Source organism: Salarias fasciatus, chromosome 9 (genome assembly GCF_902148845.1).
Source record: "Salarias fasciatus chromosome 9, fSalaFa1.1, whole genome shotgun sequence".
Lineage (NCBI taxonomy): Eukaryota > Metazoa > Chordata > Actinopteri > Blenniiformes > Blenniidae > Salarias > Salarias fasciatus.
In genome coordinates, this window is record NC_043753.1 from 21,312,375 (window position 1) to 21,384,463 (window position 72,089).

Below are 72,089 nucleotides of genomic sequence, written 5' to 3' on the forward strand. Positions count from 1 at the left end.
CTGTGTTTTGCCTGGGCGGCGGCATATCCGTCCGTTCTTGGTGCTTATTGGCGACCATTGCTGTGCGGCCAGTGTTCCGGCCTGCTGCCCAGTCCTTTCCCCACACCCGTTGCTCAGTGTGTGGCACCGCTCGCGTATGCCCCTTCCCTCGGCTTACCGCACCACCGTCCCGGGCACCTGATACTCCAACTGGCACCACTGCAGAGCAGTGGGGAGCAAGTGGACCTGGTCGACTGTTTCTTTCATTGTGGTGCTGCCTGGCTGCTAGCTACACTCTGTGTTTGCCGTGCAGGTGGCTTATGCCCCCTTACTTCGGCTTATGGTGCTGGCATCTCCTACCCCGGGCGCCCGTTCCGCCGACGGGCTCAGCTACGATTGCTGTGCAGGCGGCGTTCACCTCCTTCCCTTGGCTTCCGTGCTGCCATTACTCTGGCCTGCTGCGTGCGTGCAGCACTGTGGTCAGGCAGGAGGTGAGAGAGAGCCGCCTAGTGGCCGCTCTCTCTGTTGCTTGTGGATGGTGTCTGGTTTGGTTGTGCAGGTGGCGTGCGCCCCTTCCCTCAACCTCTGCAGACGGGACGCGGTGGCTCTCACAGGGTTGTTACCTGTGGAGCCCCCCCACAGGGGCCACGACCGCTGTCCCAGTTGCCATGGTCCTGTTCATCTCAGGGAGGCGCGGTCCAACGACCCGTGCATGGGCTGTGGCTACATGCCCTATGCGTGGCAGGCATACCCCCGAGGGTTGGGGGGTTGGACTCTGACAGCCATGTATGGCGCGGCTGAGGCCGGCCTGGAGCATACACCGATGTAAGGCCAGCTATAGCGTCCCTCAGCTTATTGCACCAACCGTTGTTCTGGCCTGTTGCTCGCACCCACTCTGGTTGTTGGGTAAGCACTGTGGCAGAGGGGGGAGGGAGCCCTTGGGCTCCCTTCCTGGACGGTCTGCTGTTCTGCGTTTGCTGTGTTGGCGGCTTATGCCCCCTTTCCGCAGCTTACTGCATGACTGTTCAATTGATTTTGCCAGTGCGCGTGCACTCGAAGCTTCTGTCGGGTGGTGCCACTACGGAGGCTGTTGAAGGAGGATGCTGCTGGGCAGCCGTTCCCTCCCCTGGACGGGGCCTTCGCTGGGAACCTGGCCGGTGGTTGGCGTTTGCTGTGCAGGCGGGGTGTGCCCCTTCCTTCAGCTTACTGCATCGCTAATGTCCTCTTACTTCTGGCTGCTGTGTGTACCCCCTCCCCCGCCCCTGGCGGTGGGATTGGTGGCGGCTGATGGAAGAGGGGGCTGCCGAGGGCAGCCGCCCCTCTCCTGGATGTGCCTCTGCCGACTTTCTGACCGGTGATTGAGGTTTGTCTGTGCAGGTGACATGAGCCTCCTCCCTCGGCTTTTCTATGCTGCTGTTCTTCTGGCCTAGTTCTGCTCCGATGGCACAGCAATGAGGGTGCCGCTGGGTGGCTGTCCCCTCTTTCCAGCACACCCCGGGCTGGCTTTCAGGGGCTTGGTAGTCAGGCGTCCGCCGTGTGGGCAGTGTACACCATCCTCCCCTGGCTTATCGCATTGCTGTTGTCGCCCTGTTGTGTGCACCTGCTGTTCCGTTGGGTGGCATTGTGAGGGCGGCGGACAGAGCAGGAGGCCGCTGGGCACTCCACCTGGGGGTGGCTCTCTGAGCTGCTAGCCGGTGATTTGCGTTGCACCCCCCGCTCTGGTGGGTGGCACTGCTATGGGGGCTGATGGAGGCGGGGGCTGTTGGGCAGCCATTTCCCCTCCTGGACAGTGTACTGTTTGTGCACTCCTCACGATCCTCGCTATGGCGGCATGGCTAGTGTTGGTTAGCCGTGGGTTGTAAGCCGCATGTGCTGCTTCCTCTGCATTGGACCCCACGGTGGTGGTCCCCACGCGGTGAGTGTTGGCTTCCAGCATGTGGTGTCTTGTAGGACGGAAAGGAGTTGGGGTCGCCATGCAGTCGCTCCCTCTCCCCGATGTGGCTCTGCTACTTTGGTGGCATGGTGATGTTGCATTGGCTGTGCAGGCGGCGTACGCCCCCTTCCCTCAGCTTCTTGCACTGGCCCGGCTTGTCCTACCGAGCCGTGCTCTTGGTGTCGGCCCGGAGCCTGTAGCTGGTGATGACCGTTCCCCAGGCTTTCTACGGACTCGGCTGTGGTGGTCAGCAACCTGTTTGGCCAGCCTGCAGATTGTCTACCTGCAGGGGCCTCACAGCACTGGCCGCCGCCCTCTCCTGTTGGACTCCCCCACCAGGGGTGTGGTGTCTCCATAGGGGAGCTGGGCATTTGCGGTGGCTTACAGAGGTGACCCACTTTCTGCGGTGTGAGCTTGGTTTCCTCTGCTCCACAGGTTGTTCCACAGCGGGCCATGGCGCTTTCTCAGTGGGATTGTTCTGCTGTTTCAGCACGGAGGCCGGTGGGGCACCCCCGCCCTCGCTATCTCTGTCTTGTCCTGGCGTCTGAGGGGCCCGACTCGCTGCTGAGCAGCTGTTCGGAGCCTGTCAGGTGGACCACCTTGAGTGCTAGGGCACCATCTGCCAGGCGGCTGTATGGTAGTAGGTGGAGGCTGGTTGCATGGTGGTGCAGCGGCCATGGGGAGGATCCAGTGCTCTGCCCGGTCCCCGTGGTCCTGGATTTCTGCAGTCCTTTGGACCGAGCCCGGTCCCCGTTCACTCTGAGGGTGTATGTGGCAGCTGTATCTGCCCGCCATACATGGGTTGTGGGCGGTGCGATTTGGGGCCACACTCCGGTGTCCGTTCCCTCAGGGGGGCTTTGAAGCTCGCCCCCCTAGAGCCCCACAGGCGCCCGCCTGTGTCAGCCTCCCTGTGAGCCCATGGCAGCGATGGGGCTGCAGTGGGTGTTGCGCAGGACGACGTTCCTGCTGGCCATTACCACGGCGTAGCGTGTGGGGGTGCAGCACGCTCTGTCTATTCTCCCCGCATGTCTCCGGTGGTATCCGACTAGGGCCGGCATCACGCTGTGACTGCCGCTTCCTTCCTAGAGTGCTGTCAGGACTGCGGACAGCCGACCTATGTGACCCCCCGTTGGACAACCTGGGGGGCCGGCCGGGGCTCCTGTGCCCGGCTAGAACTCTGGGACGCCGCATGGCTGCTATGCAGATGCGCCGACATCTGGCCAGCCAGTGGTCTTCTACGGAAGCCCTAGTAAGGGCTTTGTTCTCTCCAGGCAGCGCCTGTTCCACTGGGTTGTGGATACTGTTCGCCATTCCAGGCCGCGGACCGGCCTCTGCCCGAGGGTGTGCGTTGCCGCTCCACCAGAGCACCAGATGTCCACGTCTTGGGTCGCCCTGAAGGGGGTGTCCCTGGACGAGCTATGTGCTGTCGCCATCTGGATGACGCCTGGCACCTCTTCCAGGTTCTCCAGGCTGGCCGTTGTGCCGAGGAAACGCGTACATGTGAAGCATGAATAAACCTGAACATCATCTGACATGTTTTGCTGCTGCTGGAGCTGCTGACTCTGTTCTCCTCTAGAATGTGCTGTAAATGTAGTTTGATCAGTTATAACAGACAAATCAATGACTGTGTGATTGTTTTCAAAAGGAGATCAGATCTGATGTGTTGTTTGTCTCTACTTGACTGTTAGGACAGAACTGACATGAGGTGTCCTCTTTTGGACAGCAGGTCTGACTGCATCATTGAAGTCACTCCCTCCGTAACGTTTAAATTTAAGATGAAGAAATAACAAACACATTTAGCATGAAGTGATTATCCCGTTTCTACTGCCCTCCTCCTCCGACTGGAGCTTACAAGTGAAGTTGGCTCACAGCTGGCGAGGCTCGCTCACAGCTGCGAACTAGCTTCACCGCTAACGTAACTTCATTCAGAAAGAAACCACATTTTAAAGGGCAACTTCAGTTTTTTGACACCTGGACCTTATTTCTAGGTGTGTGCATGCTCATATACTCACTCAGACAAACATCGTGCAGCTCGGAGTCCTTCAGAAGTTATTTAGATCCAACCGATTTAGCCGCACTTAGCGGGGGCCACAGCAAGGGAGCTTCAGCGCAGGACATAATCTCTGTAAAATCGCTCATTTTGGCTATATTTTTTCATCCATCGCCAGTGTTTTCGTAAAGTCAGCTCGTCTACCGTCTTCAGGTGGGTCAGCTGACAGTTTTCACTAACTGAGCCACGATTAGCTCGGATAGGAACATTGGAGCTGCTCTCCCCAGCAGAGAAGCACTTTGATTCAGCCTCGGCTGTCACGGTGCCTGGGTGCCTGACTTCCAGGGGCCGATTGGGTAAACGGCCCGGAGCTGCTCCACGGCGGCAATGGGAGAGCTCCAGCAGCTGTGCCGCAGCCTGCTTCACGCGCCTCTGTGGTTATGCGGCAGGTCCCTGCGTGCTCCGTGGCCAGCACAGAGCGCATCTCCGCCCGGGAGCGGAGATCCGGAGCTGCCGCGCCGCGGCTTGCTCCACGGAGGCGCGTGAAGCAGGCAGCGGCTTCCAGGGGCCGAGTGGAGCTGCCCCACGGAGGCTGACGGGAGAGCTCAAGATCTCTGCTCCCGGGCGGAGACGCGCTCCGTGCTGGCCGTGGAGCGCGCGGGGACCCGCTGTATAAACACAGAGGCGGAGAGGAGCTCCGCGACATTCCCATCTGAGCTAACTGTGGCTAAGTTAGCACGGTGTCGAGCGAAGCGCAGCAGATCCCAGCAGAGCTTTGAGCATCCAACCCCGGGGCACTCCTGGAAGTCTCTCCTCACCGAGAGTCTCTGGAGGTCTCCAAGCCGGGCGAGGAGCGCTGTGCGCGGGGCGGCTGACGGGAGAGGCTCCAGCATCCGAGCCAATTGTGGCTAAGTTAGCACGGTGTCAGCGAAGAGCTAAGCGCAGCAGATCCCAGCAGAGCAGAGCTTTGAGCATCCAACCCCGGGGCGCTCCTGGAAGTCTCTCCTCACCGAGAGTCTCTGGAGGTCTCCAAGCCGGGTGAGGAGCGCTGTGTGAGGGCCGCGGGGCGAGTTTTGGAGTGAAGAATAAAAAGTGCTGAAAACCTGTCCTGCCGTTTTGGTATCAATTTATTTAGCACGGAAGACAGCAAAAGAACTGACGGACAGAAGATACTGTAACCCGCTTAACCCACTGCCCTGTAGATGGAGAAGACGGCGATTTTTAAGGATTACACAATCTTCACATGTTGGAGAAATAATGCTGAAACAATGCTCAATAACGTGAATCGCTGATAAAAGCTCGAAAGCGAGATATAACCAGGGAAATGGCGGTTCAATCCCACAATGCAACAGCGTGACGTCGACTGCAGAGGACCGATAAGCAGTTCCTGGGTCACCCAGGGGTCACGAGTGAGGTTGTTGGTATACATACTCGAACTGCGCATGCGCGAAGGGAACATTCCAGTGCCTTCAGCACCGCCTCTGGCGGTCAGTAGGGATAAAATAGAACCTCGGATGTAACATCTATCTCATTAAAACCATCTGCATTTCTACAAACTACTATAAACTACTACTATAAAATACTCATTTATTGATGATGTTTTGTTCTGGCGATGGTGTCCAGCATCAGTGCCTCTCATCCAGATTTAGTCTGATCTTCCTGCAGTCTTCTTCCCAGCATCTGGGACAGTAAAGCGTGTAATTTTAAAGGTCTGACCTAAATTAAAAAAGGTCGCATATCTGATGCTGTAGAAGCTGTGAGCGCCCTGGCGCTACAGCTTTAGTCGTTAGAACATTGGCCGGTTGTTATTACAGATCAAATGCCGACGTCTTGGTGATGTCTTGCCAGCTAAGCCTGATTTACGATTCTCCGTCACGGTGATGAAGTATCTACGCCTACGCCGGTCGCTGCGATGCACAAGCATACAAAGGCCTTTAGCAAACGCTCTCCCTGGAACATCTTTGAGATGAAAGTTGGAACATCGGGCCAACGTTGGCGAAACATATGTTTGTTGTCTGGGTTTGCCGGGATCCGTGGTTCTTGTGCTGGACCGTCCAACGGACTGTACTCAACATAGTCCTAAGCTTTACTTCTTGTTGTCTCATGCGAGCTGTTGCCAAAGCTGTCCGTCCCTGGGAGAGGGATCCCTCCATACTGTGGTTCTCCTCAAGATTTCTTCTTTTCCCACTGGGTTTTTGGAGTTTTTTCTTGCCGGATGTGAGGGTCTAAGGCGGTGGTTGCTTCGTTTTGTCTCGTTACTGTGAATTTGGCATTAACATTATGCTTATTCACTGTTTTTATTTTTACCGACCAATGTAACATCTTGAAGCCCTCTGAGGCAACTGTTGTTGTGATACTGGGCTATACAAAAATAGATTGATTGATTGATTTTGCTTCACTGAACACACATCACCAGGGATTCATTTTACTTCATCAATATCCGTGATTACATACACAGTGGGGTAACTGACCTGTAGATATGGGACATATTGCACCGAAATCAGCACACGGGACAACTGTTGTTCATTCTCCATCCATCCAGATGATAAGCCTTCTTTGCTCTGCACCCGCAAAGGGTCCCCGAATGACGCTATTGCAGGGTGCTGCCACCCTGTGTCCATTTGGAGAGCAGCATGTTACTATGCACTTCATCTGTCTCTTTATCATCAACTGGTATAAAGTAAAATGTCAGTGGAACAGGGGGAAAACAACCAAAACCTAATAATCGCTTATTTTGTCAGTATCACATTCACATCAGCATTTTATTTCCATTTCTTGAAAATTCACATTTATTGTTACAGACCACAAAGTTTCCTGAAGCAGGCTAAACAGTGTCTGAATCAGTGATGTTTCCTTCAAACTGAATGATTTCTTGTGATTTGGGGTTAAAGCTGGACTTCCTGGATGACATCTCTTATAGTCTTTTGTGATTTTATCCATTTGTGAGTATTCAGGTGGTGGAGCAATGAATTACAATAAATAAATCTTTTCCCGCATAATTCACAAGAATAAGAATTCTCACCGGTGTGAAGTCTCATGCGGTCCTTCAAATCACACCGTTGACTGAAACTTTTGCCACGTTTCACAAGAATGAGGCTTCTCACCTGTGTGAATTCTCTTGTGGACCAACAAATACCTCTGTTGCGTGAAATTTTTGCCACATGTTTCACAAGAATGAGGCTTCTCACCAGTGTGAGTTCTCTTGTGGATCAACAAAGAACTGTGAAAACTGAAACTTTTGCCACATGTTTCACAAGAATGAGGCTTCTCACCAGTGTGAATTCTCATGTGAACCTTCAAATTACCTTGCCGACTGAAACTTTTGCCACATGCTTCACAAAAATGAGGCTTCTCACCTGTGTGAGTTCTCTTGTGGACCAACAAAGAACTGTGAAAACTGAAACGTTTGCCACATGTTTCACAAGAGTGAGGCTTCTCACCAGTGTGAATTCTCATGTGAACTTTCAAATTATTCGGCTGACTGAAACTTTTGCCACATGCTTCACAAGAATGAGGCTTCTCACCTGTGTGACTTCTCTTGTGAACCAACAATGAACTCCGTTGACTGAATTTTTTTCCACATGCTTCACAAAAATGAGGCTTCTCACCTGTGTGAGTTCTCTTGTGGGCCAACAAAGAACTGTGACAAGTGAAACTTTTGCCACATGTTTCACAAGAATGAGGCTTCTCACCTGTGTGAGTTCTCTTGTGGACCAACAAAGAACTGTGAAAACTGAAACTTTTGCCACATGTTTCACAAGAATGAGGCTTCTCACCAGTGTGAATTCTCATGTGAACCTTCAAATAACTCGGTTGACTGAAACTTTTGCCACATGCTTCACAAGAATACGGCTTCTCACCTGTGTGACTTCTCTTGTGGACCCACAACGAGCTCTGCCGACTGAAACTTTTGCCACATGCTTCACAAAAATGAGGCTTCTCACCTGTATGAATTCTCATGTGAACCTTCAAATCACTTGGTTGACTGAAACTTTTGCCACATGCTTCACAAGAATACGGCTTCTCACCTGTGTGAGTTCTCATGTGAACCGTCAAATTACTGTGTCGACTGAAACTTTTGCCACATGTTTCACAAGAATGAAGGTTCTCACCTGTATGAATTCTCATGTGAACCTTAAAATCACTTAGTGTACTGAAACTTTTGCCACATGCTTCACAAGAATGAGGCTTCTCACCTGTGTGACTTCTCTTGTGGATCAACAAACGACTCTGCTGAATGAAACTTTTGCCACATGTTTCACAGGAATACGGTTTGTCACCTGTGTGAGTTCTCATGTGAACCGTCAAATTACTGTGTTGACTGAAACTTTTGCCACATGTTTCACAAGAATACGGCTTCTCACCTGTGTGAGTTCTCAAGTGAACCTTCAAATCATTCTGCCGACTGAAATGTTTGCCACATGTTTCACAAGAATAAGGCTTCTCACCTGTGTGAGTTCTCTTGTGAACCAACAAACAACTCTGTTGACTGAAACTTTTGCCACATGTTTCACAAAGTATCTTCTCATCAGTGACCATTCTGACCTTCTGACATAATTGATGTTTTTTATGGTCAGTTTTCTCACACATTTCTTCACAAAGAAGCTTTTCACATTCATCCTGCTTCTCTGAAACATGAAAGTTGTTCACACTGTTTCTATGAAACATCTTGAGTTTTTTCAGCTTTGCATTTCCAGTTGATTCTGAGTCAATGTGTCTTTTCACATGGTGGACTTCAGAGTCCTGAGAGAGGAACTGCTCAGTCTCCGGTACTTCTGCTTCACTCAGGTCACTTTGATCCTCAACAGAAGTAACCTGAAAGGTTTCACTTTCAAACTTCAGAGTAAACTGTTCTTCCTTCTGTCTGATACTGAGTTCTTTGTGTCCCTCAATCTGTGAAGATTCTGGTTCCTCCTGCTCCTCCTTAAACTGACCAAGTCCTAGTTCTTCTTCTTCTTCTTTGATGTGTGGAGGTTCTGGTTCTTCTTCTTCTTTGATGTGTAGAGGTTCTGGTTCTTCTTCTTGTTTGATGTGCAGCGGTTGTGGTTCTTCTTTTATCTGTGGAGGTTCTGGTTCATCCTGCTCTTGACAGTAGTTTGTTTCCTGTTTAAAGACCTGCTCCACTCTGCAGTCATGGTCCTGTTGGAGCTCTGCAAGGAAACAAATGCAGAAGATAAAAGATTAGCAACATTATCTCAACAGCTCCAAATAAAAAAAAGTGTTACTCCAGCAGTCAATCTGAAAACTTTCATTTAAAATTCAAAAACACGGTACAGTCCCACTGATACTAGGGATGCACATTTAATTTTTTTTTTTTTTTTTAATGACCGATAACCAACGCCCTTGAACCGGTTAATAACCACCCGTCAAATAAGGGACCAGAGGAATCGGAGCGGGATCAGATGGGTGGAGTGGAAATTCTATGACCTCTGCCAAAACATCTATGGACATTCTGCCCTGGCCAACCCTGTGATGCTGTCCGGCTCCATGTTGGCGGCCGCGACCTCCGTGTCATCCTCAGGTTTGAGCAGCCCGGCTGCCAACAACGGAGACGCCGATTCGGAGAGGGACACGGACCTCTCACAGTCTGAGAGGGACACAGAACACACGCAGTCCACCCAGGAAGAGGACACGGCGGGTTCGACGCCAGCAGATACGGCAACACATACAGAAAGTGTGCCCGGGACCTCGAGGGAGGAAACAAGTGGTAAGTTTTAACACCCATTGTTTCCTGAAATGACGATAACAAAAAAAAAAAAGTCTGTGTGTGTACATATGTATTGTTTTTGCCTTGTGATTAGTGTCTTACACGGCTGTTTTTGTTTTTTGCAGGCTCCTCTGTCCCACCCCGGAAACGCCGGAAGACCAGAATCGAACAAGCGTCCACCATGCCAGCTTCTGCCATGGCAGAGATCAGGGAGATGGACCGGGAGGTTGCTGCGCGGGAGGACGTTCGCTTCCAAGCCTTCATGGACAGCCAGAGACAGCCGCTGGAGAGCCAGGAGAGACTTTTGAGGGTGGACAGAGAGAGCAATTGTGCTCTCTTCAGCATGCTTCTGTCCAGACTCCGAGGCCCTGCACCACAGGCTCCCCATCCACAACTGCAAATACCCCAGTATGGGCCGGGTGGACACGAAAACTCCTTTTACCGGGATGGTCCAGCTTGGGCCAGCACACCAACGAAGCCTGATGAGAACCCCACATACAGGCAGCTGTAACTGTAAATGTGTGTGCAGTGCTTTTTTCTCTCTACCTTTTCATTTTATTTCTGGCATATTTTTTTTTCTATGTTTTCAGTTTATTTCAGGTGTATCGACTTGCATGTTGTGCGGTGACTAAAGACACTATAAAACTTTTCAAGACACAAGTTGTTGTGCACCTTCATTTCACAAATCCCAGTAAAACACACAAATACAACATGCATGGTATGAACTATTCTAGGCCCTTTGGACACCCTGTAAACAAATTTCAGTACTTTTCCCTTAGTATTAAGTGTTGTCCTGCACAATAATAGCCCCCTTCTCCTTACTAGACTTTTTCATTATGAAATTACATGGTCATCTGATACAATACTCTTATGGTACACATAGCAGCAATAATCTAGTGACAAACCTGTATGGACAATGGGCTTGTTTATTAGAGGTGTGCTGATACATCGATTATTAGATTAATCGTGATGTGACACATAATGATTCGATTACGATTCATAAATATTTAAAATCGATTATTTTTCATAATAACTAGACGCCAGGAGCACGGACGCCACTTGCGGAACCAAAGTATTGTTCCTGCGCACCACCCGGACATCTGTAGTGACGGACCGGTTAATATGGCGACAGCTAGCTCTTTAGCTACAGTAACAGAGTGTGAGATTCATTCTTCTGGATTAAAAGCTAGTGCTAAATGCCAACGCTGCTTTTGCTAAAGAGAAAATCATTCAAAGTTCTCGTCCACAACATATTCATCCAATAGATATTCGTCCATTTTACGCTACACTGGAACAAAAAGCACCGTGTAGCCTCATGTCGCCCCGGAAACAATGAGCCGTACTGCGCATGGCGCGGCGCCGTAAACAAAGCTTTCAGTTCAGAGGTAAACAAAACAACCAAAACATTTATCTCTGTAATATGCCTGAAAGAAGTCCAGAGGCGTTTGGCAGCGTGACGATGTTTATTCCAAGAGCAGGGATCAGAAACATGCGTTAGCATCGGCAGTCGAAAAAACACGCACACAACAACACTGCAGCTCCCGTAGCTCCCTCTGACGTCCCACTACCGCCTAGACATATAGACATAGATATCTAGATGTAGGTGTCTAGATATGCTGCACGCCAAGTAGTAAATTCAAATTGAACATATATCTGCATATATGACATATCTGCTATTGTTTGCACTTAAAGGGGAACGGTCGTTTTTACAATCTGGACCTAATTTCACATTCGTCACAACAACATTTACTCACCCGTTTGACTTTCGTGTGATTTGCAGTTGGTTCGGAGATAATTAGATGCTCCCATATCCATATAACGGCAGCGGGCGGGGCACCGACATGCAGCCATTACAGACGCTCTTTTCTCTTATGTTTGTTGTGGGGTGGTAGATACATGTAAATTTATTAAGTCAGCATCACTTAGCGCTATTGGGAAGTCTGTAAACCGGCTAGATTGAGCAACTCTCCGGGAACTCTGAAGCGATGATGTCATCACACTGCGCCGTGGCGCACATTCATTCTGTTTGTTTACATGGAAGTAGCGTCTCTGCTCTGCAGTCAGACCACGGCATCTCGATCGGCTTTTTTAGTCAGTCAGAGTTTATTTTCAGCTGGTTGTAACTTTGGTACAATGGTTCCAGTGTGCATATATCCTGGCTGTGAAGGTAAAATGACCAGCTGGACGTCACTGAGCTCACAGGCTCCCACATCGTGACCGGGATTTATTGAAGCTATGGCTAATAGCGCTCAACACGGACCCCAGCATCAAAGTTCCAACTTTACCACATTTGGATTATCGGGTGTGTAGTGCCCACTTCACATCGGAGGACTTCTTCCCAGTTCAGGAAAGAAATGAAGGCCAGAAGATCCAGAGAATGAACCTCAAAAAGAATGCCATTCCAGCGGCCGCAGGAGGAGAGCAGGTCGAGGTAACAAGACGCTAACGCTATTCATTTTTTTCTTTACTAATGTCTAGAGTTGGCTAGAATGTTATAAACTTGTTCCTACTCCTTTTGAGCAACAGTGTACAGAATATTTTGCTGTTTATGTACAACTCTTGTCATTGACAGATATACTTGTATCATCCTTTGTTGTTGCTCAAATGAACTAAACAGTAAACATCCAAGCCTCTAGACATTAGTAAAGAAAAAAATGAATAGCGTTAGCGTCTTGTTACCTCGACCTGCTCTCCTCCTGCAGCCGCTGGAATGGCATTCTTTTTGAGGTTCATTCTCTGGATCTTCTGGCCTTCATTTCTTTCCTGAACTGGGAAGAAGTCCTCCGATGTGAAGTGGGCACTACACACCCGATAATCCAAATGTGGTAAAGTTGGAACTTTGATGCTGGGGTCCGTGTTGAGCGCTATTAGCCATAGCTTCAATAAATCCCGGTCACGATGTGGGAGCCTGTGAGCTCAGTGACGTCCAGCTGGTCATTTTACCTTCACAGCCAGGATATATGCACACTGGAACCATTGTACCAAAGTTACAACCAGCTGAAAATAAACTCTGACTGACTAAAAAAGCCGATCGAGATGCCGTGGTCTGACTGCAGAGCAGAGACGCTACTTCCATGTAAACAAACAGAATGAATGTGCGCCACGGCGCAGTGTGATGACATCATCGCTTCAGAGTTCCCGGAGAGTTGCTCAATCTAGCCGGTTTACAGACTTCCCAATAGCGCTAAGTGATGCTGACTTAATAAATTTACATGTATCTACCACCCCACAACAAACATAAGAGAAAAGAGCGTCTGTAATGGCTGCATGTCGGTGCCCCGCCCGCTGCCGTTATATGGATATGGGAGCATCTAATTATCTCCGAACCAACTGCAAATCACACGAAAGTCAAACGGGTGAGTAAATGTTGTTGTGACGAATGTGAAATTAGGTCCAGATTGTAAAAACGACCATTCCCCTTTAAGGGAGGTAACTGTTGATCTTTTGTCAACAGGGGCAGCCTTTTGTTGTATTGGCTCTTTAGGCCACAGCTACAGGCACAAAGTTTATGCCATGGTTGCTGATGGACCACTTGACATCAATAAAAAATACTTTTTTTGAATTTGTTTGATTACTTTGATTTATGTATACTGAGAAACAGCTGTACATTGTTTCAAAGTATGAAACAATGTACAGCTAACATTAAAATCTGTTCGGATAGTAAAAGGCTACAATCATACAATATTGCACGCCCCAGCTGCCGAACAGGACAAGGGGAAAAAAAAAAGATTTATGTATACCGAGAAACAGCTGTACATTGTTTCAAAGTATGAAGTGGGCACTAAGTGAGGGGGAAAAAAATGCACAAAAAAAATCATGATAATCGTTTTTATCATTAATATCGTGATAATCGTTGAATAATCGAATCGTAGCACCCTGAATCGTAATCGAATCGAATCGTGAGGTGCCTTAGATGGCACACCCCTATTGTTTATACATATGTGTGTGTGTATATATATATATATATATATATATATATATATATATATATATATATATATATATATATATATATATATATACATACATATATACCTCTACAACTGCCACCTTATCGTGGTGGGGGAGTTTGAGAGCCCGCATGATCCCAGGAGCTATGTTGCCGGGGGGCTTTAAGCCCCCCAGTAGGGTCTCCCATGGCAAACAGGTCCTGGGTGACGGGCCAGACTGAGAGCAGTTCAGTAGCCCCTATGCAGAGAAAAATAACAAAGGTCGTTACGTCGCCCGGTATGGCGCAGCCGGGGCCCCACCCTGGAGCCAGGCCTGGGGGTTGGGCTCGTAAGCGAGCGCCTGGTGGCCGGGCCTTTGCCCACGGGGCCCGGCCGGGCTCAACCCGAAGGGACAACGTGGATCTGACCTCCGGTGGGCTCACCACCCACCGAGGGAACCATAGGGGCCGGGTGCAGTGTGGCTTGGGTGGCAGCCGATGGCAGGGTGCCCGGCGACCCAATCCTCAGACACAGAGACGAGCTCTAGGGACATGGAATGTCACCTCGTTGGCAGGGAAGGAGCCCGAGCTTGTGAGGGAGGTTGAGAGGTACCGGCTAAATATAGTCGGGCTCACCTTAACACATTGCCTGGGCTCTGGAACCCAACCTCTGGAGAAGGGCTGGACTCTTCACTTCTCTGGCATTGCCCGCGGTGAGAGGCGGCGGGGTGGTTTGGGTTTGCTTATAGCCCCACAGCTCAGCTGCCATGTGTTGGAGTTCACCCCAGTGAACGAGAGGGTCGCATCCCTGTGCCTTCGGGTTGGGGACAGGCGCCTCACTGTTGTCTCGGCTTACGGGCTGAACAGCAGTGCAGAGTACCCGGCCTTCTTGGAGTGCCTGGGAGGGGCTGGACAGTGCTCTGACTGGGGACTCCATTGTTCTACTGGGGGACTTCAACGCACACGTGGGCAGCGACAGTGAGACCTGGAAGGGGGTGATTGGATCGCATGGCCTCCCCGATCTGAACCGGAGAGGTGTTCCGTTGTTGGACTTCTGTGCTAGTCACAGTTTGTCCATAACAAACACCATGTTCGAGCACAGGGGGGTCCATAAGTGCACTTGGCACCAGGACACCCTAGGTCGGAGGTTGATGATCGACTTTATCGTCGTGTCATCTGACCTGCGGCCGCGTGTTTTGGACACTCGGATGAAGAGAGGAGCAGAGCTGTCGACCGATCACCACCTGGTGGTGAGTTGGATTCGCTGGTGGAGGAGGAAACCGGACAGACTTGGCAGACCCAAACGTGTTGTGAGGGTCTGCTGGGAACGTTTTGTGGAACCCTCTGTCAGCATGGTTTTCAACTCCCACCTCCGGGAGAGCTTCTCTCATGTCCCGAGGGAGGCTGGGGACATTGAGTCCGAGTGGACTGTGGACTACCTCCATTGTTGAAGCAGCTGCCCGGAACTGTGGTCGTAAGGTCTCCGGTGCCTGTCGTGGCGGCAACCCCCGAACCTGGTGGTGGACACCGGAAGTAAGGGCTGCCGTCAAGCTGAAGAAGGAATCCTATCGAGCCTTGTTGGCTCATGGGACTCCCAAAGCAGCTGACAAGTACCGGCAGGCCAAGCGAACTGCAGCCCGAGTGGTTGTGGAGGCAAAAACTCGGGTCTGGGAGGAGTTCGGAAAGGCCATGGAGGAGGACTATCGGTCGGCCTCGAAGAAATTCTGGCAAACCGTCCGGCGCCTCAGGAAGGGAAAGCAGGTCTCCGCCAACACTGTTTACAGTGGAGGGTGGGAGCTGCTGACCTCAACTGGGGATATTGTTGGACGGTGGAAGGAATACTTCGAGGACCTCCTCAATCTCGTCGCCAAGACTTCCATGGAGGAAGCAGAGGCTGAGGTCTCAGAGGTGGACTCGTCCATCACCCAAGCCGAAGTCACCGAGGTGGTTGGTAAGCTCCTCGGTGGCAAGGCACCGGGGGTGAACGAGATTCGCCCTGAGTATCTTAAGTCTATGGATGTGCAGGGACTGTCTTGGTCGACACGTCTCTGCAACATTGCGTGGCAGTCGGGGACGGTGCCTCTGGATTGGCAGACCGGGGTGGTGGTCCCCCTGTTTAAAAAGGGGGACCGGAGGGTGTGCTTCAACTATAGGGGAATCACACTCCTCAGCTTCCCTGGGAAAGTCTATTCCAGGGTACTGGAGAGGAGGATTCGGTCGATATCCGAACCTCGGATTTAGGAGGAACAATGAGGTTTTCGTCCTGGTCGTGGAACAGTGGACCAGCTCTATACCCTCCACAGGGTGCTCGAGGGTTCATGGGAGTTCGCCCAACCAGTCCACATGTGTTTCGTGGACTTGGAGAAGGCGTTTGACTGCGTCCCTCGTGGTGTCTTGTGGGGGGTGCTTCGGGAATACAGAGTCCGGGGCCCTTTGTTAAGGGCCGTCCGGTCTTTGTATGACCGGAGTAGGAGTCTGGTCCGCATTGCCGGCAGTAAGTCGGACTTGTTCCCAGTGCATGTTGGACTCCGGCAGAGCTGCCCTTTGTCACCGGTTCTGTTCATCATTTTTATGGACAGAATTTCTAGGTGCAGCCAAGGGTCGGAGGGGGTCCGGTTCGGGAACCACAGGATTTTATGTCTGCTTTTTGCAGATGATGTTGTCCTGTTGGCTTCATTGAACCCGGACCTACAGCATGCACTGGGGCGGTTCGCAGCCGAGTGTGAAGCGACAGGGATGAGGATCAGCACCTCCAAATCCGAGGCCATGGTCCTCGACCGGAAGAAGGTGGCCTGCCCCCCTCCAGGTCGGTGGAGAGACTCTGGCCAAAGTGGAGGAGTTTAAGTATCTTGGGGTCTTGTTCACAAGTGAGGGACGGATGGAGCGTGAGATTGATAGGCGGATCAGTGCAGCGGCTGCAGTAGCGTTAGGGAGAGTTGTGAGGGAATGCCTCTGTTTCATTTTGGGCTACCGCTATCCCTCGAGCCACCACAGGGAGGCAGGCTTCGGGGTGCCCGTTTCGAAAGGGGCTACCCCGCCGGGCTCCACCCAGGGACCGCCCCCTTCACTTTGGGGCACTTTCGGTTCAGTTCAGGGGAAGGTTACCCGAGACGACCCAAGACGCCGGAGGGGCCACTTTTTTTCCGCTTTGTGGGACTTCTTTTCATATTGGGGCACTTTCTATACATTTCAATGCCGGGACGCCGTAAGGGGTGCTTTCCTTCAATTTAGGGGACTCCTCCTCCCATTCGGGACTCTTTGCATGCCGTTGTCATTTGTCATGGTGACCACTAGTTTGCAGAAAATCATTTATCCTGAAATACAGAGCAATAACCACGAAACAAAGTGGGGGTTTAAAAAAATGTTTTAATAAAGTTTTAAAAAATATTTCTCCGAAGTTCACAATTTGATGAAATTACGTACTAAATTTAACCGCTTGGGCGGCTCTTTAATTAGACATAATTCTATCTTTACGAGACAATGAAAACAAACAGATTCAAAGAAAAAGAAATACAACGCGGGGTTAACATTCACATAAACACTTTTCCAATAGTAAATTATTATTATTTATACTGCTTACTATGCATAAAGTCCCACTGTAGAAGGTGACATGCTTGCCAAGGTTATTTTCCTATTATTTGAATCAATCACCAGCAGATGCTAACTCGAAATGCATAAAGACAGCATCCAACCTGCTGACAAGCCAAAATTCACAGGTACAGGAAACTACGATCACAATCCAATTCTTTTTAAACAGATTTTATTGCAAAAACTGTACTCAAAATACCGGACCAGTGACGAATATGCAGCTACCTCTTCCTCCCATCTGCTGTGCCAGCATGCTATGGTGCTGACTGCCCTCAAAAGGGACTGTGACCGGCCAGTTCAAGGTGGCTCCAGACTACCGTCGGTCCACAAAACATGAATCAGTGTTCCCCGACAACTGCTGGACTAGCGATCAAGGGAAAAACACTTAATTAGCCCGACAGCAGCGTCTCCAGCTCTGTGGCTTTCGCAGTAAAGTGTACGCATCTGACAAACCTCCACTTCCGGGTTCACTCAGTCAAGTTAATATACACTATGGCAGCCAATAACTGAACACAGACACAGAACTTCCTGTCTGTCGCCCTTCAAAATAAAACAAAAATAAAGTACATCAAAACCCATTTCATATATAATACGTCATTCCTCATCTCGTTCAGATGGTAAACATTTTTAATCAAGGAACATAAAGTTTCCCCGACTTTCAAATGTTCAACCGCATGTAGACGTCGATATTGGGTCCTAATTTAGACGTCCAGATCTTCAACGTCATCTAGATGTTGAAATTGGGTAATAATAAGACGTCCAAATACCTCACCTATTTTGGACGTCCAAAATAGGTCTATAATTGGTCTTGGACGGACGGACGCAATATGGACATGATCTGGACGTCCATACGACGTCCAATGTTTAAGGGGTCCACTTGTTATTCTCACGTAAGATATAATCTGGCATCTCCGGAAGTCATGCCAGAACTGGGTTGAATCCTCTTCGGAGCAGTAGCCTCGTTCTTGATCAGCTGATCTGTGTGTATTTCCTTTGCAATCCTGAATAAACTCTCCTTGTGCAGCGTCAACACTTTGACTCATCATCTTTCGCTCTGTATCACCAAAAATTCCACAACAGGTCTCCGGAAATTAGTCATTAGCCGAGTGACGGCAGGAGCTAGAAGTTTGACCAAATACTCAAATAGGGCTGCAACTATTACTCGAGTAACTCGAGTACAAAAAATGATCGAGGCAAATTTTATACCTCGAGGCTTCATTTAATTAACATCACGTGGCGATGAGGTCGGCGAGCACATTTGTGTGTGAGGGAGAGAGAGAGAGAGAGAGAGAGAGAGAGAGAGAGATGTGGTGTGCGTGTGTGTCGCCCGGATTGTTGTGATTGACAGACATCCAAGCGATGCCGGACCGGGTACTGACACCTGTCCCGTCATGAATTTCTGTCCGCTGGGGTCCACGCGGATCGATTTGACCGTGACTGTGTTGCGTGTACATGCCGGTCGTGCCGGTATACACTTGCGTCAGAGCGCCACAGCAAACAAACCATGCAGTAAAGTGACTCTGAAGCCATCAGGCTCTTGCTCCGTCTAAAGAAACCTCCAGAGAATAGAAAACTGGTGGACATAGAGAGCAGTCTCTGTCGGGAGGGACGAGAAGGTCTGCTGATAGAAATGAATGTGAAAGTGTAATCGCTCGGGTGCCACCCCGCGATTCACAAACAGAAAAGGCTAAATAAACTCTCATACTAAATGATAACAGACTAAGAATGTATGTACTTCATTTTCTATAAATAATCTGCAATAAAAGAGCAGATTGTCAAAACGCTCCATTGTTGACCAAAAATTATGTGCTCTATCCTGGACCCACATACGACCAACAGTTGGAGCAACAGTGTCAACAATAGCCATGATAGAGACAATGTAGACCTGCCTCCTCCGTCAGTAGCTTCTGTGCCTCTCTGCCATTTCAGTGACAAATTCCATCTGCCGTCTGGTCATCAGCGCACGGATTTCGTTCAGTCGGCGTCGAGTCTGGACATTTCTTAAGTACGAAAACAGAACAAAACACCGCGTCCGCAGCTTCCATGCCTGGCTCCATTGTTTGCGTCTCTGTGCGCCGTCGCGCTGATGATGTCATCAATGTGGTTACATCATCAGCGCGGGAAAACACCGCCATGCAGCACGCCGGCAGGCACTTAAGACCCGGGTCGGCAGGCAGTGTGAAAGGGGCTCTTGCCGATTGATTAGCGGGTCAACCCGTGTTTTTAAACACGGGTCGACCCGCTAGTTGCAGTGAGAAAGGGGTACGAGAGAGAGAAAAACTCGTGGATAGAGAGAGCAGACTCTGTCGGGAGGGATGAGAAGGTCTGCCGACAGAAGTGAAAGTGCCTAATCGTTCCAGCGCCGCCCCCGCGATTCAGAAACAGAGAAAAAAGACTAAATAAACTTTAATATTAAATGATAACGTACTGACAATGTATGCACTTAATGCGCTAAATCTCGAAATAATCTGTAATAAAGGAGCAGATAAACAGTCTGTAGTGCCGAAGCTGAGCCCAGAATGAGCCCCTGCGGCATGTCTGGAGATAAAAAAAAAAATTCTATGTCACACGGTTTTGTGCCACATGCGTAAATGCGCACAAAGATACACACCCTCCCCTATTGTACAACATGAAGGCAACTGGAATTAATCAGTGACTTAAAGCTCGTGTCCGGAGTTTCCGTTCGTTTCCAATGGATGTATCATTTTTTAACAGAGCTTAAATGTGTTAGTCTGGTTTGATACTTTACTATAATATTAGCATAAAGCAATATAAAAATTTATTTATGAGCCCTGCCTTCGTCTCATAGACCCCCACAGTGTTTCCCCTACCATTATATTAGGGGGGCGCCCCGCCCCCCAACGGCACCCCCCCCCCCCCCCCCTAGAAGGTCAAGTTAAATTAAAATAATTGTTGCTTTTTTTACACGCAAACTTTAGTTTTCCTGCATAAAGGCCGCTCCACGAGACGCGCCACTGCAAGCTAGTGTTTGTGTGTGGTGACTGTCGGGGGGGGGGGCAGTGTGACTGTTTACAAGACGGGGGGGGGGGGGGGGGGAGTAGACACAGTGGAGTGCTGCAGTGAGTGCTGTACGGGGGGAATGCACTGAACGCGGAAGCGCCGCGCACGGAGTTTCTCACCTCCCATATTAACCCATCTGACTGCCCGCACACAACGCGCCGGGGGACGCCGCGTGCGCTGCTAGCCGAACCTGTCCTGCCCCCGAGTAGGAGAGCCTCACCGCGCTCCAGCTGAGCGTCAACAAAAAAAAAAAAACAAAAAAACAAAAACACACACGCGCTTTTAGCGGTGAAACACGGTCCATTCCTCATTATTTGCCATATTGAACTCGGCCGAATTATCAGAAAAATCACGAGGAAAATGCTGGTATGACGTACAAACTGAAATAACAAGCGCAAATATGACGAAAATGAAAATGAAACTTAAATCGTGAGTTATGTCGGTGCAGCGTTTCGGCCAGCTGTTCGTTTTTCAGGCGCTGAAAACACGCAAAATAAAGTACATTTCCCTTCAACACACAATCTGGCTTAATAAAGGTAAGGATGAGGCAAAATTCGGCGTGACTGAATTTAGGCTGTCTTGGAGATAGGATGAAGTTTGAGGAAGTGAGCGCTCATCAGAAACTTCTATTTTTCATCTGCTCTGCTGTTAGTGTGTGTGTGTGTGTGTGTGTGTGTGTGTGTGTGTGTGTGTGTGTGTGTGTGTGTGTGTGTGTGTGTGTGTGTGTATGTGTGTGTGTATGTGTGTGTGTGTTGGGGGGCAATCTTGGTAAAGACTTGGTATTTTAAGCCATTATAAATCATATTTGATGAATTGTAAAATTATTTATGTAACACACACATTCTGAATGGAATCGGCAGACTTCAAATGAGCCATTTTAATCGCGATTAACTCAAGGATTGGGGTGCAATTAATCACGATTAAGAAATGTAATCGTTGCCCAGCTCTAATTAGAAATGAAAAAAGAAGAACATATTATGACTCAAATCCCTTATTTGGAGTTTTTGTATGACGGCAACAACGACCACCGCGAACCCCCCCCCCCCAGGCAGAGGTGAGTTAGCTGCGCAGCAGCCGCCGTGCTTACCTCAGATATATCCACTGTCTGCTGAACATCCACCGTAAACAGCTAAACGTGTAGGATGCTGTAGGACTCGGAGGCTCTCATTTTCACCCTACAGATAATTCGCGTGCACAATTAAAGGGGCGTGGCTTGGTCGCTCATGAAAGCAGAGGGAGGGCGGAACCTCGAGATGTTGGATTAAAAAGAACTCTCTCTTTCAAAACTCTGGACACAAGCTTTAAGGTGCCATCTGCAACGCAGTCATTGATATCTGTAATATAATGCAGGGTTTCCCTCAGTGCTTTATCGGCCTGGCGGGCCGCCAGGCTTTTCTTGCCCCCCCCCGCCAGGCTAAGCGTCGCTGGTTTATTTATTGCAAATGTGTTTTTTTATGCACCAAAACGGCGATACCAAAGACGGTCTCTAGAGCTTTTAATGGCATCTGGTGATATGGTTGCAATGGCGACACCTTATGGCCGATACGTGAACCCATAGGGGGTCAGAGGTGACGTGTATTTTCATCAGAAAGCCGCGGCTCCTTGATGAGGCAGAGCCAGTGCGAGTTAGCATGGATGTTAGCACGTCGTCAGAGCAGCCTTCTGCGAGCCGCAATGGTAAACATCGAACTAGTGGATTTAATCTAAAATGGTTCACGTGTTCTTTCCTCAAAATGATTCACTGTCCAAACGGTGGAACTGCGGTGCTTCTGTTTAATGAACCAGCCACAAACAACATGCTTCATCAGTCTGGAGGATTCCATTCATACACATTCTTCTTCTACTGCTTCACACTGCACTAAACATCTAACAGTAACAATGCGCCCTCTGCTGGACTGAAGGAGGTACTGCTGGACTTATGGATGGGATACAGTCAGGTCGGCACCACTCCAAGTCGGCCCCGGCCAACTCGGCACCGCCCCGGGATACAGTCAAGTTGGCATCAAGCCAAGTCGGCCCCGCCGGGGGGGGGGGGGGGGGGGGGGGGGGGGCTCTCGAGTGGCCGAGTTGGTTGGTGCCGACTTGACTGTAAGCTGCTTACCAACTCGGCCAAAAGCCTCTTTTTTTTTTTATCACGATGGTGGATAATGTTCCTGGGAGCTTCATGTTTGACGTCTGAACCGAGTAGCTTAGCTACGAGTGCACAGCGCTTGGCAGCTGTCTGGTCATGTGACCGGACCCAAGGCATTCTGGGAATCGTAGTGCAGCGATGCCGGCTGCGCTGCGACGATTTGCAGTTTTTTTCGTGCCGGCAGCGCCGCTTCTCCTCACGTAGCAGGCAGGGGACTGGAGGACAAACTGTGTGACTATGGTGACTGACAGGTTAGAGGTGGAGAATGGACCTGGAGCTTCATGGTTGACGTCCTGTTTGAACCGAGTAGCTTAGCTATGAGCGCGTAGCGCGAGCGGCTGTCTGGTCATGTGACCAGATCATGTGACCGGCATGTGATCCACGAACGCTGCCTGATCAAACCAGTCGCCTGCATTATAATTTTATTGTAATGTTCTCCGATTCCCCTCTTTAGCCTCTAAACAGATGCCCGAGCCACCTCAGCTGGCCCCTCTCGATGGGGGGGGCCAGCGGAGGAGGAGAAGCGGCTCTTGAAACTTTTTTTTTTCTTCATAAACACGGTGGGCTTCTTTGGCAGTCCAACCACCAGGCTTAGCAAGTTTTCGGGGGGAAACCCGATAATGCCAACATGCATGAAGACACACGGGCTTTGTGGAGAGCTCCGCTTCAGCTGGAGCTTAAAAAAAAAAAATAAATAAATAACCGATAGTATTAATCGGTCAAAGCTCCTGTCATCAGTTAACGGTCAAACGGTTAACCATGTGCATCCCTAACTGTTACTTATTGATTGTCTTTAGCTGCTGATTGATTACTTTTTTGGATTAACTTTTTTGATTCACTCACCTGCAACATTCTGTTAATTGTTTACCAGTACCTGAGGTGGAGGGACAATGAGACATCCTGCTTTTAAATGTTGCCAGGAAATGCCTCTTCAAACAACATCAACCTCCACAACTTCACTGGGCAGACCAGTGAGGGGAAAAGTAGTCATAGTTCCATCAAGCACGTCTGCTCACAGCACCATAAAGATGGAGAACCTCCAGCAGCCACATTCATGTGTTCATTCACACGTTTCCAAACCTGCTCTGTGTAACTTGATTTGAGGATTCCAGTTGATTTCCAGCATCCTGCGTTGACGACCAATCTCCTCCTCGTACTGAACCACAGTTGGTTGAAACAGGGTGAATATTTCCTCAGCAGCAGCAGTGAGTCTCTGGGTGGTCAAGTCTCTCACAGAGTGGTTGGAGCTCGTCTGCTGGTTACCATTGTGTTGCTGTGGACTCTCTGGAGGGAAACAAGACAAAAGTCACTGATGTGATGGATGTGAAGGTTTTACAGTGATGGGTGGATGAAACAGGACAGGACACACTGAATTCAGAAACATTCAAAAACAGAAAATCTGCTCCTTTCTGTAAAACTGAAAGTACCCGTGGAGTTGAAAGGAAAAATGGGAAAACTGTCTGGATGCAACATTACTTTCTCTGAGCTCTGAAACCTTTGTGGGAAGTTTCCAAAGTGATATGGTTCAGACTTTTTTCCGAGCAACATTTGAACGCATCATTACTCGAAACGATTTACTGAAATGTCTGTTTTATAAACATTAACCGTTAAATCTACACAAACGAGTGTGAGCTCAGATTGAGTGTAAATAAATCACTTCCTCAGTTTGCAAACAGCTCAAACACCGTTTCCTCTGTTTCTGATACAGAAGCTGTTTAATACTGAAGGTTTCTGTTACTTCACTGTGAACAAGAACTGCAGCTGCAGCCTCGTTTCTGTCTGCCAGCTTTAAAATAAATGTAAAGATCCTCCAGCAGTCACATTCATGTGTTCATTCTCACGTCTCAATACCTGTTCTGTGGAAGCTGATTTGAGATTTCCAGTTGATTTCCAGAAGTTTTCTCTGTCGATAAATCTCCTCCTCGAACTGGACGATAGTTTGTTGAAACACGGTGAATATTTCTCCAGCAGCAGCAGTTAGTCGCTGCTTGATAAACTCTCTCAAAGCCTGAACTGAACTCATTGTTGCTGCAGGAGATGAAATATTTCCTCTCAGAGACAAAGCAACACAGCCGCCATGACGACTTCTTCTTCTTCTTCTTCTTCTTCTTCTTCTTCAGTGAGATTTCCGGCAGTGTAGACGGTATTTGCGTATTACTGCCCCTCACAGTTCAGAACAGGATAGTACTCCTTAGAATTCTCTCATATCCCCTGATCGAGGCCAGTGGAGTGAAGAAAAGCCAACACTCTTCTCTCCACAGGTCGACTCTCCTTCCCTCGACTGAACAGAGTTTTATAATTCAATGTGGAGATTCCGAAGCCTTCCAGTTCTTCGGCCAGCTGAGCTCTCTCTGCCCTATATTTCTCTCATTCAAAGAGGACATGTACCACAGTCTCTTCTGTTCCACACTCACACAGCGCATGCGGATGCTTCCTGAATATTTTCAGGCAGCTGGCCAGACCACAGTGTCCAAATCTCAGTCGGGTAAGTTTGACTGTGTCTCTCCTGTCATTCCACATATACACACTCTTTTTTTGACAGATGGTTGTGCTAAGAAATACAGCCTCCCTCTCACTTCATTGCTCCATTCTTCCTGCCACTGTTTTTCGAGCCCCTCCGTTATGGCACTATAAAACTCTGGTTTGCCTAAAGGCATTTTAACGTTTACATTATCTCTCCTGAGCGTGTACTTTGCGAGCCTGTCAGCCACTTCGTTCCCCTCTACCCCTGAATGCGCTGGGACCCAAAGGAACGCTGCATCACACCCCCCTTTTTCCACCCTGAGCAGGCTTATCCAAACTTCATTTATGAGGTCAGCCCTGGCTTGAGATGTTCTGTTCCTCAAGGCCATCAAGGCAGCAGCTGAATCAGAGCAAATTACGACTCTGTCTGGTTTGACTTGCTCAACCCACCATAGTGACCAAGTTATTGCCATTATTTCAGAGGCAAACACAGATGTCCCATTTGTCACACGTAAACCTTGATGAACTTGAGGGCCCACCACATATATTCCACACCCAGTTCTTTGACTGTCTGGGTCCCTAGAACCATCTGTAAAGATTTGCAAATGTGCCCCACATGTATTGCTTAGGTAGCTTTCTGCCTGTGAGCTAGTGATGCCTTCCTTCTGCTTCCAGTCTAACGGTGTGTTTCCACCGGATGCGTTTAACGCGAATGCATTCGTGCGACAAATGACACCGCGCCGCGCTAGACACCCGAGTTTTATCGCTGGTGTGTGAATTGATTTGCATGACGTGTCACGCTGGTACAAATATGCAACACAGAACATCCTGCAGAAACATCACTGCCCTCCTCATCACCGTCTCCTGCACAGCAGCAGTGGGCAGGATTCTTCTGATGTTTGTCCCACAGTCCTGTGTGCACCCGGCTGTCCGTCTGTGTGTGTGTGTGTTCCATTGCTAAAACCTCTGATAAAGCGGTCAATACGGTGTTTCAAATTAACTTGTGTCCTTGTTAACTGGTGACTGACTTCCTTTAGCATTTCCTGTTGCTGCTGCTGCTACTGGCAGCAGATGTTGAAATTAGACTCATAAAAGGTCTGACAGACATGGCTTTTTGTTTGGTTGTTAACATCTATCAGCAACAAGGGACGTGAAAGAACCCCAGTCGCCAATTAATAGGGAAACCAGTTATTCCAAAACACCGGCTCCGCTCAGGGTTCTACACACTTCTCCTCCGCTAGTTAGCTGCTGCGTTCAGGTGACTGGAGCGAGCTGCGGAAAACTGAAACTCGGTCGTTCACATGAAGGCAACGGTGACAGCTGGACTCGGAGACACTCAGGAGACACGAGAAGGAAGCGTGGACAATTTGCACAAAGGAACGGCTCTCAGACAGCTATGAACCGGCTCTCGTCGTTCACTTAAAAGAACCGTTGGGGCGAACGGCTCGTTCATTGAACGTCACAGCACTACTGCAGGAGCTGTGCCTGGATGACGGCTGGTTCCAGCGCTACTTCAGGCTGACACTGTGTTTCCATCAGAAGCGGTGAACAAATGAGATCGCGCAAGCAAGCTCGCCGCTCGCCTTGGCATCATGCCGACTGTTCTGTTGGTCGGATCACTGTATGCCCTACGTCAGCACGTCCGTGAAGACCTCCACGCTGATAGGCTGTCCTGACGTGAATTCACTTGAAAAGTTCAATTATTTCAACTGGAGCAACAAGCGTAGAGAGCGATGAAGCAGCGGGCTTCAGGCGGCGAGCGGTGGGCGATGGCGACTGGCAATGCAAGTTGACGTGTGCGCGGATTTTTCGCTGGAAACGCTCACCGCCGGCCGCCCGCCACATCATCGCTTGCCGTCCGTCGCCCGCCGCTCAAGATTGAGCGACAATCGCCTCATTACATTGACTTTGTATGTAATTTCATCACACGAAAATTTCGCGTCGCGTCCGGTGGAAATACACTGTAACAGTGTTAAGTCTACAATAGGCCCTGGGAGCAGCCACATTGGCAAAACTGACCAGAATGAATGTATCAGGCCTTAGTCTTTGTCTAGTCCCACTCTCCCAGCCAATTCTCCAGCTCCAGATAGGAAGTTTCCTTTTTTCATCCCCACAAAAAACTCCCAATTTTCATTTTTTAGGCACTTGGCTGAGAGACTCAGGCTACTACCATTTAGTTTTGCCCAATAATGCAATCCTAATTTGCTGCGCCTAATTCTGAGTGGCCACTCCCATTTCAACTAGCAGAGCAGGAATGGGCATTTTACAAAAAGCCCCATAGCGTGTTCTTAAAGCCCTCGCTTGGACGACATCTAGTTTGTCCTAGCGGACTTTGCGGCAGACCCATAAACAAAGCTCCCATAGTCTATTGTTGACCATATATCATGGTTTTCCATATATCATGAGCATAGTCCCCCTCTCTGTTCCCCATTCACTACCAGCCAGACACCGAAGGATGTTTATCACCTTTTCACATCTACTCTGAACCTTTCCTATGTGGATTTTCCAGGTGAGTCTTTCATCTAGCCACAGTCCCAGGAACTTGAATTCTTTAACCCGCTCTAAATTGTATGGGGCCATACAATTTTTGTTGTGTTTGTGGGATTTCCTTTTTAAAACCAAACACCATGAAATTGCTTTTAGTTACAGATATTTTAAAACTCCACTTATTTGCCCATTCCTCTATTGCTTTTAACCCTTCCTGCACTTTCTTGAATAAAAACTTTACATTCCTGCCTCTCTTCCATATTGCCCCATCATCTGCAAAAAGTGACCTCCTGAACCCTTACCCCACATTTTTAAATATATCATTAATCATGACGTTGAAGAGGACTGGACTGTTAACTAACCCCTGTGGGGTGCCATTCTTAGGGTGACCACCTCCAGAAAGACAAAAAGTGGGACACCTGGCGTGTTTTGGAGGGACAAGGTGGGATGGACACAACCATCTGTAAACCCTGACCATACACTTCACAGTTTAGACCACAAGACCAGTAAAACAAAATATTTAATATGTAGCCTATATATTTTGAGGAAATATCACACAGAATTAAGTAACAAATGTGTTTTACTTACTTAAGTAAAACATATATTGACACATTAACATTAATAATCCATCTCAAAGCACTGAAAAGGCTGAACATAAAGCCTTTCAAGTATACAGGACAATAACCAACAGGCCTATATGTGCTTCCAACATACCCCATACTGACAGAATTCAACTGGCGCACTGTGTGGAAATCTTGACTTAAATAAAATACCAGTGGAAAAAAAAAAATATGTACATATATATATATATATATATATATATATATATATATATATATATATATATATATATATATATATATGGATAACTGGCTTGTGGCGGCCAAGCGTTCATAGCGATGTCGCTTTTTGATCCTTCGATGTCGGCTCTTCCTATCATTGTGAAGCAGAATTCACCAAGCGTTGGATTGTTCACCCACTAATAGGGAACGTGAGCTGGGCTTAGACCGTCGTGAGACAGGTTAGTTTTACCCTCCTGATGATGTGTTGTTGCAATAGTAACACATATATATGTGTGTGTGTGTGTGTATATATATATATATATATATATATATATATATATATATATATATATATATATATATATATATATATATATATATATATATCTCAACATAAAATCTCATGGTTTTGCATAGCCATGTTTAACCGTAATGTACAAGGTAGAAGAAACAGTCTGTCTTTTCTCTCAGTAGGTCAGCTTCTTGCAGCACTGTGGAGAGGCTCAGGGCACATTTCTGAAACACAGAAGGAAAAACAGCCAACAAATATTAGCATCATTAGATACATACACAATAAGACATGATTATTTGACCATTGACTCTCACCTTAGTTTTTCTTGAATTTTTTCTTCTTTTCTTCTTTTTACTGTTCAGCACTTTGCATTTTTTTTTATAAATATGAAAAAGTGCTCTGCAAATAAAGTTTGATTTGATTTGAATTTATACTTTTTGCTTGACCTTACAGCCTCCAGTAAGGTCCTCTCTTTCACTGCAGAGGCTCAATAAAAACGACTCCTTTGACCCCCTCACTTCTGTTTAGTATGGATGCTTCCACACTTAGCCCCGCTATCCTTTAAAACATGCCCGCTTTCTTTTGTGCATCTACATCTTTACATGTCACCATAACAGTCGTTATTGTCGTTGTTGTTGCTTCAGTCTTCTGTGGGTATCTCGTACAGTTCCAAACCGTTGACAATTGCTTTTTTTCCAAGATAATGGCTCCTGGCTTCTTTATTAAGTGTAAGTCCACAAATATCTGACCCTTTTTGGTATTTCAGCATTTTTTTCTTACTTTCTGCAGCTCTACTCGTATGTCCTTTCCTGCTCACGTCTAGATTTTTTTTGGTGATTGTTTACATTCGTGAGCTCTCAACATGTCCGCCACTCCTAGGGTTGCCAACTCCCAGAGATTGAAATAAGGAACGCCTCTCGCAGGCAGCTGAAAAAAACTGTGTTTTTGGGGGGTGAAAAACGCATATACAAGGGGGTACCCAAAAATTCCCGGAATGTGGTCATAAAATACTAATAATAATGAGTTTCGACTTCTGGCCGTCAGATGTGCTACAGGTAAGCCTCGTGCATATCTGTGAAAAAGCTGAGCTCCCAGAGTGACACTGACGCCTGTCAGGCGCTATTTATAGTAAGAGTGCAGCGGCGGTCTGCGCTTTTTCCAAAATGGCGACATTAACCGGAAAGCCAGAGCAGCACGCAAACATTAAATTCTGCTTTTTGCTGGGAAAAAACAGCAGCAGAAACACTCACCTTGTTGCAGCAAGCCTACAAGGACGATGCTCTGGGGAAGACTCAGGTCCATGAGTGGTTCGGGCGGTTTAAGAAGGGCCAGATGTCAGTGCGTCAGGTCCGCTCAGCAGTGAAAACAATGCTGAGCTGCTTTTTCGCTGTCCAGGGTATCGTCCACAGCAAATTTGTCCCTCCAGGTCAGACTGTAAATCAGGACTACTACATCGAAATCCTCAGACGGCTCCGTGAGGATGTGAGGAGGAAGCGGCCCGCGTAGTGGCGGAGTGGAGCCCGGTTGATCCACCACCACAGAGCACCAGCGGACACGGCGCTGCGCGTCACGCAGTTTCTGGCGAAGAATGGGATGATTCTCCTCTCCCATGCTAAACTGAGGAATTCTCCCATTGCAGCAGCATGCAACAAACAGTAGTAGATAGTTATGATCTTCATGTACAAATCCTTATAACATCTGTAAATGTACAGATAACCTCATATACACGTCCTTCATGCATACATATTCATGTGTACGCGCAATAATAATGAAGTCACAGGAAAACCCACCGACAACCAAACCTGTATACACACACTGTTGCACATGTGCTCACACCACTGCATTTGTTTCCCACCGCTGTGAGAAATGGCCACCAGCTTCACATTCTTTCCCCCCCAATGTGTTTCTGTGTCCTGTTATCCTTCTTCCACTTGTGTCTAGGCAGGAGGAACCGGGTGTCCTACGACACACGCGCGGTGCTGGACCTGCTGAGCTCAATGGAGGAAACCGCGGTGGCTCAGAGGGAGCGCCACGTAGAGTCCATGCTTGGGGAGTACAGGGCAGCACAGGACCAGGAGGCAGCCCTGCGCCATGAGGAGTTGGAGTTGCAGCGACGGCAGATGGAGCTGCGGACACGGCAGCTGGACAATGAGGCCGCTTTCAACCAGGCGTTCCTGGGAGTGCTGGGCCAGCTGGTCCACAGTATGCAGGATCGTCATGTCTGACGTGTTACACCCTCAATAGGTGTTGCAAGCACGGGGTGGGTTTTTTGTTTGTTTGTTTTCTGGAGGGTTTGTTGGGGTGAGTTTTAATGTCTTTTTTTTCCTTTTTTCAATGCACATACTTTTTTTATGTAGTCATATAATAATTTTTTTTTTTTTTTGCTTTATTTCTTCTAGTTGTATATATAGTTGTTGTGATTTAGCCTAGTGTTTGCCGCCTTTCACTGTGACTGTTTATACTTGTAGTAATTGGGGAGATTTTCACGTGTTTGCTGGTTTTCGGTATTGCATTTATCTTTTGAATAAAATTTAAAAAATCTCTACTTCATCTCATTTATCCATTAAAGTGCTCGTGGCAAAGTACTTGTTGCTTTGCACTATCAATGTATTTTGAACGTTAAGGTGAACAGATGCTTATGTGTTATCACCTACATGACATGTTAACTGCTTTGAGAAAAAAGGAGAAGGCAAAGAAATTCCACAGAACACACATTTTAATCATCCATTGACAAATCTGTTCATGACACATGACACAGTGACACTAGTGTCATTGAGAGGACATATCAGGTTTGACAGTGTTTAACGTCACATTTGTGGTTCCTCTGGTAAGCTGGCTGCCACCGCAACACTGACGCCTTACGTGTTTGCAGACAAAAATGACATTACAGCATCACGAACATTCCCACCCACTCGCTCTCCATTCTGGCTCGTTGTGGCTGCCGCTGCAGGCTGCCCTGCTTCTGCAGGTACTTCCCATGATGCCTCGAAAGACTCTCCATGACTTTCGCAGAGGTTGTGCAGCGTGCAGCAGGTGAGCACCATCGACCGCACCATGCGCATGTCACAGTCATTTCTTTTCAGAAGGCAGCGCCACCTTCCCTTCAGCCTGCCACAAGCATTCTCCACAGTCACCCGTGCTCTGCTGACTTTGGTGTTGAACAGATGCTACTCAGCTGTCAGTCGCCCTGTGTCACTGAATGGTTTCATGAGCCAGTTCTGCAGAGGGTATGCTGAGTCCCCCAGGATGTAATATCCTACAGTCACCCCCCCAACATCCCTGGTGTGAGGGGGGGAAAAGGTTACCCCGGTTTGCTAGCTCCCACAGCGATGACACCCTCAGCACCCTGGCGTCGTGCAAGCTCCCCGGCAGTCCAGCAAACACATGCCAAAACTGGCCCTTCCCATCAACCACACTCTGCAGGAGTATTGAGTGCCAGCCTTTGCGGTTAAAGTAGTCAGTGTGGCAGTGCTGTGGTGCAATGATGGGGATGTGGGAGCCATCGACTGCACCCACACAGAGTGGGAGGCCCCACCTGTTTTCCATGTAGGCTGCTATTTCCTGGAACCGCCGAGCATCAGGGAAACAGATTAGGTCCGGCATCAAAAGTGCCTCGACTGCAGCACAAAAGTCCTGCACACACCTGCACACTGTGGTGATGCTGACTCCGAAAAGGTGTCCAATGCTCCTGTATTCAGAGCCTGTGGCGAGCTTCCACAGTGCGATGGCCACTCGCTTCTTCAGAGGCACACACTCGCGGAATGTGGTGTTCTGGTGCTCCATGGCCGGGCGCAGTCTGGTGCAGAGGAAGTCCAGCGTCTCCTCGGACATCCTGAAGTTCTGCAGCCACTGTGCGCTCGTGAACCCCGGAACTATAACATCCCACCACTGTGAGGACCGTGGGCAAGCCCAGACCGATGGCTCACGTCGTCCGTGCAGCTGAACGAGCTGAAACACACACAAAACACATATCACTGTCCACTGCCAATATAGTGCATTACACTAACCACGAGTTTCAGATTGAATTCACGGCTACTGCGGCTAAAACTCACCATGAGACGATACTGCCTCGATCTTCTGCTGCGGTCGTCAAATATGAGTTCAAGCAAGGCTTCTTCAATGCGGCGGCGCTGTTCAGTGGCTCTTGCTATCGCAGCCCGCAACCTCGCCCACTCCCTCGCCAGTGAAGACATTTGAGAGTGTCCATTTCTCACCACGTTTCGTCGGTGTCTGACGAAAAGCCAGAAACCGAGCAGCAGATACATGAGCGCCTCAAGTCGGTCCATTGTTGTCGTTGAAATGAAAAGCTTTGGCGGTAAAAGACGGGAGCGGCCGTCTTATACCACCTCTGGTTCGCGTCGCACGGCTGACGACACGACCTTGTCTCCGCCCCCTCGAAGGCCGAACCGTGCTTAATGGCAAACGAGTAGGGCTGAAGTGACGCCAAAGCGAGACGTGCGGGGCGGAACCGAGGCGACACTAGTGGCAAAGAGCCATATGTGTCCCTCCCTGACTGAGGGCAGCCTCTAAAGGCCCGTCCATGCTTCACATGTACGCGTTTCCGCGTCCGCTTTGGAAGGTCCGCGCACCACCGATGCGGACGCGATTTCTCCCATACTACATTTTCAGCTCCGCTGTGCGCGTCCCATCTAGGCGCGGTGATCCACGAAGCCTCGAGAAGCTTTTCCGGCACTACAGACTGTTTATCTGCTCCTTTATTACGGATTATTTAGAGAAAATTAAGCACATACATTGTCAGTACATTATCATTAAATTTTTAAGTTTATTTAGCCTTTTTTTTCCTGTTTCTGAATCGCGGGGCGGCGCTGGAGTGATTAGTTGGAGTGATTAGGGTCCGCGCGGACCCTAGCGGACAGGAATTCATGACGATTTTTACGTCATGCGGACCAACGCCCACCCACGCAGACCTGTAAAGCATGGACGGGTCTTTAGACATGATAATGACACTAACATGTCTGACCCTGGCCCCAGGGGATAAGGGTGGAAGGACAGGGTATAAATATCGGTCTGTGTCTTAGAATTTCAGAACTCACACTGACTGAGCAGCTGTGACTTCTCTCCTGTTGCAACTGCAATTAAAGGAATCATAAAGGAACTCATCGATGGTGCATTTATTAATAGAATTCAGCGAAGAATAGAAATCAGCGAAGCAGGACAACTGTTGCTCATTCTCAATTCATCCAGATGACGAGCATTGTTGCTCTGCACGCTAAAAGGGTCCCCGAATGACGCTATTGGAGGGTGCTGCCACCCTGTGTCCATTTGGAGAACAGCGTGTTATTGTGCACTTCATCTGTCTCCTTATCAACCGAGATAAAGTAAAATGCCAGTGTAACAGGAGGAAAACAACCAAAAAGTAATAATCACTTTTGTTAGTATCACATTCACATCAGCATTTTATTTCCATTTCTTGAAAATTCACATTTATTGTGACAGAACACAAACTGAAATTTTCCTGAAGCAGATGAACAGTGTCTGAATCAGATTTCTGATTTCTTGTGATTTTGGGTTCAAGCTGGACTTTCTGAATGACATCTCCCACAGTCTTTCGTCATTTTATCCATTTGTGAGTATTCAGGTGGTGCAGCAATAAATTACAACAAATAAATCTTTTCCCACATAATTCACAAGAATAAGAATTCTCCCCAGTGTGAAATCTCATGTGGTCCTTCAAATCACACCGTTGACTGAAACTTTTGCCACACTTCACAAGAATGAGGCTTCTCGCCAGTGTGAATTCTCATGTGAACCTTCAAATTACTCTGGAGATTGAAACTTTTGCCACATGTTCCACAAGAATACGGCTTCTCACCTGTGTGAGTTCTCACGTGAACCTTCAAATTACTGTGTTGACTGAAACTTTTGCCACATGTTTCACAAGAATGAGGCTTTTCACCTGTGTGAGTTCTCATGTGTATCAACATATCTCTCTGTTGCGTGAAACTTTTGCCACATATTGAACAGGAATGAGGCTTCTCACCGGTGTGTGTTCTCTTGTGGATCAAATAAGAACTTTGACTAATGAAACTTTTGCCACATGTTTCACAAGAATGAGGCTTCTCACCTGTGTGAATTCTCATGTGGACTTTCAAACTACCCAGTTGACTAAAACTTTTGCCACATGTTTCACAAGAATGAGGCTTCTCACCCGTGTGAATTCTCATGTGGACTTTCAAACTACCTAGTTGACTAAAACTTTTGCCACATGTTTCACAAGAATGAGGCTTCTCACCTGTGTGAGTTCTCATGTGGACTAACAATGTACTCCGTTGACTCAAAATTTTGCCACATGTTTCACAAGAATATGGATTCTCACCTGTGTGAGTTCTCTTGTGGTCAAACAAATATCTCTGGTGCCTGAAACTTTTGCCACATGTTTCACAAGAATATGGCTTCTCACCTGTGTGAGTTCTCATGTGAACCTTCAAATTACCCTGTTGACTGAAACTTTTGCCACATGTTCCACAAGAATATGGCTTCTCACCTGTGTGAGTTCTCTTGTGGTCCAACAAATATCTCTGTTGCGTGAACCTTTTGCCACATGTTTCACAAGAATGAGGCTTCTCACCCGTGTGTGTTCTCTCGTGGATCAAATAAGAACTGTGACAAATGAAACTTTTGCCACATGTTTCACAAGAATGAGGCTTCTCACCCGTGTGAATTCTCATGTGAACTTTCAAACTACATCGTTGACTAAAACTTTTCCCACATGTTTCACAAGAATGAGGCTTCTCACCTGTGTGAATTCTCATGTGAACCTTCAAACGACTTGGCTGACTGAAACTTTTGCCACAAGTTTTGCAAGAATGAGGCATCTCACCAGTGTGAATTCTCAAGTGAACCTTCAAATTACTCGGTTGACTGAAACTTTTGCCACATGTTTCACAAAGTATCTTCTCATCAGTGACCATTCTGACCTTCTGACATAATTGATGTTTTTTATGGTCAGTTTTCTCACACATTTCTTCACAAAGAAGCTTTTCACATTCGGCCTGCTTCCCTGAAACATGAAAGTTGTTCACACTGTTTCTATGAAACATGTTGAGTTTTTTCAGCTTTGCATTTCCAGTTGATTCTGAGTCAATGCGTCTTTTCACATGGTGGACTTCAGAGTCCTGAGAGAGGAACGGCTCAGTCTCTGGTACTTCTGCTTCACTCAGGTCACTTTGATCCTCAACAGAAGGAACCTGAAAGGTTTCACTTTCAAACTTTAGAATAAATCGTTCTCCCTTCTGGCTGGTACGGAGTTCCTCGTGTTCCTCAATCTGTGAAGATTCTGGTTCCTCCTGCTCCTCCTTCAACTGACCAAGTCCTGGTTCTTCTTCTTCTTCTTTGATGTGTGGAGGTTCTGGTTCTTCTTCTTCTTCTTTGATGTGCAGAGGTTCTGGGTCTTCTTCTTCTTTGATGTGCAGAGGTTCTGGGTCTTCTTCTTTTATCTGTGGAGGTTCTGGTTCTTCTTCTTCTTTGATCTGTGAAGGTTCTGGCTCGTCCTGTTCTAGACAGTAGTTTGTTTCCTGTTTAAAGACCTGCTCCTCTCTGCAGTCATGGTCCTGTTGGAGCTCTGCAAGGGACCAAATGCAGAAGATGAAAGATTAGCAACATTATCTCTACAGTTCCAAATAAAAAAAACACTGTTGCTCCAGCAGTCAATCTGAAAACTTTCAATCAAAATTCAACAAACACGGTTCAGTCCCATTGTTACTTGTTGATCATCTTTAGCTGCTGATTGATTACTTATTTGGATGAACTTTTTTGAGGCGGTGTATTCACTCACCTGCAAGACTCTGTTACAGTGGTGTGAAAAAGTATCTGAACCTTTTGGAATTTCTCACATTTCTGCACAAAATCACCATCAAATGTGATCTGATCTTTGTCAAATGGTGCGTTCACACTGGACGCATTGCAAGCGTCACGGGCGTCGCTTTTACATTCAAAATCTATGGTGGACGAGCTTCAACGGACCTAACGCGCGTCAGGCGCTTTTCAAGCGTCGCTTTCCGAGCGTTGGCAACGCGCGTCACGCGTTGCAGGCGTCAACGCCTTAAGTTGGGAAAATTGAACTTTGGAAGCGGCAACGCGCGCATCATCCAATCACAGACGAGCACTCTGAGCGCTGATGCGGGCCAGAAGCGACGCCCGGAGCGGGCCCGCTCCATAGGACCGCTGGGTGAAACCACGTGTCTCGGTCCTGCTGCGGGTCGCCGGGCAGCCGGTCGTAGAGGCGGGGGCGGCCGACGGTGTGATACGCGTCGCCCGCCGCCAAAGCCCGACCGGGCCTGGAGGCTGGGCCGCTGGGTCGGGGGAACAGTCCGCCATGGCCACGGCGCTGGGCGCCATACCGGGCAGGGGGCTCCCGTGGCGGGTCCAGGGTTTGTGTGTGCTCTGCTTCTCTGACACCTTACATTTCACCGAATTCGTCCGAACAAAATCATAAACAGTTGGTATTCGGACAAACAAACGACAAACTTGGGCTCTAAACAACCACTTTGTCGCCTAATTTAAAAAAAAAAATTTCGATAAAGTTATACATTTGAAGAGTTTAGAGCTAAAGTGAAATCAGCTTTAGCAGATCGATTTCGGCACCGATTCCGCCATTGTCAACATGAAGACAGGACACAAGCTCCTCCCACTCCCACCAGTGAGCTGCCGCGGGCTGGGAACCAGCCACTGGACGCAGAGACACAAAAAAGGTATTTATGAGCTTGTCTAACTTTGTCAATGATAGGGAAAGAGCGTGGGTCCACAATCTTTGGAGTATTCCTTTAAAGAGCAAATGAAACCAATTTTTACCAAACAATTTAACTCAGGTGTGTGCCCAATCACTGATGAGTGGCTTAAAGCTGCCCTGCCCACTATAAAACACACATCTGGTAAGAATTGTCTTGATGAGAAGCATTGTCTGATGTGTACGGAGCCCCTAAAGGGACATGGGGGAAAAAAATATTGATGGGTGAAAAAAAAAAAAAAAAAAAAAAAAGGTAGAACTTTTGCGAGATCTTGCAAATACAATAGCAAGATCTTGCAATTATTTTCCGAGATCTCGCAAGCATTTTTTTTTCAAAGTAAGGTCAATGAACTGGAAGTAAAACACACACACAAAGTTGGAGGAATACACACATCACTCGTGGGAGAAGTTTATTGATTTTTATTCTGGTATTGGCCTTGTCAGTACCTGATCCGTACCCGGAACACAATCCATACCAGACGCTTCTGCGCTCCCGCATCATCATAGCATGATTTACGGCGAAACAGCTGGTTAAAGCAACTCTACTAGGACAAACTTCAAGGTGTATGTCTGTTTAAAGTTTAGCAAAATTCCATACTTTAAAAAAACGATCTGTGTGTGTGTGTCTAGTTTAGAAAGATACATTTATTCTATTATCTCAAACAGAAATGATAATTTAAACATCTTATATTGAAAATGCCATCAAACTAAACTCTAAATGGTAAGGCAAAGTCAGGCAATTTTATTTAGAAAGCCCATTTTTACAAATAATTTGTCTGAAATCGCTTTATACAGCATCATAACACCCTCTGCCCTTATACCCTCACATCCATTGAGGAAAAACTCCCAAGAAAACTATCAACCAGGAATAATGGAAGAAAGCTCAGTGTGAGCAACAGAGGAGAGCTCCCTCAACCAGGATGGGCACACGATCAGCAGACGTGACAGAGAAGAAAACAGTTTACAACACAGAGTATGCAAAACATGGAGACTGCTGAGAGGAGCTGAAGAAGGTTTTGGTGAGAGGGAAGGAGGGAGAACATGCCAAATGAAGACTATAATATACGAGGGCGGACCGGAAATAAACGGGACTGTGTTTATAAAATTAAAACAAGAATGATTTCAGATTTTTGGTTGTTCAATCTCGCTACAGCATGTTCTTGTGCAGATCTCTGCAAATCAAATATCGCAAATATCATCTCACAAAGTTACACAGGGAAGGCACACACAGTGCTGACGTCAGCACAGCAGGACCCCCTTCTACGGAAAACCACAAAATGGTGGAACACATCACTAAACGCGATCAGCGCGCAAGCATCAGATTTTGTTTTTTGCTGGGAAAAACAGCATCAGAAACACTCACCATGGTCCAGGAGGCATATAAAGATAATGCCCTGGGGAGAACGCAGGTTTTCGAGTGGTTTGGGCGCTTTAAAAGGGGCGAAAGATTAAGATTTAATATATCATTACTTAAAGATCCAGAGTTTATTAGCTATCTTACAAGAGAATGGTCTATATATTTAGAAAAAAACGACTTGCCAGATACTTCAGCATGTGTTCTTTGGGAGGCAGGGAAAGCGGTTATGAGGGGAAAAATAATTTCCTTCTCCTCACACAAGAAAAAGAAAGAAGCTTCAAGAACTTTAGAATTGGAATTAAGAATTAAATCGCTGGAGGAGGCTTATGTCTCCCCACAAGAGAACATACTGAAGGATATAAGGAAAGCTAAACTTGAACTGAAAGAAATTTTAGATAAAAAAAAACAATTTCTGATCCAACGACTCCGTTTAGAGAATTTTGAGCATAGTAATAAATCTGGAAGCTTCCTGGCGAATCAGTTAAAAACAAGGAGAAAAACACGATTTCAGCTGTTAAAGACTCAGAAGGAAACATCAGCCATGACCCAGACAAGATCAATAATATCTTTAGAGATTTCTATCAAGGATTATACCGATCACAAATAGACACAACAGATGAAGAAATTAATACTTTTTTAATGATATCAACCTTCCAAAATTGAAAGAGGAAAATAGAATAGTGTTGGATTCTCCTCTTTCAGTGGATGAACTCCATAAATCTCTGCAGGATATGCCCAACAATAAAGCTCCAGGTCCAGATGGCTATCCAGCAGAATTCTACAAAGAATTCTATAAAGAATTCTGGACCATGTTGGCTCCCACTTTTCATAAAATGGTAATGGAAATAAAAAATAAACGAACAATACCCTCAAATATGAACTTAGCCAAAATAACTCTAATACTTAAACCAGGGAAAGACCCCACACTTCCGACCAGTTATCGTCCTATTTCATTAAAAAATGTAGATCTCAAAATAATCAGCAAAGCCCTATCCAGAAGAATAGAAAAGATAACCCCTCTCATAATACATCCTGACCAAACAGGGTTCATTAAAGGTAGACATTCATCCACTAACATGCGCAGATTAGTTAATATAATAGATTACAAGACATAATCTAGAATACATAATTATCTCTTTAGATGCCGAAAAAGCCTTTGATCAAGTAAACGGGAAATTTTTATTTGGAATATTAACCAAATTTGGGTTTGGAACGTCTTTCATAGACTGGATTAAAATCTTGTATAACAACCCAGCTGCATGTGCAAAGACTAACGAGCAGACTTCTCCAAGCTTCTGTTTGCAGCGAGGAACCAGACAGGGCTGTCCACTCTCGCCCTCATTGTTTGCCATCTTTATCGAACCTCTGGCAGCTGCTATAAGACAAAATAAAGACATCAGAGGGATCCTGGCCAACAACAATATTGAACATAAAATAAGTCTTTATGCAGATGATGCATTGCTTTTCCTGCAGAACTCTCCATTTTCTATCTCCCAGACAATCACACTTATTGACAAATTTTCACTAATATCTGACTATTCTATCAACTGGTCTTACAAAGTATACCCAATGCTACAATCCAGTCTGGAAACATTAGACATTTAGGCATAAACATTTCTCCAAGGATATCAGAACTTTCAAAACTAAATTATGTTTCTTTACTGAAATCAATAGAGGATAACCTCTTACGGTGGAGACGCTTACCTATATCTCTTATGGGGAGGGTTGCCACCATTAAAATGATGACTTTACCTAAGGTTAACTATTTATTCTCAATGATACCAACCAAACCATCGTCTGGCTGATTCAAATCACTGGACTCATACATATCTAAATTTCGCTGGAAAAATAAACCATTGCGTATCAGTTTAAAGACGTTACAACAGACTAAAGACAGAGGTGGACTAGACTTGTCTAACTTCAGTAATTACTTCATAGCCAGCAAGCTGCAATATATCTCCAAATGGCTTAAACCTAACAATTTAAATGAGCCATGGCTGGATGTAGAGCAAGCATTATGTGAGGATCTAGTCATCTCTGACCTGCCATTCATCAGTTCCACCATCAAATCCCATCGGTGTTTTAAAAGTATTAACATCAGTTCCTCTTTAATGGCTTGGTGGGACTTTCTAAAGCTAACCAAATCTTCTCTGATCCCGTGTAAACTCACACCCATCTGGAACAACCCGGACATTCTGCAAAACAAAAAGATGATAAACTTCACTCAGTGGAGAAATAAAGGAATCAGACAGCTTGAACATATCATTGAAAACGGCAACTTTCTATCATTCAATACTATCACCTCACAATATGGAATCAGCAGCACAGCATTTTTAGAATATCATCAACTTAAATCTATCATAGATAAAAAGTATACCATTAATCAATTGCAGGGACAACTACCTCTCGGGGTCGAAGAATTCTTAAACCTCAGTTCTCCAAAGTTGCTATCAAAGATATATAAAATAAAAAAATATTATCAAAGGTATAATCTTCCTTCCGACCTTAAAATGGGAAGCTGACTTATCTAACAACTTTGACCAAAATGCGTGGTCACAAATATGTTTAAATACTTTCAAAATGACAAAGAATTCAAATATACAACTAATACAATTCAAAATTCTGCATAGAATTCATTATACAGGACGAAGGATTTTCCAGATGGGTCGATCACAATCTGATATCTGTTCACATTGCAATGATAACATGACTGACAGCTACCTCCATGCCTTGTGGTCCTGCACACCAGTGCAGAGGTTCTGGCTTCAGGTGTGTGAAGACCTGTCAACATGGTTCACATGCAATATCCCTGCAACTCCCACACTGTGCCTTTTAGGTGATCTGGGTGAAATTAACATGTCAATAAACTCTGTCTACATGGTTCTAACCATCTTGTGCATCGCAAAGAAAACTATCCTTGTAAATTGGAAATCCAGAAATAATCGGAGTAACAGGCAGTTTAAAGGTGTAATACAACATTTTGATTTCTGGGTGGATCACCTAAATAATTGGTGGGTCTGTTTGTCAATCATTCTGACGAGCTGCTTTCGTAAGGCGGTTCTCCGTGCTTGCGCCCAATCAGCTTCTCCCTTTTGCGCATGCGCATTCAGAGTGTTTATGTAGCCGGTGAGCTTCTGAGCTCGTACTTACCGATGGCGAGTCTGACATAATGAAACTGTAGCTGTTTCGGAAAAAAAAAGCTTTATTTATGAGCGAGGCGGATCGCAGAAACTGTACAGAGCCGTGCATGCCGGAGAAGAGGAGATCGCGCTCGTACACTTCCGCGTTTTCTGGGAGAAGCAGGAGAGCCGGGCGGATGGTCTGGCGCATGCGCATTGTTCAAAAAGTGAGTAACAGACGTGGGGCTTCGTCTTTTCGAGAAAATGTTGTATTCCACCTTTAAGAGTCTTTTGTTAGATCACATTAGCTTGGAGACAATGTCTGTCTGTTCAAAGGACCATATTCAGCTGAATCTGGTTCCCTCTGGTCCCCTGTGATCAGCTCCATCACTTAATGTAAGGGGAAGATGAGGGCCTCTCCTCTTTGAGGGTCGGTTGTTGGTGGGGGGGGTCTGATGGCTGCGGGTGGTTGGCGCTGTCTTGGGGTCGGGATCTGCGCTGCTTCGCTGGGGGCTGTCTTCGTGTTTGGTTTGGATTGGGGGTGGGGGGGCCGCTGGTTGTTGGGCTGTCTGGCGGTGGTGGGGCGGTGGCTCCGGGGGGCCTGGGTCGGTGGGTGCCGGTTCATGTCCGGGTGGCCGGGGTGTCCTGGGGCGGGTGTGGCTGGGGGCCCTGGGCCCTGGTGCCTGGGGGCTGTCCCCTTCCATTAGGGTGGGGGGGTCGGCCTGGCTGAGGGGGCTGGTCGGCTCGGGCGTGCTGCCGCGGCCTGGGTTGGTGCATTCCCTGGGGTCTGGTTGCTGCCCCGGAATCCAGGGCATCGGGGTCGGTGGTTGTGGTGGTGGGGGACAGGGGGGGTTCGGCGCCCGGGGTGGACCGGCTCCTGCCGGTCATGGCTCCGCGGGGCCATATATATATATATATATATATATATATATATATATATATATATATATGTGTATGTATGTACAATGGGGGAAATAAGTATTGAACGCATTAACTGTTTTGTCATTACATTTATTTCCAAAGATGCAATTCATGTGACATTTCTTCCAGACACTGGTATTAACTCAAATAATCCACACATGAAAAGAAATCACAACATTCAAATCCATAAATAGTGATTATGTGGAATTAAGTGGAATAACACAGGAAAAAAGTATTGAACACACCATGGGAAAGCTGTATAGTTTGTCAAGGAAAGGCACCATACCATCTCACACCTGAAAGTAATTAGTCTTTGTACTTCCTATAAGTGCAAACCAACATCAGCTGGGTTAGTGCTAATTGATGGCCCTATAAACAGGTTGTTTTTTCACCAAGTAGTCAAACAAGACACATCTCATGATGGGTAAAAGCAAGGAGCTCTCTCAAGACCTTCGCAGCCTGATTGTTGCTCAGCATCAGAATGGAACTGGTTACAGACTTATCTCAAAGAATCTGAGTATTCCAGTAAGCACCGTTGGGGCCATTATCTGCAAGTGGAAGAAGCATCACCTTATCATCCAACAGGCCGCGCACAGGAGCTCCTCGCAAGATTTCTGACCAGGGAGTCAGAAAGATGGTTAGAAGAGTTCTCAAAGAGCCAAGGACCACCCGGAAAGCACTCCAGCAAGACATGGAGGCAGCAGGTACAAGTGTTACAGAGAAAACGATAGGCAATGCACTCCACCGCCATGGCCTCTATGGACGCTCAGCCCGCAAGACTCCGTTCCTCAAAAAAAGGCATGTTGAAGCTCGTCTAAAGTTTGCTAAACAGCATCTGGATAAGCCTGTGGAATACTGGGAGAATGTTGTCTGGTCAGATGAGACCAAAATTGAACTTTTTGGCTGTCATACTACACACCATGTTTGGAGGAGAAATGGCACTGCACATCACCCAAATAACACTATACCAACAGTGAAGTTTGGTGGTGGAAACATCATGGCATGGGGTTGTTTCTCATCTCGTGGTACTGGCAGACTTCATATAATTGAAGGAGCAATGAATGGAAACATCTATCGGCAAATTCTTGAGATGAACCTCCTGCCATCCACCAGGATGATGAAGATGAGACGGGGCTGGACCTTTCAACAGGACAACGATCCGAAGCACACGGCAAAGTTGACTCTCGAATGGTTTAAAAAAAAGAAACTCAATGTGTTAGAATGGCCCAGTCAATCACCTGACTTAAATCCGATCGAACATTTGTGGAAAGAACTAAAGATAAGGGTTCACCAGAGGGCACCAAAGAATATTCAGGATTTGAAGACAATCTGTGCGGAGGAATGGGCAAAAATCACACCTGAGCAGTGTGGGCGATTAGTTCATACATACAACAAGCGTCTGGAAGCAGTCATTGCAAACAAAGGCTTCTCCACAAAGTATTAAACGAGTCTCAGATAGTGTGTTCAATACTTTTTTCCTGTGTTATTGCACTTAATTCCACATAATCACTATTTATGGATTTGAATGTTGTGATTTCTTTTCATGTGTGGATTATTTGAGTTAATACCAGTGTCTGGAAGAAATGTCACATGAATTGCATCTTTGGAAATAAATGTAATGACAAAACAGTTAATGCGTTCAATACTTATTTCCCCCATTGTATATGTATGGTTCTGTCAGTTGTTGTGTTGGTTGTCGGCTCTGTTTTGGCGTTGTCTAGATTGGGGTTTGGGATTGTTCTTGGTTGCGTATGGTGCGTTGACAACACTGTTTTGTATTGTGAATTTGTAAATAGGTTGGTTGGTTGGTTATCTTTATCTCTTTCTGTCCCTTGTTCTCTGAGCGCTTCAGTCCCGGTCCTGTCCGGCAGCCATGCCGGATGCCAGCTTTAAATAAAGGCAGCAGCAGGAAGAGATTCAGTCTCGTCCTGCTGCTAACATTAAAATCTGTTCGGATAGTAAAAGGCTACAATCATACAATATTGCACGCCCCAGCTGCACCTGCATCGGAGTGGAGCAGGACCAGGAGCATCCCTGTGATGGTGGCCAACTTCTGGGACAGGTTTAGACCCATCATCTATGAAGACTGAACAAAGAACAGAGGGAGTCAGCTCTTAAATGTTACTGTTTTCTTGTTTTCCTTTCACTGAATCAGCAAACAACAAAGCTGCTCTTGTTCTGTCGTCCTGAGGCTATTTTGATCTTGATAAAACCTGTTCCCTCTTTCCTCCTGCCACTGGTCCTGTCTTATCAAACCTCATGTTGGTTTATTAAAGCTACAGGAGTGAACCAGTGACTGTCTCCTAACAGGTTAATATCACAAGCAAGTGTGTTGTAATTCCCTTTTATTAACATGTGAAAACAAATTGTTAACAAGTGACTATAAAACTGTCCTTGAAAGTTCAACACACAGAAATAAATTAATAAAAAATGAATGCAGAGTAACTGTAGAGATATGTCTGTCTACTTTCATTTGACCACATTTCAGCTTGCAAACGAACTCATAAGAACAACAACTGTATCCTAAAACTGATAAACAATAGTTAATTCTGCGCTGGAGTCCCTGATTGATCAGCATCGACACAGACCAGATGGTAACAAGGAGCAGCGGCTGGGAGGACTCACTAATTAAGCATGTCAACCTCCGAATAGTGTTCCCAAAGCGATCAAAATTCCTTAAAATGTTCTCACAACAGACAAAAAAAAGACAAAAAATTAGAAAATGTAATTAAAACTTTAGGAACATAAATACTGAAAACACACATACCTGAAGGCGTTAGTTAATCTCTGTATAACTTTCCAGTGAGGGAAGAGATAGAAATATTTTTGTTAGCTTTATAAGAAGGATGCATATTTGTGTTTGATTATTCTTCATTATTTGCTCACACGTGCGGGTGGTTGATGCGTGTGGGAGGGATTTGTGTATATAAGCTTGCCGTAAGGGGGCGTGGTTTGTGGTGCGTTCATTGGGAGGTTTTCATTCAAGAGTGTACACGGTGTCGGTGAGTTAAAAGTTAAGAACAATCATGGCATAATGGGGCACAATATTTCATGACTGATGTGGAATTGTGGGGTTTGTTTCAGGTTTGCAACCTGCAAGATCATCAGATGCATGTGTGAAAATAAAGTGTTGATCTGCGAGTTACCTCCGCCGTGCATTCTTGGCAGCCCTTCCAGAGGGCATTCCGCTAATTACAGAAGGTAGTTGGTCGAAATCTGGACAGTTGCAAACCGCCGTCGGAGCCGCAGAAGGAAGTAGACGGCCCGGGGCGGAGAGCGAGCAGCGCGCCGAGTGGAATTGAATGGGCGGCCGGGAAGTAGACGCATCCCGGCGGAGACCAAACGGCGCGACGAGAGCGGGTAAAGCCACCAAAACCACCCAAGCAACGGGGGCTGAAGCCACGAGCCGACGGGACCGTTGAGGGCAGTGAGTAACAAGGCGATCACTGTAAAACAACCGTTTTACTGCGGTTTGTTTCACCCGGAATCCAAGATGGCGGACGACGAGTATGACTTGGAAAGTCTGAAACAGAGACGCACAAACGCACAACGGGCTTTTACAACGCGTGTTAACCGTCTAAATGTCAGTGCTGATAGATTAAATGAAACTGAGTTGTCTGAAGAGTTATCAAGAGTGAAAGAAGATTATAATAAACTTCTTGATGCAAATAACAACTACATTGATGCACTGGAGGAGAAAGAGTCACCAGGGGGCGATGATGAGTTACAAGATGCTGTGAAAAAGAGGGCCTTCTGTGAGCAAAAGTACCGTGAGATTGAGGGAAAGCTTATGGAAATGTTGTGGTCCAAATTCTCAGATCAGAACATAGAAGAACTTGTGACACAATTTAAAGCAGCTTTTACTCTGGCTGAGAAACAGTGGAAAGGCCAAGTCGTGCCCTGGGAGCAGCAGAGCATTGAGTCCAGTAAACTGGACAGAAAGCTCTCTGAGCTCACTCACATTGTTCATCCCTGGAAAGACTATCGCCCGCACCGTAAAGAAAGATGGAAGCTCTTGTCGTCATTAAAGGAGGACAAGGAGCAACTGATGGATGAATGGAGATTCAAGCGTGATCATGAGAGTATGAAGAGGGATGGCACAGAACATGGGAGTGATGACAGCAGCGAGGAGGGTGAAGCTTCGGAGGGAGGCGGTGTGGTTAACGAACCTGCTACTCTGGCTAAAGCCAGCCCAGCATCCCCACCTGTAACCACTACCTGTCTTACCTCACCTACCAAAGTTCTGCCTACCGCCGCTAGTGGCGCAATCCCCAAAGTTACTGCTCCACAGATTGCAGCCATTACATATCCTCCAAAGAGTGGTTATGTTGCAGCTACTGTACCCAGTATGCACCCACCAACCCCACACCCCACACTACAGACACAACAATCTGGAGGTGGGTTCTATGACGGTTCTGCTGTGCCCCCAGCCATCACATTTCCACCATTGAGTGCCCATGCTGCACCTTACGCCAACCTAAGCATGAGGCAAGATAGCAACATGTTTCAAGGTGGTTCCGGGGCATATGATGCAGGGAGTAATACCTTCCAGTTTGCCCGGCCCAAAATTAGACTCACGCCCATAAGTTTGCCGAAGTTCTCCGGGGATAGAAGAGACTATTGGCGCTGGAAGGCTGAGTGGGAGTGTATTCAAGTGCAAGCAGAACCAACGGGGTCACGTGAGTGTAGAAAACTCCATCTACTGGACAGCATAGATGATGTTGTGAAAGACAAACTCAGGTTGATGCGCTGCAGAGATGCAAATGACATTTTCAGAGAGCTTGAAAACCATTATGGTGATAGAGCACAAACAGCAGAAGAAATCGTGTTGGAATTACAATCACGACCAGCTGTAAAGAACCACCAATCAAGAGAGATGTTAGAATTAATCCTAGCGGTGGAAAGAGCAGCACAGGATCTCAGAGACCTGGGCTGTGTTGAAGCTATGCAAAACCCGCTTGTGATCCGATCATTGGAGAGTAAACTCCCTGATGTCATGAAAAGAGAGTGGCTTATGTGTGCACGAAGCACCAGCAGCAGTGTTTACCCAGGTAATTATCTAGATCGGTTCTTATTATTCCTGGGTGATCAAAAGTCATTACTCGTGAGGTTGGAGCAGCTGCTCCCCAGTAAGCCATGGTCTACCAATGCTCCTGAGAAACCGAGCTACCAGGAGAAGATGAGTGACAGGAGGAATGTAAAGACATCATTCACTAAAACTACTGCGAGTGACACCAAGAGAAACACCCAGCAGTCTCCTTGCGTTGTGTGTGGTGATGTGGAACATGGAGGAAGGCTGTTTCGGTGTAAAACTTTCAGGAAAGCTCACCTGACGGAGAAGAAAGCTCAGTTGAAGAGGGCAAAAGCATGTACAAAGTGCCTGGGTATTCATGAGGCTGGCGGTACGTGCACGCCAAGGTTTCTCTGTCGTAAAGAGGAGTGCAGGGAAAATGGTAATCCCGCAGACCACCACTACTTTCTCTGCCCAAAAGCACAAATGAAGAAGGTTTCTGTGATGGGAGAGGACGAAGGAGAGAAGAAGAAGAGAACCTGCGGTCCAACAGAGGAGCAAGAGGCTTTGTTCGCGGAGCTGGGATTAACTCCACGGCAGCTCGAAGCTGTTCGCAGAGCCTGCACCAACAAGGCGTCAACAAAGCGTCCCGGTAAGAACTTGGTCGAACAGAGTGGTCTAGGGGAACACCCAGTCCTCATGATGCTCGTCCCTGTCACAACAAAGAGAGGTGACAGCCTCGGGTCCTTGGTAGATCTCGCCTCTGATACCAACTACATTACACATCAAGCTGCAGAGAGCCTTGGACTAACTGGTGAATCCATCTCACTTGTTGTGTATGGTGTTGGCAGGATGAAGGTGAAAGTTAAAACGAAACGGTACCTTGTCACAATTAAGGTGTGGACATCTCGAGGTACCTTGAGGCTCCATGAACTGATCTGCTACGGGATGGAGGACATCGCCAAAGTTCATCGTGTAATAGCATCTGACCAGCTGGAGAACTTTTTCCCAGAAGTTAAGCCGGGGGAATTAGCTCGTCCAAAAAGGATCGACCTGCTCATCAGCATGAGAGAAGGACGTCTGGCCCCACAGAGTCTGCGGAGAGTTGGCGACCTTGTGCTGTGGGACGGTCCTCTTGGGAAGATCGTGAGTGGAACGCACCCTCAACTCTTCGAAGAAATAGAGGTAACCACACAGCACTCAAAGACTCATTTTGCATGTTCTATGAGGTCACTAGCCGTCAAGGTCGAAGAGCGTGCCGTGGGGAAGACGGGAGGTCTCCTGGAATGCGAAGGTGAGCTGGAAATCTGTTCAACAGCAGTATGCAACACGGAAATCCTCGAGTGGCTGAAATGGGACAGCATTGGAGCTGCTTGTAATCCTGCTTGTGGGGGATGTCGGTGTGGGAAGTGTTCTCCGGGTGGGAAAGAGATGTCCCTGGCTGATGAGAAGGAGCTGGAGGTAATAAGGGCGGGCCTGACTTTCAGAGAAAGTGATTCTCACAGCGATCAGCCACACTGGGACGCCAAATACCCATGGAAAGCGAACCCAACCTCCCTTCCTCACAACCGGAAGGCCGTGGAAGCTACGTTTCTGAAGACAGAAAAGCAGCTCATGAGAGACCCCATTTGGAAAGAGGCTTATGTGAGGCAAGTCCACGAGATGGTCGAGAGGGGGGCTGCTGTGAAACTCACAAAAGACGTGTTGGACAGCTGGAACGGTGCCACATGGTGGGTGAGTCACCTGACAGCACCCAACCCCCACTCAGTGACCACGCCGTGCGCCTCGTCTGGAACAGCAGTCAGGAGTTCAGAGGGGGTGAGCATGAACAGTATTCTGCTCAAGGGCCCGGATGTTCTCAACCCCATCCGGGCGGTACTTCTCAGGTTTCGAGAGGGGGAGCATGCAAGCCATTGGGGACATCACTAAGATGTATAACTCAGTGGTGGCTGGAGGACCAAGAAGTTCACGTGCATCGATTCCTGTGGCGGGACTCCCCAGAAGAAGAGATTGAAGATTACGCCATTGTGAGAGTGAACATGGGGGACAAGCCTGCAGGATGCATCGCACAGGTGGCCATGCGGGAGACTGCAAGGTTGCCCCAGTTTTCAGACATGAGCGAAGAAAGAAGGATCATCGAGGAAGACTCTTATGTCGATGATCTCCTGACATCACACAATGACCCGCAGTGCCTAGACAAGATCCTAGATGGGGTGGAAAGGATTCTGAAGACAGGAGGCTTCTACCTCAAACCCTGGGTCCGGTCTGGTCATGGTGGGAGGCAGGAAGAAACAGTGACCAAGTCAGTGGCGTTGGTGTTGCCCAACCAGCTAAGGGAGGGAGATAACAAAGCCCTGGGGGTTGGGTACCTCGTGCAAGACGATGAGCTCTTTGTGATGGGGTCCATTAACTTCTCGAAGAGGAGGAAGAAGATGAGGACTGAAGTCAACCTCACAGAGGAGGAAGTGGATGTCCAAACACCGAACCCATTGACTCGTCGTGGTTTGTTGAGCCAAGTCGCCGGCCTGTATGACCCAATTGGATTGGCTACACCTCTGAAACAGAAAGGTGTGATCCTTGTGAGAAGAGCCTTCCAGGAAGCTGGCAAGTTGACCAGGGACACCTGGGATGAGCCCTTATCTGACGAACTCCGTGGGAAGGCCATAGAGCTATTCAAAGAATACATCCGTTTGAGTAGAGTCAGATTCCACCGAAGTCTCACACCCTCCGGCTGGAGAGGTAAACCTTGGGGGATCACATTCTCTGATGGGAGCTGTGAGTCCTATGGTGCTGTGCTGTACCTAAGGTGGGAAACACCTGATGGTGTGGTTACTCGACTGGTGGAATCCAAGGCCAAGCTGACGCCACTTGACCAAAAAGGTGATGCAGTGAAGGCTGAAATCTGCGGGGCTGTCTTTGCCACACACCTGAAGGATTATGTGGTGAAGCACGGTCGAATAGATGTGGAAAGGTGGTACCACTTCGTTGACAGTCAGACGGTACTGGGAGCCATCCAGAGGGAGAGCTACGGATTCCAGACCTTCTTTGCGAACAGAGTGGGAGAAATCCAGAAGGCTGGGCCCGTAGGTGACTGGTGGTGGATCCCCGGAGAGCTCAATATCGCTGATTTGCTCACAAGAGGATCCTCTCCTGAACGGCTTGATGGAAAGAGCACATGGCAACAAGGCCCCGCATTCCTGGTCTGGTCCAGTCGAAGGATGGCCAATGAAATCTGCTTCCGAAGTGGCGGCTGATGCTCGAGAGACTGTGAGCAAACTCCAGAGAAAAGCCTTCTCTGCCACTCTCACAAGAGCCCAGGCCAAGAAAGTGGCCATGAGAAAAAGTCCCGTCAGTGATGCTCAAGCAACCACAGATGGAATCAGTGAAGTTTCAGATTCAAAAGTAAATAAAACAGATTCAACCTCAAATGAATCTGACGAACCAGAGGCAATGTGGGGAGCTGCACTCATCGACCAAGTGAACCCAACGAAGTACAGCTCTCTAGCTAAGCTCTGTAGAGTAGTTGCCTACGTTCGCAGGGCCGTGAAGAAGTGGTTGGCTAAGGTTAAAAAGATCCCTGTTCCAGCAAGGTGGGAGGTAGCCCTGACAGTTAACGAGCTCGAAACTGCATTCCAAGACCTGTGCCTGGCCTCCCAGAAAGGAGTCACATTTCCTGTAACAACTCTGAACAGACTCGTCGTCAGCCAGAGCAAAGTTTCAGGACTCCTATGGTGCCATGGCAGGGTCCAGAGTGTCTGCCAGTTCAAGACGAGAGTGCCCTTGGTCCCTTACAGAGCATGGATTAGCACCCTCATTACACAAGAGGCCCATGAAGCTAACCACGAGGGTGTTGCTGGCACGGTTTTGCGGGTGAGGTCTAAAGCCTGGGTAATACAGGGGCCAAGACTGGCAAGAAACGTCACTGATGCATGCATGCACTGCCGGAAGTCCAGAGCTAAGATGTGTAAGCAGGTGATGAGTGAGCTTCCACTCGAACGCACAGAACCAGCTGCACCTTTCGAGTTTACATCGCTGGACCTCTTCGGTCCTTATATTGTGAGAGACACTGTGAGGCGAAGAGTGAAAATGAAAGTTTGGGGTGTGGTGTTTAGCTGCATGGCATCAAGAGCAGTGCATGCGGACGTCGTGGAAGATCTATCAACCGAAGGGTTCCTGAAAACATACCAGCGTTTCACAGCGCTCAGAGGTCACCCAAGAAAACTGTGGTCGGACCCAAGGGACCAACTTTGTGGGCGCAAGACCAGTGCTGAAAGATCTGTATGACTTCCTCGACGGCGTAGACAAGGATCAAATCCAGCAGAAAGCAGCAACGAAAGGAACAGACTGGGTGTGGGTTTTTCACCCAGCAGACTCCCCTCATCGCAATGGGGCGGCGGAGGCAGCAGTCCGTGTACTGAAGAGAGCACTAAGTAGTGTGTGTGAGGAAGGTAACCTGACGGTACTAGAGTTTCAAACCTTCCTCTATCTAGCTGCCAACCTGTCAAACGAAAGACCTATTGGCGCTAGGGCCCAGGGCAAGATGGGGCCGTGGAAGTCATCACTCCCAACTCTTTGCTACTTGGTCGTGCTGGGCCCGTGGAGAATACTCGTGGATCGAGTATCCAGCCTACCTGTCGTGCTGTCGGAAGGGCCATCCAGATTGAGGTGGACAAGTTCTGGAGGCGATGGATCCAGCTGGCAGGCCCTGGACTGTTTGTCCGGCAAAAGTGGCATGGCACCTGCTCGGAACGTCAAGATCGGGGATCTGGTGTGGTGGCTGACCAAAACGCACTCAGGGGTCGGTTCAGACTGGGTCGAGTTGTGGGGGGCATGTCCGGACAACAAAGGTGTTGTGCGGGATGTTAAAGTGAAGACATGTCAACCCTTCCGTCTTCTGTGGCCGGTCCAGAGGAGCTGGGCAGTCGGACAATGCCCATCTACCATCCTACACAGGGACGTGTAGGAGGCTGGTAGTTTTGTTACAGTGGAGGAGCAATAAAAGACCTCCCCACCATGGTGTGTTTCAGTAAAGGATTCCCCACCATGGTGTGTTTCGGTAATGGATCAAGACCTTCCCCACCATGGTGTGTTTCGGTAGAGATTCCCCGCCATGGTGTGTTTCGGTTGTGGATCAAGACCCCCCCACCACCATCCTTCTGAGAGGCTGTGGGTGTGTTTCGGTGGAGGACATTAAAACATTACAAGACAGTGTGTTTGTTATGGGTATTTGATTATGGGCATTTGGTTATGTCCTCAAAGTTATTGTTGAATCTCATTTATAGTTAGTTTGTTTAAGAGATTGTAGTGGTCCTCTGGATTTGAGAAATCAGTGACCAGGTGGGAGATGTATAACTTTCCAGTGAGGGAAGAGATAGAAATATTTGGTTAGCTTTATAAGAAGGATGCATATTTGTGTTTGATTAGTCTTCATTATTTGCTCACACGTGCGGGTGGTTGATGCGTGTGGGAGGGATTTTGTGTATATAAGCTTGCGTAAGGGGGCGTGGTTTGTGGTGCGTTCATTGGGAGGTTTTCATTCCAGAGTGTACACGGTGTCGGTGAGTTAAAAGTTAAGAACAATCATGGATAATGGGGCACAATATTTTCATGACTGATGTGTGAATTGTGGGGTTTGTTTCAGGTTTGCAACCTGCAAGATCATCAGAGCATGTGTGAAAATAAAGTGTTGATCTGCGAGTTACCTCCGCCTGTGCATTCTTGGCAGCCCTTCCAGAGGATATTTCCGCTAATTACAGAAGGTAGTTGGTCGAAATCTGGACAATCTCTGCATGGCGTCTGAGATGAAACTAATCGATCGCGAGTTCACAGGCTGAACAGGTAGATCACAGATCACACAAAAACCAGGAAAAAACATTGCGAGATCTCGCAATTATTTTTGCGAGATCTTGCAAAACTTCATCCTTTTTTTTTTTTTTTCCATCCATCAATATATTTTCCCTCCCATGTCCCTTTAGGGGCTCCGTAGATGTGCACCACAGCTCACTCAAAAGAGCTGTCTGAAGACCTGCGATCAAGAATTGTTGATTTGTATAAAGCTGGGAAAGGATACAAAAACATCTCTAAAAGTCTGGATGTTCATCAATCGACAGAGAAGTTGTCTGCAAATGGATAGAGTTTGGCACCGTTGCTTCTCTCCCAAGGAGTGGCCGTCCACCAATGATGACGCCAAGAGTTCAGCGCAGAATACTCAGAGAGGTAAAAAAGAACCCTAGAGTGTCTGCTAAAGACTTACAGTATCACTGGCACAGTCCAATATCTCTGTGCACACATCAACTCGAGGTAAAACAATGGCCAAGAATGGTTTTCATGGGAGGACTCCATGGAGGAAGCCACTGCTGTCTAAAAAAAACATTGTTGCTCGTTTAATGTTCACAAAAAGGCACTTGGGCACTCCACAGAAGTTTTGGCAAAATATTTTGTGGACTGATGAAACCAAAGTTGAATTGTTTGGAAGGAACACACAACGTCATGTGTGGAGGAAAAATGAAACAGCTCACCAACATCAACACCTCATCCTCACCGTGAAGCATGGTGGAGGGAGCATCATGGCTGCCTCAGGGCCTGGACAACTTGCAATCATTAATGGAAAAATGAATTCAACACATCAAAAAGCTGTGCGAATAATTATTGTGTATCGACCTCCTGGTCCTTACTCTGACTTTTTAACTGAGTTCTCAGAGTTTTTAAGCAATATAGCATTGGCTCATAACAAGATCCTTATAATAGGTGACTTTAACATCCATGTGGATGATTCTGGTGACAGTTTGAGTAATGCGTTTATTGCAGTATTAGATAGCATCGGTTACACTCAAAATGTTGATGAATCCACTCATAGTCACAAGCACATCCTGGATCTGGTTTTAACATATGGGATAGAGGTCAGTGACCTAAATGTTCTCCCTCAGAACCCCATACTCTCAGACCATATTTTGATTACTTTTCAGGTTTTGATAGAAGACTACTCTGCTCAAAAAGATAAAATTTAGCTGATACGGACATTATCTGAAAAATCTGTGGCTCGGTACAAAGAATTGATCCAGCCTGCATTTGCTGCATTATCTTGTGAACTCACAGAAATGAGCTTATTGACCAGTGGTGATAATAGTGATCAGTTTGTTGACAGTGCTATGCACTCACTAAAATCTGCCCTTGACGTAGTGGCTCCGTTGCAGCTGAAAACCAATTGACCCAGGCACGTTGCTCAATGGTTTAATTCTGAAACACGTGTTCTCAAACAAAAAACTCGGCAATTACACTGTGGCGTAAATCTAAATCGGAACAATCTCTGAAGGCTTGGAAATGTAGCTTGCTAAGCTGTAAACAAACTCTTTTTAAAGCCAAGACATTATATTACTCTTGTTTAATAGAAATAAACAAAAATAACCCTCGGTTTCTGTTCAACACTGTAGCCAGACTGACAAACAGTCATACTGTAGTGGAACCAGTAATCCCAGAATCTTTAAACTGCCATGACTTTCTTAAATTCTTTAATGATAAAATCATAACCATCAGAGGTAAAATCAGTAAAGCGCTTTCCTCAGATCAAGCTCAGGGAATCCAGCCACTGCCTCCACCTGAAATACCTGAAATACTAGATAGTTTCTCATTAGGGATGTGCGATACCACTTTTTTTCAGACCGATACCAAGTACGAGTACTTCATCTTCAGTACTCACCGATACCGATACTTGCATACCGATACTTTATACACATAAAATTTAAAATAATGCAATGAGATAATTTTTGAAAATGAATTTTATTTCCAATAAAAAGGCAGCCCAGCCACTATGTTTAAGTCCAAAATAATAGTCTGAAAAATAAAACAAGCAACTGTTTGCACTTATTTAAATGAAATTAAGTGCAAGATAAAACAATTTCTCTGAGTTTTACACTTTACATAAACTAAGGTTTATAAATGTACTAATTTGAATGATTTTTTTTATGAACTAAAGTCAAAGATAGAAAAACCCCTGAGTTTAAAGAGTTGCTCGTGTTATTTGTGCTGCTCTCGGATCTCTGCTCTTCAGTTTCTCGGTCTTCTGCAGAGTTTGCCGTCGAGTTGCTGCCGGAGTTTTCTTTTTTTCCAGCACAACAGCGTCAGACTCTCGTCCACAAGCTTCGCCCTGAGGTGTTTAAACAAATTACTAGTGGTAAATGAACAACATCGCGCACCTCCTTTAGCAATTTTAGCATTGCAGAGTTAGCATTCTGCAAAGCTCGGCTCGTTTTCACTTATATAACAGAATTTCCACACCGGCGGTTCTGGTGAGACGAGCAGCCGTTCTGGATTCATTCCTGTTGTCTCTGCTCTGGATGAGACTCATGGAGAAGTCAGCCCGCTGCAGTGTAGCCCTGCGCCTGTCAGCGACTCCCAGAGAGGAGCTTCTTCCTCTTTCATGTTTGTCGGCAGCTTGCATCCCATTCGGCTGCACTACCGCCAACTGCTGGTGAGGAGGGCTTACTACGCGTGGGGTTTTCTTGCCGTGAGTATCGGCGGCTGGCATCGGTAGCCTTCACGAGTACCCGATACCTTGAAATAAGGCCAGTATCGGCCCGATACCGATACCTGGTATCGGTACTCGCACATCCCTATTTCTCATCAGTAGATGGGGCTGAGATTACTTCGATTGTAATGTCTTCTAAAACTTCGACCTGTCTCCTAGATCCAATTCCAACTAAGCTTTTCAAAGATATTCTTCCAGTTATCTTAAATACGATCATAACTATAACTAGAATGGCACTCAGAGAGCGCATACCTCCGCCACAGCTCAAATCAGTGACCAAAAAGCATAGAACACCATATATAATGAAACTACATTGTGATCGAGGGTGTGATCAGAGCGGAGCGCTGCGGCGTACGGTGCCTCTGTCTGTCGCCCTCTCTCCCTGTGTGTGTGTGTGTGTGTGTGTGTGTGTGTGTGTGTGTGTGTGTGTGTGTGTGTGTGTTTATATGAAAAGGAAAACCGAAAAGCAACAATTTATGTTATTTTATTTGTTTTTAATTTGAAAATGGACCAGATTCTGTCGTATTTTCCGTTCCCGACTGCCTGTGTGGTGCGATCTGCTCTGTCCAGCTTCAGAACTGGCGGTGCACGGCGCGCGCGGCTCGCGGAGAAAATAGAGAGGAGCGGAGCGGCCGCGGTCCACAGCGCGAGCTGCTACACATGCGGCGGTCCCCCGCACCTCTGTCAGATAGGTTAACAGAGGCGCCGATCTGAAAGTCGGTGCGCAGCGCTTCCACTTCCGCGTCTGAAGCGGCGCGCCCTGCGTGAACCAGGTGTTTGTCTCCCCCTGTCGACGGGCCTGCCCAACTATGTGAAAGACTCCCTATCTCTCAATGATAAAGAATCCTTAAAAAAAATCCCAGATTCAGACAAGGATTCGGATCTTCACCAAAATTTCATCAATTCTAAGTTAGCCCAAGACCCACCTTTCCACAAAGTTTCATTGCAATCCGTCCATTACTTTTTCCAGGATCTTGCTAACAAATGTTGTGGAAATTCTATTAATAAATGCACCAACAATGAGTTCCTTATTGGTTCCTTTATTTCCAGTTGCAACAGGAGAGAAGTCACCACTGCTCAGTCAGTGTGAGTTCTGAAGTTCTGAGACACAGACTGATATTTATACCCCGCCCTGAACCCCTGTGGCCAGGGGCAGACATGTTAATGTCATTAACATGTCTTAGAGGCTGCCCTGAGATAGGAAGGGACACATATTTAACATATGAAGTGACAAAGGAACAACTCCAACCACCCAACCTACTTCAACCCCCTGTGGCTGCCGATGCATCAGAGAAGAACAGCATACACACCACAGATACCATTTGGAGATTACACCCGGTCAGGGGGAGACACATCTGCTTAAAATGCAACAGGACAAACAGGAGAGAACCCCCATTTGGGTTTCTTGGTGTCAGGAGTCCAGGGGGCCGTCTGCTAAGGAGTCTACTTAAAGTTGATAACCATCACTTGCATCAAATACATAAAATTTCCATTACACAAACCAACCAACAAACCAACTAACCAACCAACCAACCAACAAACCCACATGATTACATAACCTCCTGGCGGAGGTAATAAATACGTCTCTAGAAAATGGCTATGTGCCACAGTCATTTAAATTCGCAGTAATCAAACGACTGCTGAAAAAAACCTAATCTTGATCCTGATATTCTAGCCAACTACAGACCGATATCAAATCTACCTTTTATTTCAAAAGTTCAAAAAGTCGTGGTTAAACAGCTTTGCCGCCACCTACAGGACAATAGTTTATTTGAGAAATTTCAGTCAGGACATAGAGCTTATTACAGCACTGAGACTGCGTTAGTTAAAGTCACTAATGACTTGCTATTGGCGGCTGACGCAGGTCTAGTCTCAATCCTGGTTCTCTTAGACCTCAGTGCAGCTTTTGATACAATTGACCACAATATTCTCCTGCAGAGGTTAGAATGTGAGGTTGGCACCAGAGGAAAAGCCCTCTGCTGGTTCAAATCCTATTTATCTAATAGGTACCAATTTGTTCACGTTAACCAACAGTCCTCACCGTGCTCCCAGGTCAGTTATGGGGTTCCTCAAGGGTCCGTGCTCGGGCCAATTTTATTTCTGTTGTATATGCTTCCTTTAGGGAACATAATTAGATGTCATGATATCAAATTTCATTGCTATGCAGATGACACACAATTGTATTTATCAATGAAACCTGATCAAACTAATCAAATAGACAGACTCAGTGACTGTATCAGAGAAATTAAAACCTGGATGACTACAAACTACCTCCATCTTAATCCTGGCAAAACAGAGGTCATTATACTAGCCCCCCATAAACTGAGAGAGTGTCTATCTGAACAGATTATCACCTTAGATAACGTCAGTGTATCCTCCTCCTCTACTGTCAGGAACCTCGGGGTCTTATTTGATCAGGATATCTCCTTTAAAGCACACATCAACCTGGCTTGTAAAACAGCATATTTCCACTTGCGCAACATAGCTAAAATAAGAAACATTCTACCTAGAAGCGATGCAGAAAAACTCATCCATGCATTTGTTTCTACTAGACTGGACTACTGCGACTCCCTTCTTGCAGCTTGCCCAAAAAGTGCATTAAAAAACTTTCAGTTGGTTCAAAATGCGGCCGCCAGATTATTAACCGGAACTAGAAGATGCGAACACATTACTCCCATTCTAAAATCTCTTCACTGGCTTCCTGTCGAGTTTAGAGTTAGATTTAAAATCCTTCTCCTCACTTACAAAATCCTAAATGGGATGACTCCAACCTATCTCCAAGATGCTTTAACGCCTTATCAACCAATCAGAGCACTTCGCTCTCAAAATGCAGGGTTACTGGTGACTCCTAGGGTCTCTAAATGGACATTAGGTGGAAGAGCCTTTAGCTATCAGGCACCGTTTTTGTGGAACCAGCTTCCAAGTGGTGTCAAAGAGGCAGACACAGTCTCCACATTTAAGGTTAGGTTCAAGACGTTTCACTTCGATGCAGCCTATGATCAGGTCAGCTAGGGATTCTAAACTAAACTAAACTAAACTATCCAAACTATACTAACTAAATACTAGTTTAAATACTTAACTATCCACAAAGCTGCCCTAGGAGCTAGAATGCTGTGGGAAGTACGGTGCACTGAGCCCTATCCTCTAATGTCTGAATGTTATTCCCTTTAGTCCGTTCATTGCTTTTCACCTGTTGTCCCCCCCTTTGAGGGGGAGTCTTCTCGAGTTTCAGTTGCTGACTCCACTATTACGAGGGCCTACGAACAAGCTCCGTCCGGACCAGGAGGACACTCCTGTCGGTGCTGTGCCCAAGGACTGGCTTCGGTTCTACTTCTGGGATCCGTGCTTCTTGTGCTGGACCGTCCAACGGACTGTACTCAACATAGTCCTAAGCTTTACTTCTTATTGTCTCATGCTAGCTGTTGCCAAAGCTGTCCGTCCCTGGGAGTGGGATCCCTCCATACTGTGGTTCTCCCCAAGATTTTTTTCAGCGTGACAAATACAATGTGTGCCGTGACTGCGTGACAACACACCGAAATGCGTAACACTTCAGAGCCCTGCTGCTGCATCGTATCCACGGTCCACATTTATAACAGCGCTCACAGATGTCTGCAGCTTTTTGCGTAGTTTAATGAGGTGGAGCGTACCAGCGTATTTTGATGTCAAATTGCGTACCTGCTACGCAAAATGCGTACAGGTTGGCAGGTCTGTCTATACAACCTTTAATGCACCTTTAAAGGTGCTGTAGGCAGGATTCCGCATCTCTGCCATCTTGCTTAGGCAAGTTACTTAAGCAAGATGGCGATTTGACCCATCTAAGATGGCGATGTGAAACCCAGCACAGCCAATCCTGTCCTGTTTTCTCTAACATCACGTCCTTACGCAAGTTAAGCCCCTCCCACAAGAACGTGCAATGAACGCCCCTCAACCAATCAAAGATACCTGGAGCTGTCGAGATTCCTTTTCAGCTCAGAACAGAGACAGATGGAAACGCTGCGCCCTCGCGGTAGTGCAATTATGCTACACCCCAAAAGGATTATCAATGGATACTCTAACATTTAATCCAAAGAAAACACAGAAAAATTAGCACTGACTAGCAAAATCCTGCCTACAGCGCCTTTAAAGCAGACACTGTTTTCATCTGTGTGATTTTGACAAAGATAGATCACATTTGATGTAGGGCTGGGCGATATTACGATATATATATCGTCTGGAAAATAGAAAATGTCTATTGTTTAATGTGAAATTTGATCGTTTATATCGCGGTGTCGCAAAACACGCTTTATGGCAGTATTTTACGTCATCGACGCGCTTTACGGCAAGCCCAGGCAGGCGGTTAAAACATACACAGCCATGGAGGAAGACGGTGGACGCGAAACAGAAGAGCAAGTTAATTCTCAATCTAAACAACAGGATGAAGAACAACCAGCGCAAACCGACAAGCTTGTACCTAAAAGAGGGGGAACTTCTGCCATCTGGCGGTGGTTTGGATATAAAAAGACCGACAAGGATCAGACTGCTGCACTTTGTAAACTATGCCGCTGCCAGATCCCAGCACCAGGCTCGAACACAAGTAACTTTTTTTATCACCTGAAAAAGAATCACGAAAAAGAATACAGAGAGAGTCAACGAGAAAAAGCAGCAAAAGCTGGGTTGAGTGACGCTGACGCTAAGAAGAAACTCCAGAGAAATGCAGACAGTGCAACAGGCTTTTACCCGTGGCACACCATATAGCCATGACTCCCGCAGATGGAAGGAAATAACCATGGCTGTTGCCAAGCACATCTGTAAAGATATGATTCCAATCTACACGGTCGAGACATGGGGGTTTCTTGAGGTAGTGCAAACACTCCATCCCAGATATGAAATGCCCAGCCGAAAACACATCAGTAACGTTGTGTTACCTGCTTTATATGATGAGTGCCGGGCAAAAGTGGAAGAAGAAATACACAAGGGGATGTTTTATGCCATAACAACTGATATGTGGTTGAGCCGACTGACGCACCCCTATATGAGCCTGACGATTTACTTCATCAACCAAGCCTGGAACCTCCGCAGTCGGTGTTTGCAGACAAGTTACTTTCCCGAAGACCACACTGCAGTCGAGATAGCCAGAGGTCTCAGTGAAGCTCTTGAGTCGTGGGGACTGCATGAGGATCGCCTCGTATGTGTGACAACTGACAACGCCAGCAACAACATCCTTGCCCTTCAGCTGATGAATGAAACTACATGCCTGCAGTGCTTTGGCCACCGCTTACATCTAGCCATTGGTGAGTAACTCTCAATCGATCTAAAATGCATTTTTGTTTTGTTTTTATTTCCATAGTATCATTCATTGTTTATGTGTATATTTGTATGTGATATTGCTCTCCTTTTTAAATTATTATTATTTATAGGCATTTTATCAACACAAGAGCCATAATGTTATGTTTTGTATAATTGAAATTGTCTATACATACATTGTTTCAATTCATTTTAGACCTGGACTCTGCCTGTATCTGTAGTAGTTTCTGAGAATTTAAAAGCAAGTTATAAGCTAAAAATACTGAACACTAGGAGTATTCTGTATTTTTAGCATTTAACTGGCTTACTCCTCCATCCTGTCATCCATCATTTTGTGTAATTGTGATGTCAGTGTGGATCTCTTATACATACAAATAATATTATGAATAAATAAATTCATAACATGTAATTAATACATTTCATTGTCTTGTACACAGTGTAATACATAAAAAATGTTTTAAAATAATAAATACTAATAAATAATTTCACTTCTACTTTACTTCCACAGGGAAGGGTATGAAACAACGCAAGGTGGATTGAGCAGGTGACGTCTGCAGAAAGATTGTGGCTGCCTTCTCCAATTCATGGAAGAGAAGACTTGCAGAAGACTTGCAGAAGCTTGCAGAAGCTCAATCAAATCAAAATCCACCCTTGCCCCATCATCAGCTGATCACAGAAACCCCTACAAGGTGGGGCTCTACACAAACAATGGTTGAAAGGGTGATTGAGCAGGAGAAAGCCATCTCACAGGTCCTCCGTGTCGACAAGAAAACTCACCACCTGGTCCCAACTTGGCAGGACATGGATGTTCTGGAGCCAATGAACAAGGCACTGAGTCCTCTCAAGGAGTTTACAGATGCCTTGTCAGGGGAGCTCTACCCAAGTGTTTCCTACTTGAAACCCGTCCTTCATCTGTTTAACAACCAGATCCTCAAGCATCAGGATGGCGACACTGAGCTCACCATGACCATCAAAGAGGAAATACTAAGATACCTAAATGAGAAGTATGATGACCAGAAAACCCAGGAGCTGCTTGACATGGCTTCTTTGGTTGACCCCTGGTTCAAAACCACATACATCAAAAAAGAGAGGGTGGACTACATCAAGCTAAGAGCTGCTACAGAGATGCAGAAGCTGGTGGCCGAACAAGCAGAGCCAGAGGCAGTCCCCCTTTCATCAGCTGCCACTGCCAGAGACCAGGATGAGTCAGAGGAGGTTCCTGCTATAAAGAAAAAGAAGAGTTTGAGCAGCTACTTTAAAACAGCAGCGAAGCCAAGCAAAGATCCCCCTCAGTCAAGCAGAGAATCCATTGAAAATGAGCTCAGCTTCTATCTCTTAGTGGGACGCTGGTCCGGACACAGATCCACTGGACTGGTGGAAAGAGAATGAGGGACGCTTTCCCCATGTGGCCAAGTTACCGAGGAAATATCTTTGCATCCCTGCCACAAGTTCCCCATTGGAGCGGGCTTTCAGTGCAAGTGGGAACATTGTGTCATGCCAGAGGTCATCTCCGAAACCAGCAAGAGTTGATCAGCTTGTATTCCTAGCACTCAACCTGTAGAGGCCTGAGATTTGGCAGATGTTTGGATGTTTTCACATCCATGCTACTTAGTTTTGTTTTTGTTTATATATTATACTTTTGTTTACTGTGATCCTTTTGCAGCTACACTTTAATTTGGAAGGGGTTGATTTCTACAGTTTTCATTTTGTAACATTTATCTCAGGGAGGCCAGTATTCTTTGTTTGCTGCTACTGTTCAAACTTGAAGGAGTGATTTTCTTTGTTCACTTGCTAGATTTTGTATAATTATATTAAGCCTGGTACTATTGCTGCACTTTAAACTTTTAGGTTTACATTTGGTAATTGAAACATTTTGTTTACCTATTATACCTCATGCTATATTTGTATAATATACTGTGATCTTTTGCACTTAAACACTTAAACTTGGAAGGTTTCTATGTTTACATTTGGTATTTTGTAATATTTATTTTTTGTTTGCAGCTAACTTTCAAACTTTAAGCAGTAATTTTTTGATCACTTGTTAGATTTTGTATAGTTGTGAGCCTGATTTTATTGCTGCACTTTAAACTTGTTTTAAGAGAGAACTAAGAGTACACATGCAACGTTCACAATGCTGGAAAGTCTGGGTGGTGTACCGTTTACGAAGCAGAATACTGCTACATGTTGAATACAGTAAATGGCAGATGTTAAGTTCTAAATAAAACAAAATACACATATATAAACAAATGCCTACTACCTTTATTTATTGAGTATAATTTCAAACTTCATTTCTACATTGCAATTTTATATAAACTGTTCATTCATTGAATTTACCAAAAATGTGTTATATCGTGATGTATATCGTATCAGGATATAAAATGAGCTATATCGGGATATAAAATTTTGGCCATATTGCCCAACCCTAATTTGATGGTGATTTTATGCAGAAAATTCCAAAAGGTTCAGATACTTTTTCATACCACTGTAATTGTTTACTACACTACCTGAGGTGGAGGGATAATGAGACATCCTGCTTTTAAATGTTGACAGGAAATGCCTCTTCAAACAACATGCCTCTTCCACAACTTCACTGGGCAGACCAGTGAGGGGAAAAGTAGTCATAGTTCCATCAAGCACATCTGCTCACAACGCCAGAATGATGGAGAAGCTCCAGCAGTCACACTCATGTGTTCATTCACACATTTCCAAACCTGCTCTGTGTAACTTGATTTGAGGATTCCAGTTGATTTCCAGCATTCTGCGTTGACGACCAATCTCCTCCTCGTACTGAACCACAGTTGGTTGAAACAGGGTGAATATTTCCTCAGCAGCAGCAGTTAGTCTCTGGGTGGTCAAGTCTCTCACAGAGTGGTTGGAGCTCGTCTGCTGGTTACCATTGTGTTGCTGTGGACTCTCTGGAGGGAAACAAGACAAAAGTCACTGATGTGATGGATGTGAAGGTTTTACAGTGATGGGTGGATGAAACAGGACAGGACACTCTGAAATCAGAAACATTCAAAAACAGAAAATTCTGCTCATTTCAGTAAAACTGAAAGTACCTGTGGGGTTGAAAGGATAAATGGGAAAACTGTCTGGATGCAACATTACTTTCTCTGAGCTCTGAAACCTTTGTGGGAAGTTTCCAATGTGATATGGTTCAGACCTTTTTTCAGAGCGACACTTGAACGCATCATTACTCTAAACGATTTACTGAAATGTCTGTTTTATAAACGTGAACCGTAAAATCTACACAAATGTGTGTCAGCTCAGATCGAGTGTAAATAAATCACTTCCTCAGTTTGCAAACAGCTCAAACACCGTTTCCTCTGTTTCTGATACAGAAGCTGTTTAATACTGAAGGTTTCTGTTACTTCACTGTGAACAAGAACTGCAGCTGCAGCCTCGTTTCTGTCTGCCAGCTTTAAAATAAATGTAACGATCCTCCAGCAGTCACATTCATGTGTTCATTCTCACGTTTCAATACCTGTTCTGTGGAAGCTGACTTGAGATTTCCAGTTGATTTCCAGAAGTTTTCTCTGTCAATAAATCTCCTCCTCGAACTGGACGATAGTTTGTTGAAACACGGTGAATATTTCTCCAGCAGCAGCAGTTAGTCGCTGCTTGATAAACTCTCTCAAAGCCTGAACCGAACTCAGTGTTGCTGCAGGAGATGAAATATTTCCTCTCAGAGACAAAACAAAACACAACCGCCATGATTCTTCTTCTTCTTCTTCTCTCTTGTTTATTGGCGGCTGGCCACCATCTCGGGGCATTACCGCCACCAACTGGGCTGGAGTGTTAAGACAAGTCAGATGGAAGCTCTATCTGAGCACCTAATTGCGACTATACAACTTAGTTTCCCGCAAAAATCTAAATAAATCTCTCTTTATTTCCCCAGAGGAATCTGCCAGCAGCGTCTCTATTGTAACAGACCTTTTTTTCTTTTGCTATTGCCAGGGGTGCACACAATATTTTTTGTCTTGTTCTCAGGGGAGAGCCTTGGGTTGTTGTTTGGTCCACACATTTTTAAATCAATTTTTTTCCGCCTACCTACAGGAAGAACAAAATAGACGGATGCGTGGACAATGTTACATAGCCTGCTTTAATTTCAACTGAAAATGAAGAGAAGCAGTGCAACAGAATGTCGGAAACCTTCAATTTTCAATAGAACATCTTAAAGCACTATAAGGCAATTACTATTGTGACCCTGAGTTATATAAAAATTGATTGATCAAGAGATTCACTCAGTTGCCTTTTATTCCTTTTTCTTCATTATATTGTGACTGTGATTCCATAATTTGACTTGAGACTTTCTGAGCTCCTTTTATAAATTTTCACAATGCCTAATTCAGTTTTTCTTTTCAACAATGTGTTTTCTGGTGCACTATTTTCATGTTGAACAACAGTACACACAGATGCGCACCTTGCTATCCCCATATCTTGGTACGTAAATGAGCGTTACAATGTTTCATCGGGTACGCATTTTTTTATTTGGTAGCGCATGCGCACCAGCACGCCGCGTATGTGCACCCCTGGCTATAGCAGCACTAAGTCTTGCTCTTTGCTCTTCATATTGCTCACATTGCAGCAGCACATGCTCCACCGTCTCTGGCTGACCACAATATATACATGTTCTAGTTTGATGCTTACCTATTTTAGCAAGAGAGTAATTTAAACCAGTACGGCCAATCCTCAGTCTTGACAATATTATTTCTTCTCTGCATTTTTCATTTGTTATTCTTTTCATTGCAACTTTCTTCTGCATGTTATACAAATGTTGTCCTGTGTCACTAATATCCCAGCATTCCTGCCACAGCTCTGGTACTTTTGCATTGATCAGTGATTTTCCTTTTGCTCGACCCAGCGGTACCTGAATGCTCACTATTTCTGATCTAAGAGCTTGCTTTGCCAGAATATCAGCCTCTTCATTACCTTCAACACCAGCATGGGTGGGAACCCAAATCAATGTCACATTTACTTTTCTGACAGATATCTGCAACAGCAAGTGAAATATCTTATAGAGCAAGTCCATTCTACAAGACTTCCCTGTTTTTATACTCAGTAATACGGCTTGACTGTCTGAGGCAATAACAGCTTTTTTCAGGCCTTCCTTCCAATTTACCAAGATCCAGTTGAGGCCAAGAGCAACTGCTATCAATTCAGCTGTATATACAGCAATATGAGCAGATAATCTTTTCTCAATACTAACCCCATGGGTATGTTCACTGCTGCACCTGCTCTCCCATTGTTTGGATCTTTAGATCCGTCTGAATATATAAACAAACAATCACCAAAGGAATCCAGCTTTTTCTGAACAATAAACCATTCAGAGGTATGTTTACTTCGATTTTCCAGAGTCTGTTGTCACGACAAATCTACCTTTGGAGCAATAAATAACCATGGAGGAACAGGTGCATTTGGAACGGTAGGACTGTACCTCACCTGGGTCAAGCCAAACTGGTGTGCTTTAATATCACCTACCCACCCAAAGCTAAAAGAGGCAGTTTCTTGATGCTCCCAGCAATCCGCCATGACTTTCTTCTTCTCTCACTAATTTGAAGGATCACAAACAACATTGAGCTTCATACTAACGGACACAGAGGGAACTGCAGGTCATCAGCTGTCCCTGAAATCATTTAACCTTGCATAGCAGATGGGCCTGCCTGTTTCAGTTCCTGAAATCCTGCAGATCTTTTTTTTTTTTACTTTTAATTTAATCTTTTTTAATACAAAAGAACAAAATATGCTGTCAGAGACAGGTGATCAAAAGGGAAAGAAAAAAATATACAATAGAATATACATTAAATGTAACATATTTTCACAGCACAGAATAATGCGTAGCATGTATACATTTATACACACTTATACACATATGCTATTTAAAAAGAAAAAAACAAATTTAAAAAAACAGGACATTTTTGCTTTGTGTCAGGGCTCATTTTAATCTCTTTTAAGTAATATTATTAACCTGTACAATTTATATCATCAAATATGCCGTGACTGAGTGCCATCTCTGGTTGAAAATGTCCATTTTCATTTGTAGTGATGCTGTCATTTGTTCCATTATGTAGACCTGTTTCAGCTTTTGCTTCCATTCGCTTACTGTTGGTGGTTTAACCATCTTCCAATTCAAAGTTTCAGTTTTCTTTGCAACCAGTAGTAATATTTGCAGTATAAATCTCTGGTCAGCACTGAAAAGGTCGACCGGTATGACACCTAGCAAATAAAACACAGTGTTTGAAGGGACTTCTCTCTTTAAGATGTTTTCAATTTCTTGTTTAATTGTTTTCCAGTACTCATGTATCTTTGGACAGTCCCAAAATATATGTGTATGATCACCTATTTTACCACATTGTCTCCAACACATAGATGCTGAGGGGTTTTTAACAAAATTAGAAATGATAATGGGGGTATGAAAATATCCGATTTTAAGTTTCAAGTCAAATTCTTTCTATTGCTGACCAGTGACACCTCTATGGCTCTCATTACCGAGTTTATCCCACAATTCGTCTTCTATTATACTATTAGTTTCTAATTCCCATTTTTCTTTTGTGTTGTAAGTATTTTACGGAGCCCTGGACATGACATGGTAAAAAAAAAATTAAATTGTGGCCACGAATTACTAATTCGTTCCCACGAATTAGTTATATCATTCATATACTGAACAGTTCAGTAAAGTTGGCAGCACATTGACAGATACGGACTTTCAGTCTCAATAACTCTTTAACAAAATGTCAGTAGCATACAAAGGGCGCTGCATCCCATCGTTGTGAGGTGGACGATACGCTATAAGCTCATTTTTATTAAAAATATCTGTCTATCAAGCAGCAGAAACAATATTGATTTCAATCAGCACCCGGTAGTGCTGCAGGCTTCAGGGACCGTCTACAATTTACAAGACGCTGCAACAGTGAATTTGCATCATTTGATCATATCGGCCGCCCATGGAAACACACCGTTACACAAACGCCTTGACGGCCTGTTATTTCAACAATTTACTGTACCCTGTTCCAAAGCCGCATGCGTCTCTCTCTCTCTCTCTCTCTCTCTCTCTCTCTCACACACTCACACACACACACACACACACACACACACACACACACACACACGCCAAGATTATTTACAAGATAATCATTAGGTCACAACTGTAATACTGCGGAATATTTGCTTTACTGCAACTGTGACAGTTTATCCGTTTAGCATTGTGCATTTGCATTGCCTGTTCATTGTGTGAATGCCGTAAGGCATTCACACGTTTATTTTCCTGTTTCTTTATTGTGTGAATGCCTGAGGCATTCACACGTTTATTTTCCTGTTTCTTTATTGTGTGAATGCCGAAAGGCATTCACACGTTTATTTTCCTGTTTCTTTCTTATTGTGTGAATGCCTGAGGCATTCACACGTTTATTTTCCTGTTTCTTTATTGTGTGAATGCCTGAGGCATTCACACGATTACATTCCTCTTCTGACTTCTTCCGCCGTTTTTTGGCACGCTTCTCCTCCTACAAATTTTGTCCGATTTGAGCCATTTAGATATCAAATTGTGCAGCTTTTTAAAGACATTCCGGCTATGTTCTGGCTTTTTAATATCTTAAACTTTTTGAAATATTTCAACTTTTGTGCAGCTTTTTTCCCCATGTTAACGGATGGAGATTTTTTCAAACTTTGGAACCTTATAACTTCTTCAAATCTTAACCGATTTTCACCATTCAACTTTTGAAATGTTCAACTTTTTAAACCCTTTCTTCAACCTTTTTAAAGTTTTTCAACTTTGTTCAACTTTTTTAAATATTTCCACTTTTTAAAATTATTTTTAACATTGAAGTAGATGGGAAAACCCTTCAATGGACCTTTCAACTCCTTCAACTTTGACCCCTTACAACTTTGTCATACTTTGACGTAGACAAGTCATTTTACTTGCAAAATGTAGGAATTTTTGTCCTCTATTCAGGTATGTTATATCTTGTCCAGATGTTTTACCAAATTCAAACTGTGAGCCTTCAAGTACGGAGAGCATTTCAGCCGTTTTTGGAGTTTACAATGGGTGTGTATTGGAAAAGCTAGAGTGGGAGAAAGGAATTTAGAGTGCGGGAGGCTTGGATTTAAACCAAAAAAGAATTCTTTTCTCGTCCCCCTGGCGACATCTCTAGCTAATCCACACAAAAACCTCTGAAAAACGTAGCCATTTTGTTGTGACCCATACAATGAGTCACTTTGTCTCTATCTCAAACGGTCTCTCTCCAGCTGCATTTTCTGTGAGGATGAGCGCAGGATTTTCTCCCATCCGCTCCAATGCATTTTTGGAGAGAGATTTTCTCGCCAAATCCAAAAATTCATTCATGTTCGCACCATCGCGGTGGCTGAATGGATGATCCTACAGACATGATTCCTGCACCATTAAATTCATGAAAGACTTCTGAATCTGATTGTGAAAAATCTTTTTCAATTTCACCTCTGGGTTCTTGAGGAATGACATTTTCTCAATCATGCGCACTCCATGAGAAACTGCTAATTCACTGTCATGGCTGCTGTGCAGCTGGTCTCCATCGCAACAGACACACCTGTTGTGCTGCTGCTGCTTGATTAGTCTGGACTTTTCCATTAAACTGGAGCTCTATTGATCCTCTGTTACTCGACACTGACATCTACTGCTCTTCTACCTTTTCAACCTTTTCAACTTTTGCAGTGTTTTCAACCTTTTTCAACTTTTTTCAACTTTTTGCAGTGTTTTCAACTTTTCAACCTTTTTCAACTTTTTGCAGTATTTTTAACTTTTTTCAAACTTTTTCAACTTTTTGCAGTGTTTTCAAACTTTTTCAACCTTTTTCAACTTTTTGCAGTCTTTTTAACCTTTCTCAACTGTTTCAACTTTTTGCAGTGTTTTCAAACTTTTCAACCTTTTTCAACTTTCTGCAGTGTTTTTAAACTGTTTCAACCTTTTTCAACTTTTTTCAACTTTTTGCAGTGTTTCAAACTTTTTCAACCCTTTTTCAACTTTTGCAGCGTCTTTAAACGTTGTCAACCTTTTTCAACCTTTTTCAACTTTTTGCAGTGTTTTCAAACTTTTTCCAACCTTTTTCAACTTTTTGCAGCGTTTTCAAACTTTATGCAACCATTTCAACTTTATTTCAGGGTTTTTCAACTTTGCTTATTGAGCTTTATCGCATTACAGTTTAGCATTTTCAGCTCAGCATTTCACACTTGCAGTTTCTTCAGGAATTGCAAATTCTTCTAGTTATTGTGTGAATGCTGAATGCATTACACCTTTGTTTTCCTGTTTCTTTATTATTATTCTCTGTATTCTTCCGCCGTTTTTTGACGCTTAACTCCTCTTACAGTTTTTGTCCGATTTGAACCATTCATATATCAAAATGTTCAGCTTTTTAAGGACATTCCTGCTATGTTCTAGCTTTTTAAAACCTTTTAAACTTTTGAAATATTTCAACTTTTGTGCAACTTTTTGCCCCATGTTAACGGATGGAGATTTTTTCAAAATTTGAAACCCTTCAACTCCTTCAAATCTTAACCGATTTTAACCATTCAACTTTTAAATATTCAACTTTTTAAACCCTTTCTTAAACCTTTTTAAACTTTTTAAACCTTTTTAAACTTTTTGAAATATTTCAACTTTTTAAAATATTTTTAACATTGAAGTGGATGGAAAACCCCTTCAACTGACCTCTCAACTCCTTCAACTTTGAACCCTTAAACTTTGTCATACTTTCACATTGACATGTCATTTTACTTTTAAAAAGTAGGCATTTTTGTCCTCTATTCAGGTATGTAATATCATTGCAAGATCTTTTACCAAATTTAAACTGCGAGCCTTCAAGTACGGAGAGAATTTCAGCCGTTTTTGGAGTTTACAATGGGTGTGTATTGGAAATGCTAGAGTGGGAGATTCGAATTTAGAGTGCGGGAGGCTCTGAATTTTAACCAAAAAAAAAATTCTTTTCTCGTCCGTACGGCCACATTTCTGGCTCAATCTGCACAATAACCCCTCTAAACGTAGGAATTTCTCTTGTGACCCGTACAATTGAGTCACTTTGTCTCTATCTCAAACGGTTCTCTCTCCAGAGGCATTTGTTTGAGGAGAGTGCAAAATTTTCTCCCATCCGCTCCAATGCATTTTCGAGACGCCTGAATCCAAAACTTCACTCGTGTTCGCACAATCGGTATGGCTGAATGGGTGATCCTACAGACATGATTCCTGCACCATTAAATTCATGAAAGGCTTCTGAATCTGACTGTGTGAAAATCTTTTTCAATTTCACATCTTGGTCCCCGAGAAACGCCATTTCTTCAACCATGCGCACTCCATTAAAAAGTGCTGATTCACTGTCATGGCTGCTGTGCAGCTGGTCTCCATTGCAACAGACACACCTGTTGTGCTGCTGCGGCTTGATGAGTCTGGATTTTTCCATTAACACTAGGTTTACCAAGCAGGGGCCGGTTTGGCCCAACCCATCCCAGAACCCAGAGAGGGGCCACAGTGGCTCAGTGCTTTTGAATACACAAGTCGTTGTCCTCCAGCCAGCCACCTTTCATTTGTAAATGCAGCCACTACGCAATGCATCATGCGGGAATGTGGCCCAAACAGAGGGAGAAGTGTAGCACACACACCAATCTTCAGCTGATGCTTCTAAAACTCTCTTCATGTGATAGTTTGTATCAGTTTGACACAAATGACCATTTTCAGAAGAGAAAATTTTGTTGTGGATGTAAGGTATCAGTTTGCACGCGAATTGGGGAGTTTGCACATTTTATTAGTGTGTGTATTTCATGGTTAAAAAAATAAGATATATTTTACAGTGCATCTGTGGGTGC

At 45.8% G+C, this 72,089-nt stretch overlaps 1 protein-coding gene, 1 long non-coding RNA gene and 1 pseudogene across 2 annotated transcripts; all 3 read right to left on the bottom strand.

The window, feature by feature from the left end:
- Positions 1 to 7,181: 7,181 nt before the first annotated feature.
- On the bottom strand, positions 7,182 to 23,383 carry LOC115394142 (zinc finger protein 2-like; the record flags this gene model as incomplete). Its single annotated transcript, XM_030099366.1, has 4 exons — positions 23,358 to 23,383; positions 8,074 to 9,052; positions 7,595 to 7,989; positions 7,182 to 7,510 (listed from the first exon to the last, which is right to left on the bottom strand). Coding segments are annotated over exons 2-4 (1,221 nt in total), but the record flags the coding sequence as incomplete, so codon positions are not given.
- An 8,472-nt stretch (positions 23,384 to 31,855) lies between these two features.
- On the bottom strand, positions 31,856 to 34,685 carry LOC115394786 (zinc finger protein 239-like; annotated as a pseudogene).
- Positions 34,686 to 64,058: 29,373 nt separating this feature from the next.
- On the bottom strand, positions 64,059 to 64,886 carry LOC115394171 (uncharacterized). The gene is made up of 2 exons (XR_003932026.1): positions 64,747 to 64,886; positions 64,059 to 64,177 (listed from the first exon to the last, which is right to left on the bottom strand). It is a non-coding gene; the product is annotated as an uncharacterized LOC115394171 (long non-coding RNA).
- Positions 64,887 to 72,089: the final 7,203 nt, after the last annotated feature.